Genomic DNA, 72,089 nt, shown 5'->3' with positions numbered 1-72,089 from the left:
AAAATTCAGAAGTAGACTTTGTCTACAGCTAAAACTAGAAGACAGATTTGCATGTCTTCAAAGTTTTGTTATATCAATGAAATACTTCCCTTTTTAATTAGTTATTTTATTCATTTACATTCCAGACATTGCCCTCTCTCCCAGTCCCTACTCTCACAATTCTTCTCATTTGCCCTCCCCTTTGCCTCTGAGAGGGTACTCCTACTCTCCCCGCCTCCCAGGCATCTACAGGATTAGGCTGATCCTTTCCAACTGAGGCCACACAAGGCAGTCCTCTGCTACATATGTGCCAGGGGCCTTGGGCCAGCCCATGTATGCTCTTTGGTTGGTGGCTTAATCTCTGGGAAATCCCAGGGGTCTCGGTTGGTTGAAGCTGTTGGTCTTCCTCTGGGGTTGCCCTCCCCTTCAGCTCCATCAGTCCTTCCCCTAACCCTTCCATAGGGGTCCCTGAACTCAGTCTAATCATTGGCTGTATCTGCATCTGTCTCAGTCAGCTGCTGGTAGAGCCTCTCAGAGGAGAACTGTGCTAGGCTCATGTCTATAAGCCCAACATAGCATCTGTAATAGTGTCAGGCTTTGTTGCCCATCCATGAGATGGATCCCAAGTTGGGCCAGTTGCTGGACAGCCTTTCCTTCAGTCTTTCCTCCATTTTTGTCCCTGCATTTATTTTAGACAGTAGAAATTCTGAGTCAGAAATTTTGAATTGTTAACCCCTTCCCTCCATTTGGATCCCTGTTTATCTACTGGAGGTGGTCTGTTCAGGTTCCCTCTCCCCACTGTTGGACATTTTGGCCAAGGTTGCCCCTCATTGAAACCTGTGGATTCTCATATCCCAGGTGTCTGGGACTCTCTAGAGAGTCCCCCTTACCCCTACTCCCCACTCCCACCCCCAGAAGCTACATATTTCCCTTCATTCTCCTGGCCCTCTGGACTTCTATCCTGTTTTCTCCCAAATTTGTTCCTCTTCCCCTTTTCCCTCCCCCTCCCCTCTCTCACCCTGGTCTCTCCCTCCCTCTGTCTCCCATGATTCTTTTGTTCCAATAATGTATTTCTTAGTATAATATCTTCAGCTACTTATAAAAATTATTTTCATTCAAATTACAGAAACAGTATACATGTTAGGGTATCCACCTAATTATCAACACTCACTACAGAATCTGAATAATTTTAACACTCAAGTTTTGTCTCTGTGGTTTTGCAAGTCTTGACACCAAATGATAGAGTAAATTGACTGGCTTGGGTTAGTCAATAGTCTATGAGATGTCTACAAAACAAAAAAAAAATGTTATAAAGATCCAGGAAGCAACTCTGTTCATGTACTTAGAAATATGAACAAGAAGACAAGCTTCTCACATCGATGCTTTATGCACCACAGTTCAATACCCACTATTCTGAATAGGGAGCTATCCACTCTCCAATCTCTAAACACAGACCTAAACTTGGAGTTCATCTAGCACCTAACAATGGTGCAATTAGCTTTGTGGTCAGAGTTTCAGTTTCTGGTTTATCTTGGATTAGTTTTGTGCCCCACCCATCAGAGAACAGGCAGAACAAGTCAGAATAATTTACTACAATTTAGGATAATAAAAATAGATTTCTTTTTCTGCCACACTCATGGCAAGACCTTGGGATTCCATATTTACAGAAGAGGCTTTTAGTAATTCCGTAAGGAGATGGGAATTAAAACTTCTCACCCTAAACAAAATATCACTTTTTCCAATTAACTGAAAGGAGATAGAAAATCTTAAGGGTGGAACAAGCAGGTATTCTGAGCTATGCTATACACACGTGTTAGTAATATTCATTGAATGACAAACATATTGATGTTGCCAGAATATGAAGGTAATGCAATAAATGATTTAGAGACACCGGAGGAGTGAACTATGGGGTGTGGAGATTTATGGAACCCTTCAAGCCTGACAGCAGAATTACTTAAGGACCTTCTGGACAGTGCAAGACTCTTAAACCCTATCCCAAACTGATTGAATCAGAATTCCCAGAGGCTTCAGCACAGAATGTACCACTTACAAATGTTCTCAGGCAACACCAACACTTATCTAGTCTATCCAAATAAACTCAGTTGGTCCTCAAAGCAAAAACTTCTTAGTTCAAATAATAAGCTTGAATATGACAGTCAACAACAACAAATGAACCTATATGAAATTCAAAATGTTCAAAAGTCAAGACAATTGGAGCCTTTCCCTCAACCATGCTTAAGAAACCACATCTGTATTCACTGGACAAAACAATGATTAAGTTTGAAATGTAACAGGGAACACTATATAAGTGGTCTTTTTCTTATGGACACTGTAGATCTCCATCACTACAGTACTAAAGAGCTCCATCCATGACAATCTCCTGAACTTGTAAGCTTTTGTCTCCTAACATCCTCTCACTTTTTACACTTACAATCAATAAGTGTCCTTGACCTGTGGATCAAAAGAGCAGAAAGTAACTTCTACCAACAACTCTTGGATTCATATACCTTCTAATCAAAATATCGATCACTTTCAAACTAAATTTCATTTGTAGTGAGAATTGTTCTGGACTGATCCCTGTGGCCAGTAAGAGAGACATCATAAGGACATAACTTTTCCAATGGGACCATAACCTTGGAAAGAAGTTGAAGCAATACAAACTGAAGATGATAAAGAGAGATAATTTGACACATTTAGCCTATGTTAGGTTAATGTTTCTGAAGTACTTCAGAGTATGGTGCTGCATAACACATCCCAACTGCTCAAATTTTTTCTGCTGTCTGATTTCACTCTCTTCAGACAACTTAATCTCACTATTCATGTATAAACATTTATTGGACATTAAACTGGGCCATAAAGAAACAAAGTTTAATGAGAAAGGCCACCATATGAGTATACATTGATAATTTAATATGATAGTTATGTGACAACTACCACGGAAAGATATGAGAATTTATATAAACTTACAGAATTCTATAGTGGGTCTAAATAGATTTTAAAAAGTTTTACATTTGATACAGTGAGAATGATGTCATATAATATATATTACAAAATTAAAGTCAAGAGGATGGACAGATGGCTCAGTGGCTATTAAGAGCTTTGGCTACTTTTCCAAAGAACCCGGGTTCAATTCTCAACATTCACCTGGGAATTCACAATTGTCTCTTACTCCAGTTCCAGGGGATTTAGTGCCCTCTTATGACCTGCATAGGTACTGTACACACATGTATATGAAACAGGCAAAAACACTTTACACATAAAATAAAAATAAATAAGCCTACAAAAAAGTAAACTCAAGGAATGCAAAGCATAAAGGAGTTTCATTGTCAAGAGGTAAAGAAATAATTGGATAGAGAAGGGGAAGTAGTTTTTCCAGTCCTACCGCTCTTGGCTGTATAAACATGGGCAAGTCCCTAAAATATTCTCTCCTCAACTCATGGGATTATTGTGAAGATTAACATTCCTGATGCATTTCGAGTGTCTAAGAGTCATTCTGGCACATGTGAAACACTAGAAAATGAAGTGTTAATGCGACTTTGTTCTGTATCATTATCATCACTATGTCATGTACATGTACGATAGCTAAAAGTATTTAGACAATCTTCCTTTTGAGAGGACAGCCTGCTCTTTTCCCTCTTATGCTAAGGTGATCATGATTTGGATTTAGCCCAGAGTACATAAGGTGTGTTTAGAGATCACATGCTCCAGGTGGCTGTGAGGTTATAGAGGATCTCACAGGATTAGTAAAGAAAATTCCTTTGTGATCTCACTTCCAATGAAGCTGTATCCCACGGAGCAGCAGGCCCAGGTGAAAATCACAAGGTAGCCAGCCATTCACTGTTCTTTGCAAAACATTCTTGCCAAGTCGACAAGGATCCCTGGGATCCTACCATGAAGGCTGTTGACCAGAATCTAACCAGTCTCCTCCAGAACAACATTTCAAAGCATGGACAATCTTGAAAAACAGAAATTTCTACTCCTTCTTCTCTAACTCCACAAGTGGTGACAGTAAGGAATGATTGTGATCTCTGATTTGAGACATCCTCAGTATGACATCAAAGCCAGACAGAGAGACACTTGCAAGTTATTTGAAGTATCCAAGCACAAGACATTTATGGCAGGCATATAGCAAGTACCTGTTCAGCTGGCTTATGTTTATTTGCTGCACTGAACCAAATGGTTTCATACATATACCAAGAAGCTGACTACTCAAAACACTTTTCTTCTCATTAAACACACACACACACATACACACACACACACACACACACACACACACACACACACACACGCAAAATATCTCAACACAGAATCCAGAATGATTAATTTAAATGAATAATCTACCATTTATATGGCCAGTCCTTTTAATGTTTCTAGCTCCTCTTGCCTCACCCATCACTTATGTTTTCAAACTGTTTACTCAATTCCAATTCCTCTCAGAGATCTTTCTGCACAGCACTGACTATAAATGATACTTGAACATTTTCTAACCAAATACTACCCTTTAAACATACAACCTCTCAAAAATGAGAAGTTCAATGTTAAATGCAATCTAATCTCTATTAAGGTACTGGCATTATTTTTCATCTTGGCTTTTCTCATTCTTTTCATCTACTTCCCACTCTTCTTCAAAGACTTTGTTTTCAGTTCTTCTGACCAAGCTTTTCTCTCTCTTTTCTTTTTTAAGTTTCAGTATCTCTGGCTTGAGGCACAGATGTTTTTCTTCCTTTGAAAAGTAATAGAAAGGTTATGTAAATTTCAATTCCATGTTGAAGCGTCATTGCTTGCTATTACTTATCTTGTAGCAATGCGAAACAGCATTTTCATTAGTATTATGGTAAAAGTTCATTTCTCTTGTTGGAAGTATCATCATTATCCTGAGTATTCTGCTCTTTCACTCACTGTCTTGCATTGTTTTATTTGCCCAGAGTCCATATATCAGATTAAACCCAGCACTCATGAGTGTCTACCCTACCTTATCTCCCTGGTTTTGCTCCATTTAAGCTTCTGTTTCTGATGCCTCCAAAGTTCCTTGGATAATAAGACTCTTAAGCATCACTGTTTCTATCACATTTCCCTTGACTACTACAACATCTCTATGTAAATAAATACATATGTAAAACAAGTATTAGTTCAGCTTCAAGTCATTTGTGTATGATCTATTAGATTTCCTGAGTAAAAAAGGTTTTCACAATTGGATTTTTTAAACTTAATTTTCTATTAAGGAAATTAGATAAAGCCACAAGACACACAGAAGACTTCTTGACTTTTTGTCTTGACTTCTAAAAAATGTTTATTCAACATGTATTCTATGCAAAACCATGGACTAGCAATGAAGAAAAAAGGTCTTAACTGAGAGCAAGAAAAGCTAGGGGTAGATTCACAAATCTACATTTTTGAAAACCTGTGTTTGCCATGTTAAAAGGATATGTAGGTTTAGACAAATGTCTTTACTTCTTTGAAACTGTTACCTCATCTATCAAATGCCAGGAGCACCTGCTTCAAAAAGCCATCTGTGGGTTGAGAAGATTAAATGTGCATAAAAGAATTTTCCAAACTCCAAAACCCTTGATGTGGTGATAAGGAAGTAATGAAGATGGTCATAAGTTTGGGATGGGGCAAGCACTGTCCTAAACATTTCAAGTACAGTGTCTCAACAGACCTCACCAATATGTGTAACATCCTGTCATCATGTCCAGTGTGTAAACAAAGATCAGGGATGGGGAAATTTCAACAGGGAATGAACATTTAAACTTGAATCTGGATGCATAGTTAATAGACATGTCTACAATATTGTATGACCAATAAAGCACCACTTGATTAAGAGGATGTCTAAGTCAACAATTTATTTCCCCAAAGCTTGCTCTCTGAAGTCTCTTGAACCCATTCTGCTTGGTTTCAGTTGGCCTTCTCCACATTCTTGTTTCTTGTTGTGTATTCAATAGCCATGAATTACTGAGTAAGTACAGAAATCAGATCCTAGAGGGTGTTGAGGAACAAAGATATCACAGAGAAGTGGCAGATGACCACCGTTTTTGGAAAAAATAGACTTGATAATTTACCATTCAGATTACCCTTTATTATTTTTCTCCTCAATTACTATATTTACAAATATTTTAATTTTTCTAACATAACATGGTGGTGTGGCATTGCCAGAAAAAAAAATGGTCTATTTCTATGTCTTCAGTAAAGATAGTAATTTCTATCCCTTCAGTAAAGAAGAATCCTATAGTGTCTTTTGGAGTGGCCCCGCCAAGGGACTTTTAAAGGCAAAAAGCACATCCTGGTATCTTGCTCTGGAGCTGCAGGGGTAAGGGATGCACAAACAGGCAGATCAACAGAAGCTAAGATTTGCAGATAGCTGGCAGGAGTTTTGAACAAGAAGTGAAGCTAGCTAGGGCACCTTGACCTTGGGTTCCTAGAATAGCATTGAGTAATTTTTCAGGATATTTTTTCAGTGTATAGTCAAACCGGAAATGATCTCAACAAAAAATATAAGATGGAGGAACCTGCACTTTCTGGCCCAGTCACAAAAGAGTAAAGCAGATAAGACATCCTCTCCATGCTGAGTAAAAGAAGTCTTTTGATGAATTGGCTTATGCCAGTCCCTCTCCTAATTTCTCAGAAAGACAGAGAAATAGCTTAGTAATTGCTTGTTATCTGAAGTTTGCAGTGTGAGTGATTCCTCTTTGGTTTGGTCTATTGGGCCTCATACACATGCTCAGTAGAACCAATGGCTTCCTATACAATTTCTGTATCACATGTAATACATGTGATTTGGCTGGATGGAGAAGGCAGACATATCTAGGGAGTAGGGATCAAGAACAAGAATGCTACTAAATAGACTCTAGGAACATATGCTTGCCCTCCATGCCTAAGCAGGAAGAAATGACCTTGTTCAAAACGTAAATCATGCTCAAACTGAGAAACCCCAATGTACAAAATGGCAATTACAACAAAGAAAATGGCAGTCACTGCACTAAGAGCAATTAAGTATAAAAACAAACATCATAATCTTATACTCTCTCTCCTCTCAGGTCCAAAAACCACTAGGACAGAAATCTCAGGGGCTAATGTTGGATGTGAAGGGGAAACGTGAAACTAAAGGATGAATTTTGAGCATTGTCTTTTGTTTAAAATAGTTTAAGACTTGAAAATAAGCAATCCCCATTTACTTGTCCCCAAGATTCTCCATATTAATAACTGAATGTAATCATAATAGATGTTTAAAAATCAAACCAGTCAGTGTGACACAATAGTATTAATTCATGTGCCAATGGTATTTGGATTTTATCAGTGTCGACATGCACAATCTTTCTATATAATGTGCCTGCTTTTGATGTACAATTTAATGACAACTTATCATATGTTAGCTGTAGCTGCTTGTAGACTAATACTAATGGGATCCCCCAAAAGTGTTTGTACAGGAGGGTCTGCACATATCTTCTGGGTTAATGCTGATTGGTAAATAAAGATGCAAGCAGTCAATCGCGGGAGAGGTGAGACATAGACAGGATTTAGGGTTCCTGGGATTTAGAGTTCCTGGGCTTGAGACCACAAGGAAGAGGACAGAGGCCACCACGCCTGAGAAGGTGTGCAGGAGGGAGAACCAGAGCACCTTGTAAAAGGCCAGTAGAACACAGCCCCAAGGGAAGTTCAGTTGGGTTAAGAACAGCCAAGATGGAACTTAAAACTTAGTAAGTAGTAAATCAGAATTATCGGTGAGAGGTAGATTCTAACAACATGGAGGTTAGGCAGTTGCCCAGCTATTGTTCTGCTTAAGGCGTATTAGAATATAAGATTTCATGTGTATCTTTCATCCAAGAACATAAATAGTCTAAGGAGGGAAGGAACTATGTACCAGGATTTATTAAAATATTATTACTACAGATATCCAATTAATCACCATAATGAAGAAGCAGAGTAGCTTCTGATCACAAAGAAACTCTCATTAATCCTTACTGATTACACCCTTCCTCATCCTTCATCTGTTATCACTGATGTGTTTGTTCTGCTATGATAGTGTCATTTCAGTAATATTAAGTAAATCAAAATAAAGAGTAGACTTTTTTGTTTTTTTGTTTTTTCTTTTTGTTTTGTTTTGTTTTGTTTAGCGTAATGTGCTTTAGAGTAATCTAAGGTTAGACACAGTGGAGAATGCTTTGAAAAAGTCATTTAGATTTCTTGCTGTATATGTTGATACTTATTACATCTGAACAATAAGTATCCTTTATATAAGTATTCTAAATTTACTGAATCATTTTCTTCTTGGAAGATTTCTGGGTGGTTTCCAATTTCAGGCTGTTATAAATAAACTTCTTATAAGCTTTTGTGTAGTTTTGTGTGAACATAACTTTAATTTTTTCTGGGATAAATATGTAGGATTGCAGTCGTTGGGTCATTCTTGTAGTGAGTACATATTTACATTAGTAAGAAACACCCCAAATCTCCAATGAGTCTAGAAATGGAATGCTCTAGAGAGCTATGTTGGAATGGAGAGAGCTCAGTGGTTAAGAATAAAACCTTCCTCCCTTAAGTTGCTTTTTGCCAAGATATTTTACTAGCACAACAAAAATGAAGCCAGGACAAGCACTCTTTACTTCATTTCTGAGAAAGTCTTTCACCAAACTTAATGTTCTTCAACTAGCTAGACTGAATAGAATCAAGCTGTTACTAACACTCTCCATCCTAGTGCTAAACCTACTATAGCACTGGGATTTATGTGAGTGCTGGGTTAATTTATGTGAGTGCTGGGACTCAAATCCACCTGTTTATTTATGCACCAATGTGTACAAAGCCATCTCCCCAGTCCTCTAATCTTAGTTCTTTTAATCATCTTGACTAGTGCGTTGTTAGAAATACTTACTACTCAGAGGTAACTTCCTAGCCAACAAATAATGAGACCTTGTGGATTTATTCCATTCACTCTAATCTGGCAATTTACAAAGCATCACTAGACACAAACCCACCAGGTTCTCATGAGAACATTTATGAAATGTGGGGGAAGTATAGCAATAAGACAGAAGATTCTAGAAAGCAGAATAGTGGCAGGTGAGTCAAGACACTTAGAAGGTTGCCTCCTTTGAGTCTGTAACTATTAAGCTTTACTGGAAGGATGAAAGATAGTGCAATTTCTGAAAAATATACATGTCAATAACTGTGACAGTTAAACTCTGGAAATTAACACCCCATTCAAGGCATGTTTCCTACAGGAGCAATATGAATAGGTTTCAAATGATGTTATTGCTGCATTTTGAAGAATGGAAACAAATTATCCATGTATGAGAATATGAGTCTGTGGTGTGTGTGTGTGTGTGTGTGTGTGTGTGTGTGTGTGCACCCATGCCAGGCAAGCATTCTCCCACTCTATCCTCAACCCTATATTATAGATAGTAACTCTGCTCAAGATAAGATTTAAGAAAATACTGGAAGTTAAAATAATCCAATAAATACAAACCTACTACTCTTAAACCAAAGGAATCATCACAGTGGATTCTTTTTTTCCACCCACAAATATTTGTCTAGAATTTACCAGAAAAGCAGCTTATTGGGCCAGTTTACCATTCCCTCACCAGCTTCTATGCAAGAACACACAAAAACAGAAACACTCTTGAACACTAGTTAAGGAGAAGTGGAATCGATATCTTGAAAAATATATATTCTCATGCATCTGAAGAAACACAAGGATAAAGCAAAATGTATCTTCTCCAAAACTCACAAAAAGGCAAAGAATAAAAATAACTAGAAAGAGGAAAAAGGTGAAGCTAAGGAGAAGTGAGGAACAAGGAGAGAAGGCAGATCAAGACACCAGTTGTGGGGTTGGGCTTTGTCTCAATAAATCACACTGCAGCTATATCAACTTACAAACCTGTCCTTATGTGCTCACAGCAGATGGGAGCGGATGCTGTGTAAATACTTTCAAATGTGACCCTGCATCATGGGGGACAAATTGTATCATACAAAGTCAATTAAACCTGAGCTTCTGAATCAAGATTTTCTTAAAATAAGGAAGAGTGTAGATGGGGATAATGACAGGTTTAAACATTTTTTAAATATTAATCATAGTTGTGGGTGTTCCCATGATGAAGCCTCCATTGCTGCTTCTGAGTAAGATAAGGAAGGAAAGGATATTGTTACCTCATTTGATTCTTGCCTTCATGGTAGCAGGGCTCAGCAGTCCACTGAAAGGTTCAGGGAGACCAGCTAAAGTGGTCCATCCTGAATGTCAGCCTCAAAACAATGAGGTTAGTTTCACCCTAGGCACTAACAGCTAATTGCAGTGTTTTTCAAACAAATTTTGTTGGAATAATAAAGTAGTGCTTCAGAAAAATTGCTCAGGGAAAAATGGGTGTGCCCTTTGCACAGTGGCTTATTCACAGATTCAGGGTGTGCCCCAATGAAAGGAAGCCATGTGGAAAGTAGATTCGCCAGTTATAATGACAGTTGCACTCACACATACAAGTCAGACCTCAGAGTACTAAAAGCACAGTACTGAACAGGAAAATAGGTAGACCATAAGTCAACAGAAAAACGGATTCCCCTTATAATGGGTCCAACTTTCTTTATGGTTCTGTAGTTAAGAAGAATAGTTATATTTTTCTGTGTGACACCGTGTGCCCTACTGAAATAATTCTCACTGAGAACCAGGAAATTGTGCATTCATTATTATAAGATTATGATTACCATGTAATGTCTATATTTATACCTCTATTATCTTTTGTGGGCATCAGAATAACCCTTTAGGGATTGACTTTATGGATGTCCTGCACCATCAAACAGGGAGATAACTGAGCTTCTGAAACTGTACATGGTAGCTTTTCAAAAGAAGTAGCATAAAAGAGCTGAAAGATCTTTCCCTGTTATATTCAATTTGAGTCTTATATCTACAGGCAGCATTTGCTGGTATCTGAATCTGAGATAGGATATTATTACTTTCATATTCACCCCAAAAGAAGGATAATCTCACTTGTAAAGCACTACTACAAGACTGTCACACATGTCACCTCTTTGGTTGGTTTAGGACGTTGCAGAACTAGGGAGCAGTCCTATTGATGAGATCTAGATTTAAACATCAGAAGTGAAATGAAAGAAAGAGTAGGACTCATGGGGGAAAGGAAGAAGCCAAGAAAGGTGTAAATAAAACTAAAACAGTAATGGAGCCATGATTAGAACCCAAATGCATTTTATATATGTTTGAAAATGTCACAATGAGGGGACGAGGGAGATAGATGGCTCATCTTGTGCTTGACACACAAGCACGCAGACCTGAGTTTAAGCCACAGAACCTACCAAAAGAAAGTTGGGTGTAGCAATATACACCTATAATTACACTTCTGGCTTGGGGCAGAGAGCTACCTACAGCTTGCTTGCCAGTTTTCCTAAAGTAATAGGTAAACTTCAAGTTAGAATGGTTCTTCCTTAAAAAGAAAGGTAAGCTGTATCTGAGGAATAATATTTGATTTTGTCCTTTGGTCTCCACACACCAATACACACAGAAATGTCATGGTATAGTCCATTATCTTTTACAACTAATATATGCTGAAGAAGAAAGAAAAGAGAACAAGGAGAGGGAAGCTGAGAAAGAAGTTCAGAGTGATGCTGTGGAGGCTCAGAAAACCGCCCCTGTGTTGATGATTTAAAAAAAAAACAAAAACAAAAAACAAAAAACGAGAGCCATCAGCCTACCTCCAGTCTATAACTTATACTTGATGTTTTTCCCATCAATTTATTCACTAAACTCGTCCATGCTTTTCTTTTGTCCTGCCCATTTGGCTGTCTATCCTCACATATCCTGTAGGAAAATCAAATTACCATAATGCTTCACTATCTGACAGGAGTAATTGTTCTTTGAGTATGTGCTATTGTTGGATACCATGCTAACTCAGAGATATACACAGCAGAAGACTTGGAGAATTAATCTGCAGCAGGTAGGAATGCAAATTAGCATAGTCACTATAGAAAGGAACATAGATGTCCCTCAGAGAAAGAGAAAGAAATAGAACTACCTTATAATCTAGACATTCCTACAACTCTTTTTATATCCAAAGGAAGGTGTATGAATAGGTCAAAGAGACAGCTGTATTTTCATGTTCATTGGAACTCTATTCACCATAGCACAGAAGTGGAAGCCAACAAAATGTACATGAGGTTAGTACACACGGCAAGTGTGGTTCAGTGTGTTGCACATGCGTGCAGGCACGAGGCAGAATTCCTCAGCCATGAAAGTGAAATGCTGCTGCAGTAATGAAGCTGGAAGATGTTTTATGAAACACAAAAGAAAGGCACACATGGTGCTTACCAGAGACTGGAAGGAGTGAGGAGCATTAAACAAAAAGGGTGTGTAATAGGTAAACACATCAGGTAGATTAGAATAACCACCTTAGAGTAACTACAGCAGACTAAAGCTAATTATATACTTCAGAATAGTCAGTAGGGAGAACTTGAAACTTTCTCAACAAATGAAGTACAAGTATGCAATGATGACCAGAACAACTCCCTTGATCTAACCATTGTATGTCATACAATGTCTCTACTATAGGTTCTACAATAGCTACATCACTTTAAATTTTTATTACCATTTATTTAATTAAATTTCTTCTTCGGCAATTACATGCACATATGCATTCTGTTTACTATTACCGCCCTACACACACACAGCATTTCCTCTTCCTTCCATCCCTGTCCATGACCCTCCCTTCCCTACAAATCCCTTTTCTATGTTGATACCTTTGGTTTTGGAGGGCCCGCTGAGTTTAGCTAGCACAATCTCTGTGTCTATGAGCTTGGAACTATCCAGTGAAACCTGGCAGTTTTACTGGTGGCTTACACAACTGAAAAAGACTCTCTTCCCCTGAATCCATGAGTATCCAATACATCAGCAGAATACCCTCCCCTAGTCACTTCTGGCTATTAGCTGCCCCAAGTGTTTTTAACTATTTTATTATTCTAAGTGCATCTGCTGGTGTGTATGTTTGGGGGTCAGAAGAAGGCATCTCCTGGAACTGGAATTACAGACAGTTGTAAGCCAACAAGTGAATGTTCAGAATCTAAACCTTGGTCCTCTGCAAGAGTGACAAGGGCTTTTACCTGCTGAGTGAACCTTCTAGATGCCGGTCCTGGTTTTCTTTCTTTTCTTTTTCTTTTTTTCAGATCTAGTGCCATCAACCACAGTTGTCAGGTCATGATTTTATTGACATGAGATAACCAGAAGACAGCATTTCTTGTCCTTCTGTGCTCTTCTAGGTACTGCATTATTCTCATTCTCCTTTCATGTTGTATTCTGGGCCTTAAGGAAGGTGGTGTACATGTCCTGGATAGGGCTGAGCAATCAGCGTTTCCTTATTCTCAGGACCTCAGGCAGTCATGAGTCTTTGTGTCCAGCATCATTCTCTGTAGAAGGAAGCTTCTCTTAACACTGAGAGAAGCCTTTGTCTGTGGCCATAATAAATAATAATAATAATAATTTGAAGCCAATGTCATACTCACCAAGTCAATTTAGCTAAATAATAATAAACTCTATCCTATGACCTATGACCTCTCCTACCATGGTTTTTGTTTCATTGGTTTTACAATATTGAGTATGAATTCTCGAAATCCAAGAGCAGTTGGCCACCCCTGTAACACTGATACCACTATTGTACCAAAGGGTACATCTTTCCAGAAGGTTAGTATTATACTTCATAAGGCTCAGAACTGGCTGAGACTATTGATGTTTTCTCATTCCCAGCTGCTTAAATAGTGCTTTCTCACACCATGAAATCTAGGAGGAAGTTTTGAGCTTAGTTTCTGCTTGATTTCTCTATGTATTTCAAAAAAAATATGCACAATGTCATCAACAATGGAGTCCTGTCAACTAGTTTTGTTAGGCAACCAAAAGGAATTCTAATAGTTTGAATGCAGTAGTCCTACTGGGGCTTTCCTATCCAACTAAGCATAAGTAGGTATCTCACTCCTGGCACTTAGATTGTTTATTGTTACTGTTGCTGCTGTTGTAGTTGTTGTTTAATGCATGTTTTGTAGGACCAGCATTATCCAGTCATGCAGTATCTTTCCCTTCAGACACCTTTAAGGAAAAGGAAAATTTAAAAGTAATGCCAGGGGCTGGGAAGATTAGAAGGTGGTTGATGAAGTTGCCACACAAAAGTGAAAGGGACAGATGCTCTAACATGTAATAAGGACACATGCTCCACTATGTTCATAGCAGCCTTATTTATAATAGCCCAAAGCTGGAAAGAACCCAGATGTCCTTCAACAGAGGAATGGATACAGAAATTGTGGTATATCTACACAATGGAGTATACTATTCATCTATTAAAGAATAATGAATTCATGAAATTCTTAGGCAAATGGATGGAACTAGAAAGTGTCATCCTGAGCAAGGTAACCCAATCAAGAACACACATGGCATACACTCACTGATTAGTGGATATTAGCCCAAAAACTTAAAATAAACAATTTACAATTCACAGACCATAAGAAGCTCAAGAAGAAGGAGGACTGAAGCAGGGGTGTTCCCCTGAGAAAGGAAACAAAATACTCACAGGAACAATAAAGGAGACAATGTGTGGAACAGAGACTGAAGGAAAAGCCACCCAGAGACTGCCCTACCTGGGGATTCATCCCATAAACAGTCAACAAACCCTGACACTATTATGGACAACAAGAAGTGCATACCAAAAGGACCATGCCATGGCTGTCTCCAGAGGGGCCCTGCCAGAGCCTTCCACTTACAGAGGCAGATACTAGCAGCCAAACATTGGACTGGGCATGGGGTCCCCAGTGGAAGAGTTAGAGGGCTGTCTGGAGGAGCTGAAGGGGCTTACAGCCCCATGGGAAGAACAACGATGTAGGCTACCCAGACACCCCATGACTTCCAGGGACTAAACCAACAACCAAGGGGTACACACGGTTCTAGCCAAAAATGTGGCAGAGGAATGTGTTGTTGGGCAATAGTGAGAGGAGTGGTCCTTAGTCTAGTGAAGGCTCAATAGATGCCCCAACAAAGGAAAATCGAGGGGAGGAGGAGGTGGGAGTGTGTCTGGTGGAGAGGCATACACTTGGAGGCAGGGGATGGGAGGAGGGGTTGGGGGTTTTCTGAGAAGGGGGAAACCGGGAAAGGTTTTAGCATTTGAAATGTAAATAAAGATTATATTCAATAAAAAATACATAAAAATATGAAAGGAACAATACTTGGGAGGTACTAGAGAGGTTGAGACATGGGATCCCCCAAGAGAGCTGGCCAGCTAAGCTAGCCAAATAGGTGAGACCTGGGCCTATCAAGAGACCTGCCTCCCTAAATAAAGTGAAAGCAATTGACAAAAGCACACAGAGTCAATCTCTGGCCTTCACGTGCGCGCACACACACACACACACACACACACACACATACACACACATACACACACACACACACAGACCTGAACATGTGTGTACCTTCACATACATCAACAGGCACATGCATATATACACATGCACATAATAACCAGCATTTCTAGGCTTACCCTAATCACCACATAAATTCACACATTTAACTGTCACAAAGGAAAAAAACATGAAACATTATTACTAATAGTTTTGCCCATGTTTCTTTTTAAATTATTTTTCTTTTGAAGTGTGCGTGTGTGTGTGTGTGTGTGTGTGTGTGTGTGTGTGTGTGTGTATACACATGAGTACCTTTGCCTAAAGAAGATGGAGGCATTGGATCTCCTGAAGGTGAAGTTAAGGCAGTTGAGCCACTCAAGGTGGGTTCTAGGAGGCTATATTGGGGTCATCTGCAATAGCTGTATATGCTCTTAAGCACTGTGCAATGACTCCAGCCCCATCATCTAGGTTCTAATGTGGTGAAATTAAGGTGGACACAGTGACTCACCTGTCATCCCACTACTTGGTGTCTGATGCACTAAAACTTGAGTTCATGACCAGCTGGCCTTCATAGTGTCTTCCACAGCTGTATCATGGGATACAGAGCCAGAGACTATCTCAGAGTTAATTAGTTAACTTGTGACACAGTGAAGTTAAAGAATTTTTCCACATTTATGACATCAGGAGTTCTTGATTTTGACCCTGTTGCTCTATAAAGAAGTTGAAGTTCAGGAAATGAAGTTTTATTTCCATTTGTTTTGTTCATTTTTGAATTGCTTTCTGTAAAATGAAATGAGAGTGCTACTCATGTCTCAAGTCTAAGATGGCAAGTAGAAAACTCTAAAGTTCTCAGAGAATCATCAGTAAATTAGAGAATTTTCTTACAGGCAGGAAAATACTTTCTGATGCCTCTAAAGAGTTCTGGGCTGAAGGATGAGGATGTGGCTCATTTTGTAGATTGATTGTATCACATGCATGCACAAGGCCCCGAACTCAATCCTTATCATCACATATACTAGGAGACTGCAGCATACACAGGCCTATAACTTCAGCTCTCAGGAGATAGAAGCATGATCAGAATTAAAGGCCATTCTTGGCTAAACAGGGAGTCTAAGGTCAGCTAGAGATGCAGTCAACCCTGTCTCCAAATAAAACAAAAAATAAAAATAAGAACAAAGTCTACAGAGCAGAGCTGAGAGAGGCACCGGTATTATGAAGGGTGAACCCAAATAGCTCAGAGATAATGCTTGAGCCTTTTCTGCAGCTGGCATTGCTCATGCGTGTTCTGTTGAGTGATGGTGTCAGAGTCAGTTGATTGTCAAGATTAGAACAATGCTAATCACAGAAGCTGCTCAATACATGCCCGCTTGCTGGATGAATTTGAAAATAAACAAATCACCTTCTCCTGACAACTGATGTTAGCCTTCAAAAATAATCTCTTTGTAGGATTAATATCTCATGATCTTATCCTTACAAGAAACTGTGAGCTGTACCCACCTTTTTATAATCATAATCAGCTTGAGGATTACCTTTATAATGAAGCTTTTATTTAATTGTTCCCCAGGGAAGGGTCATATTATGATAATGCCAAGAACAGTAATGAAAAGGGGGCGAGCTCTCTGTACCTCTGGGACAGGACCCCCAGTTTTCAGAAGGAATCAAGTAGCTCAAATATCCCCATACATATACTGACAGACCTACATCCACTCTGAAAAACAACCATTTATTTGAAGACAATCGTACTGAGGCCTGTTGCTGCCAAACCTCTAATACCAGTTCCTTCTGAATCTCCCAGACAGGTGAGAAGCATATGAAGGATGGATATGATGTTTATATAGGCCTTGAGGTACCTTCCTCAGTGCTGTGTCTGCCTTGCATGATATGGTAAGGACAATACTCTCTCCAGCATATAAAATTTGCCAGCCTATTCCCACACTTAACTAGCCTCAAGTAAAGTGCTTGGCTGACAGTTTTTTTCCAGACATCCCTATTGCCAAAATTCTTGACTTTTCCTAAATTTATACTTATGATCTGCAAATAGTCCACACAGGCACATTTGTTGGGTTTTTGAAACCATCACTTAGAATCATGGAAACGATGAGTTCATGTGATTTCACGGCATGAAGGTTGGTTTAATGAAGTCATGGGAAATGTGCTTCTCCTTTCATTTATCAGTGGAAAACTAAAATGCAAAGACATAATTTACAGGATGTGCCTTAATAAATGATAGAGATGAGATATGAGACTCAGTTCAGTCTCACAAATGTGTTTTCTTGCTGTTATTTTGTGCAACCTCTATTCTCAAATTCAGAGTCTTCTCATCACTCAAGAATCTCTTTTGTTTTCTTACAGACAATCTCATTTAGTTGCTGCAAATCTAGAATCCAGATGTGGGCAGAGAAACAGAGACCTGGAGTCAGAGGTGAACACACCTGGGTTGCTCAGGGTTACAGCTCACTCACCCACGGGGTGGCTATGGTAGAGTGATAATGCTTCCTGGACTGTCAGTCTTTGTTTTCTATCTAGCGTCCAAACCTATGCCTTATTTTCTTTGGTTCTTTTAAATTTTTCATTTCAAAATCATAAAAATTTCATTCATTAATTTGTCAAACCTTGGGAAATGCCACAAGCCTCCAAAGATAGTGAGGCCAACAACTGAACCTACCTGTTTCTTACCATATATTCAGCAAATACAACTTGGATTTTTTTTAGTAGAAATTACTTTAAACTACAATTTGTCTAATACTTTTTCCTTTGCATTAATAATATTGTAGTTATGAGTACCTACCAATAAAAATTCTGTGAACTTTGATTTTAAAATGCTTATATTCATAGACTTGATGCCCTGGGAGGGGAAATGCCTGAGAGGGGTGCTCTCTCAGAAGGGAGGGGAGGGGAGCAGAGCCGACAGGGAGGGAGCAACACTTGGGATGTAAATAAATAAAATAATTAATTAATGAAAAATAAAAATAAAATACTTACAACCTAGTCAATATTCCAAACAGATACATTCTTCTTTCTTAGAGCAGAGCACTGAGACCAATTTTAGCAGCTGCAAATATGAGTAAAATAAATCCCTTTTTATGACAATTTTTAATTGTGTTGAAGACTCAGTTCAGTCTCACAAATGTGTTTTCTTGCTGTTATTTTGTGCAACCTCTATTCTCAAATTCAGAGTCTTCTCATCACTCAAGAATCTCTTTTGTTTTCTTACAGACAATCTCATTTAGTTGCTGCAAATCTAGAATCCAGATGTGGGCAGAGAAACAGAGACCTGGAGTTAGAGATGAACACACCTGGGTTGCTCAGGGTTACATTTCACTCACCCACAGGGTGGCTATGGTAGAGTGATATGCTTCCTGGACTGTCAGTCCTTTGTTTTCTAAGCTGGAAAATGGGGCACTAAGAAGCCTTTCTGAAAAGAGAGATGACAGGATTAAGAGATAAAACATGTGACAAGGACTCTAAGTCATCATGTTTCACTCAGGTGGCCTTTAGAAGTGTTTGCAGATTCAGAAAGATTTTAACTGAGGTGTAGTGGGTTGGGAAGTCATCTGTATCCTGTACTTAGGCTCCCCCACCCCCACTTTTGAAAGTAGCCCTTAAAAATTTTAAACCTATTTGCAAGCTTTTGGGTGAAATGACAGCTGTACAAAGAACATTTCTCTAATCCAAGCAACAGAGTCCAGTCATCCAGGAAATTCTGAAAGCTTTTGTTCACATGTTGAATTTGCAAATCTAAAGGTTGTCATTTGGATGCCTCTCAGAGCAGGTAAACCCAACCCACTATGAAGTCACTGGAAAAACCAGAGAGCAGATCTTAGCCCCTCCTCCCATGGCGTGGTGGGGAGTGGGGGCGGGGAAGGAGAGAGGGAGGTGGCTTTAATCCATCCAGACTGTGATTGGCTCAGGCTCTATACTGGGACATTTAATACTGAAGGAAGATGCTGCTAAGGCAACAGCCAGCAAGGAGAGAGGTGAAGAAAGAAATGTAGTCTAGTCGTCCTCAGTGCAGAAGATTAACTACAAACCAAAACAGGGTCAGGCTGGGCAGGTGCTCCCTGTCAGTCTCTTTAGAGTCAATTTAGCCAAAGGCTGTGTGGGCACCAGGACTTATGTAGAATGAAATAGGAGGAAAGGAGTCATTTTATGGCCTAATTGGAGAACTAGAAAATTTAGGAATCAACCTAGATTATCTCAGGGATCCAAGAACAATGAAGTTGGAGGAAAAGCTTGAGCATAATGAGAGCCTGGCTGGAAAAAGTCGGCCCTGTCTCCAAGACACGCATCAGGCAAACGGGAGGAAACGGATTGCTGATGGGAATCCGAGAACAAATGGGAAAGTGGAGGTCTATGAAAAGCAGGAGGCTAACGGCAAAGGCGACAGGCTCAGGAAATGTCTCAACCTGTACACCTGGCAGGAGATCCAGAGACACAATCAGGAAACCGACCAGTGGCTGGTGATCGACCGCAAGGTTTACAATGTGACTGACTGGGCTGGCAAACATCCCGGTGGGCATCGGGTTCTCAACCACTATGCTGGCCAAGATGCAACGGTAAGGACATCCAGGTGCTAGCTCCTATTCTCGCCCCTCTCTCTCTCTCAATCTCTCTCTCTCTCTCTCTCTTTCTCTCTCTCTCTTCCTCTCTCCTTTTTCTCTCTTCCTGTCTCCCCTCCCTCTCTTTCCTCCTTTTCTCCCGCCCCCTCACCCTTTCATTTCCTCTCGTGACCTCCCTTCCCTCTTTCCCTTTCCACAGTGCTGCTGAGTGCCTGAGACCTTAGCTTGCGTCACCAAAGCACTGATGTACATGAGGTACATGCCTGGGCCCCACTATCACTAACTCCTCCCAGACCAAGTTTTCAGGATTCCTAACTAGGAAGAAACTGGAAGCAGATGGGGCTTCAAGTTCTAGCTGTCCAATATGGGATAAATTCAAACGTCAATGGTGAAGATTGTGGTTTTGCATTTCGGATTTTGTCTTATTTGCTTGTTTAGTTTTTTTTTTATTTATTTATCCTTCTTAAAGAGAATAACTGTCCTATAAACGGCAAGTTAAAATTAGGAAAGTAATACTTGGAAAAGGCATGTTGTTGCTTAAAACAGGAATTTACAGAAAGCTATTCATTTCATGGACATCAAATGTTTGTTAATAATAGTGAAAGCCTAGAACTTCCAGAACTTGGAGAATTCAGTTTTTGTCTGCACAGTGTAGCTCAAGTAGTTTGACAAGGGTGATGCAATTCTCACAGATGTTCAAAGACACCACATTGCCAGGGGTGTACAAGTTATCCCCACATCACAGCTGAGGTACCGGATGCTCAAAGACGTAAGCCATGTGCACAGCAGGATTGATCATGATAATGCTGGGCTGCAGGTGGCTTTGTTTTAACCACAAAGTCCTGTATATCTGGTTCCTTTTAAAAAAAAAAAAACCCAAAATCAAACTTAGAGACAGAAAATAGCTCAGCAGGTAAAGGCATGTGCCACCAAGCCTGACAACTGAGTTCAGCCTCAAGGAACTACCTGGTAGAAGATGAACCAACTCCTGCAAGTTATCCTCTGATATCCATGTGCATTAGTACACACACACACACACACACACACACACACACATTAAATACATAAGTAATGCAAATAAAAATATTTTAAACTCCATTAAGTGTTTGATAAGTAGGTTTGCCAGAATCTTTGAGTGCATTCAAGGATCTTTTTAATCTGGATGTGGTGATGCACACATTTAGCTCAAGAGGTAGAGACAGACAAATCTCTGGGAGTTCAAGGTCAGTCTGGTCTAAACAAAGAGTCCTAGGTCAGCCAAAGCTACGTAGTATGATCCTAGTTTTTTGATCTCTCTTTAAATATTCTGTTCACCATGTGTACTTCCATTCACTATGCAAGTGTTATTTTCTGTCACAGTACAGATAAACAAAGAACTAGAGCCCATAAACAAACTTAAGTCAGGGACTCAGTATATGGCAAAACAGGCATTTAAGCTGCAACTTGACATTTTACCTTTATTTCACACACTGAGATGGATGAGATAAAGAAAGGACCAAAGGAGCTGAAGGGGTTTGCAGCACCATAGGAAGAACAATACGAGTCACCAATACTCCCAGACCTCCCAGGGACAAAACCATCAACCAAAGAGTACACTTGGAGTTACCCATGGCCCCAGACCCATCAGCAGTAAAGGATGATCTTGTTGGACACCAAATGGGGGAGAGGCCCTTGGTCCTGGAAAGACTTGATACTGTAGAGTAGATGAATACCAGGACAGGGAAGGAGGGTGGGTTGACTGGGGAAGGGGAGATGGCTTATGGGATTTTCGGGGGAGGGGGAATAGGAAAGGGGACAACATTTGAAGTGTAAATAAAGAATATACCTAATTAAAAAAAATGTATAGTAGCTGGAAACCCTGAAAACAGTAAATATTTCTTTGAAAAAAAAAGTTCTCCAACTGCCTTCTCATAGGACACCTGTATGCAGATGGTATGTTCTAGAAATAGGATTTGGTAGATGCGTGATGTATTTTAAAGTTTAAATTTGATGTCCTCAACATCTTTCCCATAACTCCCAGTTTTTCCCTGATTTTTCACCTCTCTTCACTGTCTAGCTCTTGATCTTCTGTCATCTTCCTGGTTTGTTGTTTCTTTCAACCAAATGAATGTCTTTACAGTCAAGACTGGTCATATCCATACTACTTCAGTTCTGATATAGTTAAGGACACACACACACACACACACACTGTAGCTGTCTTCAGACACACCAGAAGAGGATGTCACATCCCATTACAGATGGTTGTGAGCCACTGTGTGGTTGGTGGGAATTGAACTCAGGACCTCTGGAAGAGCAGCCAGTGCCCTTAACTGCTGATATGGTTTTTAAACCATCCCCTGATATGGTTTTTAAACTATGTCCAATATTTCTTTAGTTGCAAAGGAGGAAGTCTCATAGGTTCAGAAAAGCACACTCAGAGCAAAGCAGAATATTTATGAGAATAAGAGAAGAACAATGAACAAATGTCAAATGAAAATAAAAACCCAGCATAAAAATAAAATAGCCACTACTCTCTAGCTAGTACATCCCCTTGTTCCTAAAGCATACAAGAAATGTACAACTTTATTTGTTTGTCTGAAACAAGATCTCCAGAATGCCAAGCTGGCCTTGGACTCTTAACCCCCACCTCCAGAATGCTGGACTCATAGGCATACATCACCACACTTGGCCTAGATCAGAGTTATCTATGTTAAATCACAGAATTGCCTCAACGATGTGTTGGCCAGGACTTGAGCTTTCAATCACACTGAAAATTGCTGACTGGCTCACTCAGTTTGAAGTAGCCCAGGTAGTAGATCTGAAGTTTGCAAATGTTTTTTAATACCCCAGATGTCAGGAAGTGGTTATTTCCAACCTAGCCATTGAGGAGGAAATGTTTAGTATTGTCGAAACCACCAGCCTTGATGAGGCCACCTATTTGTATTGGGACATATTAGAAAGAAAATCATATGCTTGGACAACCACATAGTTTAGAAAAATAAATCCAAAAGCATTCAGATAGAAAGTTCTCTAGAGGAAGGTGGCTCAAGAATGGTAGGAGAGAGACATAGGAAACAAGGAAAGTCTAATTTTCCCTGGCTATTCAGAGGATGGAGAACACATGTACTGGGATTTGTTGTGTGAATTTAGGGAAACTATTGAAATGCTCAGAGTTTCAATTCCATGATCTATAAAAGAATAGCATTCTCCACCTGCCTGAACTATGATAAATGGAATGAATGCATGCATAGTACAGTGTATAATTGAAGACATTAAAGTTCAGCAAATTATAGCATCCATATCCTCCAAAATATGATTATTACTCTTGGAAAGTTTATTATCAGCATAGAAATTCTGATTATAGTTTGTACCATTTAATTGGGATCAAAACACCAAGCCCAAAGGCCCAAGGCCAAATGCTCGATTTACAGCTTAGGAGGTATTAGCACAATTTTTCCTAACTGACAACTGAAGACCACAGGATAATCTCTGCATGATAGGTGCTAGACTCATGGCTGCACTTGCCCATATAGGGTACTTTTCTTAGTTACACAGAAGCTATTTTTTCTTTTTTCTTTCTTTTTTTTATTTAGTCATCTCTCAGGAGACCCTTAACAGTCACCCAAAGCACATACAACTTAAAAGCTGATTTTGATAAAAAGTACTGAGCTCTTAATTGTTCCAGACAGGTACCTCATGATGAGACAATATAACAACTGGGAATGGCCCTCAAGCAGAAACAGTCATCTGGTGGTCCCCTCATGTTCTGGAGCCATTTTTTTCTCACCCATTTTTTTTTAAACTTTATTAGATATTTTCTTTATTTACATTTCAAATGTTATCCCCTTTCCTCCTTTTCCATCCAAAAACTCCCTATCCCATCCCCTGCCCCCCCACTAACCCACCCACTCCCGCTTCTCTGTCCAGGCAGTCCCCTACACTGGGGCAATGAGACTTCACAAGATGAGGGGCCTCTCCTCTCATTGATGTCTGACAAGGCCCTCCTCTGCTATGTATCCGGCTGGAGCCATGGGTCCCTCAATGTGTACTCTTTGGTTGGTTGTTTAGTCCCTGGGAGCTCTGGGACTACTGGTTGGGTCATATTGTTGTTCCTTCTATGAGGCTGCAAACTCTTTCAGTTCCTTGGCTCCTTTCTGTAGCTCTTCCACTGGGGGCCCTGTTCTCAGTCCAATGGTTGGCCAAGAGCATCCCCCTCTGTATTTGTCAGACACTAACAGAGTCTCCCAGGAGACAGCTATATCAGGCTCCTATCAGCAAGCACTTGAGGCCTCCTAAAAGGTGGGTAGTGGTACCTAAGTTTTGGATGCAGTACCACAGGGTCAACTCTAAGTGACTCAGAGTTCAGTCACTCGCTTTTTAAAAGCTTTGTTAGGAATCTGGCCTAATGTTTAAAACTATGTGTTTCAGAATGGAATGGGCTCAGTGAACATCTGGTATCCACACTTATTAGGGAAATCCTAAGGAGACTGTTTAAGCTCTTAGAGTCTCCATTTCTTATTTATTAAAGGAGATAATAATACTTGAACCTTGGTTTTTATTATAAAAATCAGTGGAAGTCAAAGAAAATGCACTCTTACATTAGCTCACAATTATATAGCCCAGCTGAGATTAAATATTCAACCATGACAGTTGTATGGTCTGTCATCTCTTCATTCTTCTGTGATGGATTTTAATGCTCTCCACAGCAGTTTAACAAACCTATAAAACAAAATCAACACATAAGCTCCTACTACTGCATGCATGTGTTATTTGGTTGCTTACAAGCTATATAATTGTGAGCTAATGTAAGAGTGCCAATAAACAGAGCTTAGAGCCTAGGCCTTTTCATGTATTTGAGTTTACTGAGGAAAAGCCAGTAAGTAGTAAGTTCAGTATGATTGTAAGGATTATCATTTAATTTCACAATGATAGGATATTTTGCAGTCTCTAGACTGAAGATTGCTAAGCATTGTGATGATAAGACACACATATAAATAAATACTTGTCCATACATTTTATACTAGACATTGGTATGTTCCAAGGAATTAAGTACAATTATGATGGTAGATGCACAGAGGCTATAATGTTGGAAATAATGAAAGCAAGCACAGGTCAATCTCTCAACATCACACATTAGAAAAAGCAATGACAGAGCTGAAGTCTGTGAAGTGCTTGCCATTCAAGCATAATGGCTTGAATGTGGATCCTCAGCACTTAAAGTGCTGGGCACTGCAGCTTGGATATGGTCCCAGTGCTGGAGATCTTTGAATTAAATGATAATCTTTCCTATCAGTGCAGACACATGGAGATTCCTGAGCATTGCCTCTGGCCGGCCAGCCTAGAAGAATTAATGAGCCCCAAGGCAGGGAGAGGCACTATCCAGGGATAAACACTATCTCTAAGACTAAGGGAGAGAGTGACTGAGGAAGATGCCTGGCTACAACCTCCAGTCTCCATATACATGTACACACGCACTCACATGAGCACATACACACACACACACACACACACACACACACAAATAGAACACATTCAGTCAAGCCTTTTCTTATATTGACTGTGGAAAAGATGTGGAAGAGATGACAAATGCAAACATAAAATGAGTCTTCCTCAACTCTTTGGAGGGCTTCTGGGGAGAAAATGCACCATGTACAACTGTGAAAGAAAGCAACCCTGTGGACTGGAATGAGTTCAGCTGCCAGAAGCAAGGAAGGCTAGGGCAAAGAGAAGAAAGTGTGAGAAAACAGGGTGAACACATGTGACCAGTCATGACTAAGTATCCAAGCACCATGGGCATCCACTTCCTCTGCTTAGCGTAACACTGGCCAAAGTGCACACTTGATTCATGGCTGAGAAAAACAGACAAAAGACATTCCAGGTTCTAGGAGATGAAAATAGACCATGACAGATAAGAGAAAGGAACACAGGAAGTCTCACCCTTCCTCAGTAGCCATAGGACGTTAATAGTCCTAGAGGCAGAGAGAAATCTTTTCTTCAGTAGGATAGCCATAATTGAGGAAACCATGCTCCTGTAAATAATATCTCACTCAGGATCATATAAGCAAGCCTAATGAAATTCATTAGGTCATCAAATGAAAGAAGAGGGAAATGGAAGAAAAAGAGACAGACAGACAAACAGACAGGCAGGAGGGAAAAGGAAAGGAATCTTCTGTAGTGGAAGAAGAACAGAGGATAACTGTAATTAAAATTATATATTCATAATAACATATTCAGAAATTGTATGGATATGAAAACACCATAATGAAACTGATTGTTATGTATAATTACCACCCACTAGTAAAAAACTTAACTACAAAAACATAAAGAAGAGAGAATGGAATGTAAAAAGGTAAATGGTGCCACTCTGAGAGCTCAGCCTAGCAATTAAGTAAGGAACTAAGAAAAGACAATCAACAGGAAGGAAACCAAGATGGAGTTCCAGGAAGATGTCGAAAGTCCAAATGGAGCATGAACAACAAAGCTAGAAGGAGAAGATGAGTGGGAGTAACTCTGTGGAGACATGATTTAATGTTTAATGGGTAACCGGATAAGCAAGGAGGATGCAAGTCTTAATTGACATGGGCACCTCAGTAAGCCACCCAGGTGCCCATTATTAGAACATCAGATGAAGGTTTGTGAGGTAGGAGAATGAAAGGATAGAAGGAGGGTGAAGAGGGGAGAGAAGAAGGGATGGAGATAGAGGGAAAAGACTGGAGTTCAGCTGAAAGCATCAAATGAAGGCCTTCCAGTGAGGATAGGGACTCGTGGAGATACAGCCACCTGACAGCTCATGTGGGCACCTTCCCAAGCAGCTGCACTCTCCCATGGCAAGGACAAAGATGAATTTGCCCCATAACTCTGTCTATTTACAACTCACCCTCCATTTGGATCTCAGAATTCTTGTGCTAGCCACAACCTAGAAACATACAAGTTCTGAAAAAGAACCAAAAAGAAGGGGGATTACTCAAGGGAATGTAAGAAAAAAAATGGTCTTATGCATTCCAGGCTACCTGGAATTCACTATATAGCCAACAATAACTTCCTGGCTCCACTTCCCAGTACTGACTTTCTTTATAAATGTGTGAGCTCTTGTGTGGGAAAAACCACATTCTACATGTCTTCTTTCATGATCTTGATCCTACTGGTGTCTCATGAGATTATATTTGTCTGTTAATCAACACCTTTGGGAAAATTTCAACCATATCAGACTAACTGCTAGGTCCCAGGTTTGTTTGATACCTAGCACATAATAATAATAATAATGATGATGATGATGATGATGATGATGATGATGATGGTGATGATGATGATGTATTGCTCTCTGATAGCAAAGGCTAGGCTCTGAGTCACTACATTAGGTTCTATGTAGATTGTATAGCACCTGAGTAAATTAGTGATATAAGCTGTCCTGTGACTTCCACATATGTCCCATCATGCACATTTCATTCACACAGGCATGTGTGTTCATGCCCACACTAACATATACACACCCACATACACATATTAAATAACAACAAATAATTTGTATTGTAGCTTTCCCAACATGCAGCAGCCCAACCCTCTGATGCTCTGTACTGCCCATAGTGGAGGTTAAAAAAGAAACTGACTGAGTGGTTGCAGTACCCTAGACACCAGGTTTGTCACACAGTACTTACTCCATTTCAAGCCTGCTTTCCCTCTTAGCCTGGTGGCTTTGTGCAGGATATGATCTAGACAATAGTATCTAACCTACAAAATCAGAATTTTGTCTGAGATATTCTGATTTTGTATACTTTTACTGTTCTCTTTCAGTGGGGGAAATCTATTGCTTTTATAATGAAATAGAAAACCACTACAGCCTCTAGTAAAGAATAGCTATGGATTAGTAGTTCCCAAAGTACTTTTAAATGTAAAATAATCTTCAATATTCATGCCTTGTTGATATGATTTTGGAAAGAATCAGTTTCAAGAGGCACTGCAATATTATGCAATTGATGGTTTTTAAAGAGCAGAGATGATTGAAGAGGGAGTCAAAAAGAGTTTAAGAAAAATGGGAGCAGCATATTATTCATGCTTCAATCATCTTGACTTCTCATGCAGAACTGCTCTGCCCACCCGTTTTTCATCTTTCCCTTACTCATCAGGGGTGTATTCACTATACATTGTGTTCTAGACATGATGGTAGATGTTAGGTCTGCATTAATTGATAACTAGTACACAGTCTTAGTTTTAGAAACTCACTAAAGAAGGAGCAAGGTGCAGTACAATGCAAAAAATGCTTTATAGTTAATAAGATGACTCAAGAGATAAAGACGAATTGCTGCCGGCCATGATGACCTGAGTTTGAGCCTTGTGATGAACCATGTGGTACAAGAAGAGAACTGGTTCCACATCTATACATGTGTACCAATACTCAATAAACAAACAAATGTGTGTGTGTGTGTGTGTGTGTGTGTGTGTGTGTGTGTGTCATGAGCTTGCAGGGGGTACTCGCAAACAACTTTACTGCATGTGCAAAGGGTGGCAAATATCTAATATTGGTATCAAATTCTAAGAAAGACCTTTGTGTACAGAAAAATGGAAGGGGGAACTGAAGGGAAGACTATAAAATCTGGAACCATTCAGTTATATAAAGGTGTAGAATTTTACTCAAAACAAGGTTCCACTAGAGAATTCCATGGAGGGTCAGTCAAAGGAGGCAAATTGAAGTCAGAGGCAAAGTGCTTCAAGAGACTAAAGCCTACAGTAGGGAATTCGTCACCATTTGTCCAGAAGACACAGATTTTAATATTATCTCAAGATGATCTAGCAGCATGTCTCCCAGAAAAAGGATTATAGATACTGAAGGCTGGGGTAGATATTTAGGGTGTGATTGTGTGTTTAGGCCCAAGGTCAAACATAAGCTCTGCAGCTCCATGTAGAATGTAGGAAAAAGATTTCCATCTCATATTCCTAAAAACGTGATGCCTCTCTGTACAATAGAAGCAATAAGTGTTCACAGGAATAAGCTGGTAGCTGTGAGTCTTTGTAAATAGAGTGAATTCTGTAACCACTGGCATTCCCAGGTTTCTTCCTTCTCTTTACTCCACACCCTTCTGCAAGAGCATGCTTGCCCAAGAATGTGGGCAACAGAACCTGTTTTTGCTAGCTTCTGAGCTGGAATTTCAGTTTAATATATGGATTCTATTAGAAGAGCATTGAGTACTTAAAGATTAAATGAACTCCTTTGTTGTACTTCCTCAATATTATCATGAGAAGAGCTCCCGAAATTGTCATGGTTACTGCTCTGCAAACCTCTGTGGCCTCCTCAGTGCCACTTCCCAGAGCACAGACTTCAGATCATTTCTCAGCTTCAAAAGTGACAAGGAACACAGGAGAGTAACTTATCAACACAATTTGAAATCATGCTAGATTCCATTATTGTAATGTCTGCTCTGTATCTTGAAATCGATTATGTTCATCTGTACACTGACACTTGATCCACCAGTTTGCTTTCCCATTCTAATCTGCTGAGAAACAGCAGGTGGATGATTTAATCAATATAGATCATCATGAGATACATAAATCACCCCCTTAACCAATGAATAATTATTTGCCTGGTTAAGAGAGCTAAGCTTTAGTATCACCAACTATAAAACATGTAAAACATCTTTGATAAAATGTAGCCCATTGTTGTTCAAAGATATTGTGAGAAGTATTTACAGTAGAATGAATATAAAGTCCAGGATGATTCTAGCATTCTGTTTATGGATCTTTTGGTGAAGTCAATCTACAAACTTGATATTGTATGCTTCTAATCACCATATCCATCATATATGCACCTTCTCACATGAAGGCTTATGCAAATTTCCATGGCACTAAAAATCCAAGGTTCAATATATTCACTTGTATAATTAGAGTCTACTGATGGTTAGAATATGTAAATGAAAGCCTAACTTGCTACATTAAAGAGAAGGTGTGAGTTCTTACCATGGGAGGAACATAAAAAGACGCTTAACAAGTACTATATAATGAAGCCTGAGAAAATGGTTCAGTGGTTACAAGTACCTGTCATTTTTATAGAACCCAGTTCCTAGCACCCATGACCAGAAGCTTACAACAGCCTGTAACTCCAGCTCCAGGAGACCTCATGCTCCATTCACCTTTGCAGGCTCTCAGACTATAAGCACATAGCCATACAAATCCATAAACATAGTGATAAAATAAATCTCCTTTTAAAAGCACTGTATAGCTAGTATATGTGAATAAGCATCCTAATTAATGCATCTATATTTTATTCTGACTTGGGAATTGAATGGCACCTGTCACTTTATTTAGAGAAGAAAATACAAGATGCATGTAAGGCAAGAATATGAAAGGCTCATAGTTGCACAGCCAATAATCAGCAAAGCCAGATCTGAAGTGTAGGAAAAATGGCTCCAGAGTCCTCATTTTACAACCAGTACTGTGAAAAAGCCACTCCTCCACATTCGTACCCCGTCCTTGAATATGTATTCAAGGTAAAACTTTTGTTTACTTCTTCACTTTTAATCACTCCAACCTCATTGTCATAAAAGCAAGAAGCTAATAATCCCCATCTTATAAAATTCCCTCCCAAAAATGAACTATAAATATACTTGGGAGGAAAGAATCTTTTACTTGCAAGCATACACAGGATATAAGAACTCCACCATCCTGCCGTGATGTGGAATTTCTACTTAGCAACATCATTTTTATGGAGTGATGAGAGTCCTTCAATGATGAATACAGCTGAGAGTATATTGCTTTAGGCAGCCCATGGCTCGAGGACTGTACACCCCTGATCATTCATAGCTTTATTTTAAGATGTTGCTATCAAATTTAATCTACTGTTCTAAGGAATAACTAACTGAAGAGGCCTCAGTCTTCTGAGACTTAGTCAAGAGCCTAAAGGAAGCCCTCAATAGAAAATGTCATTTGTGTAGAGAGTCTTGTTTACTGCATGCCTTAGATAGTTTAAGAAACTTTCACAAGAAACTTGATACTGGACTTTAAAAAGACTCACCATGGCTAATTAACTCCAAGAACTCTTCTTTTCAATGCTTAATAAAAAGAAACAATGATGTAATCAATGTTTTAGGAATTGCCTGTCCCTAGACAATGTCTGCCCTAGACCATTGTAGAAGGGTCTCAAGGGTAAAGTTGATGCCTCACCTTAAAGCATCAACATGGTATTATAAGCAAATGCTCGGTGGGAGGGTCTGTGCTGTTGCCAGTTTAGGCCCAGGATGGGAAAGAAAGGAGCGTAGGTGGGAATAAACATATCTTTTACAAGCTTCTAACAAGTATCCATGCTTTACAGGATGCCTTCAGGGCCATGCACCTGGATCTGAGCATTGTACAGCTGTATCTTAAGCCACTACTCATTGGAGAACTTTCACCAGAAGAACCCAGCCAGGAGAAAAACAAAAATGTAAGTACAGCATCAAGATCTAAGGACATAGAAGGATTGGGGATAAGGCTGTTCCCCAAGAACACTGTTTTCTGTGAGAATATTAGTTCATAGTAAAATAAAGTGTGTCCTTACTGTCTTCAAGGTATCTACCCTAAGACTCTTCCACAAGTAGAGGCCTAAAATACTGGATAATATGAGTAGTATCTACAGAAATGTGAACTTAGAAGAGTAGTTATGACTATCAGAATGGTGGCTAACTAACTGGACAGAATGTAGTGTATCCACGATTTATACCACAGACGAAGGGGCAATTCAGGTTAAAGAAAGGGTGGAGCAGAGTGGCAGGATATTCCATCATTATGCTCCAAACAATGCACAAATTATAAATTTCTTATATTTTAATTAAGGATAACTAAAAGTAAGTAAAACTACATGAAGTGCAGGGGACACTATTCTTTTTTCTTTTTCTCCATTTATTGAGGATAGATTCTTTCACAAAATATCTCCTGATTATAGTTTCCCCTCCCTCCCTATCCTTACCATTCCTCCCCTCTCTCATCATGATATGATCCCTTTCTGTCTCTGTAAGGCTTCTCAGAGATTATAATAAAATATAACAGAGTAAATACAATAAGATAGAATGAAAACCATCACATGAAATTGGACAAGACAAAGTAACAGAAGGAAAAGAGCCCAAGAGAAGGCACATAGATCAGAGACCCATTCATTGTCACACTTAGAAGTCCCATAAAATTACTAAATTAGAAACCATAATGTATATGCGTAGGACCTGGTGCAGACCTGGTGCAGACCCCTCTTCATTCTCTGTGAGTTCATATGAACTCACTTATATTGATTTACAGGGCCTTGTTTTCTTGATATCCTCAATCTCCTCTGGCTCTCAAATACTTTCTGACTTCTCTTCCTCATGTAAACATCCAATTTAGAGCTAAGTGTTCAAAGACCTTTCTCATTCTCTCTTGTAATATCCAGCTGTAGGTCTCTATATTTGTTCCCATCTCAAGGAGGAAGAAGATTGATGATGGCTGAACAAGGCCTTAACCTGAGTACAGCAGAATATCATTAGGAGTCATTTCATCACTAATTTTTACACTTTTGTTTTTGTTTTAGAGCAGTATTATTTGGTTTTAGTCTAGGTCTCTGGGCTATATTGCCTATGGTTCTTGGCCACTGAGGCAGTATTGGATATGGGTTCCATCTTGTGAAGGGGAGCCTCAAGTCAAATCAGATTTGCTTGGGTGCTCACAATGTTTTTGCCACCACTACTCTAGCATATTTTTCAGGCAGGACAGTATTATAGATCAAAATATTTTTGACTAGCTTAATGTTTACATTTCTCTTTTGGTAGTGTTCCAAGCACCTTCCTGAACCAAAGATGGCAATATGTAGAGAACAAGGCTATAAAATAAGCAACAGCTCAGCCTCTCCTTGTTCAATTAGTTATGGAGGTATTGTCTTCATCACTGAGACCTTGCTGTCAGTTTATAGAGAGCAACCTATTGTCTTGGCAACAGCTTGGGTTATTTGGGCATTGCATTGGACCCCATTGCCCAGTAACCCAATCCTGGTATTAGAAACTTTAATTGATGACAAGAGATGGTCAATTGGGAACTTTTCCTCCATTATTTGACAATTTCATTTAGATTATCTTCATTTATTGATATCCATACTACCCCTAAAATGCCCCTTAATTTTACCTGTATCTTCCCATATTCCCTCCTACAACCCCCTTTCCTCTCCTCTCCTGATCCAGCTCCATCCCAATTAAACCATAATTATCTATTCTATTTCACTTTCCTGATAATATCTATATGTCCTCCCTTAAATTTTTACTCTATACCTACCTTCTGTGATTTTATAGATTGTAGCTTGGTTATCACTGACCAATATAAGTAAACACTTTGATATTTATTTTTCTGGATTTGGGTTATATCACTCAGTATTTTTTTTCTAGTTTCATCCATTTGTCTGCAAATTTCTTGATGTTATTTTTTTAACAGCACAATAATGCTTCATTGTGTAAATGTACCACACTTTCTTTAACCACTCTTCTGTTGAAGAGCATCTAGAATGTTTCCAGGATCTGGTTATTATAAATATGGCTAATCCAGAGTGTCTATGATAGAATGAAGCATCCTTTGGACATATACCCAAAAGTGTTATAACTGGATCATGAGGCAAATCAACTCCCATCATCCTGAGGAAATGCCACACTGATTTCTCTACTGGGTGCAAAGGTTTACACTCCAACCAGCAATGAAGGAGTTTTCCCCTTACTCCATATCCTTGCCAGCATGAGCTTTTACTTGTTTATTCATCTCTGAATAAGCAGATTCTGCATATTTCAAAACTCATATTTACTCGGCAAGATATTTTCTTTACTTTTTACAGTAAATTTATAAGTTTTATATGCATTAGTGAAATATGATTATTTTTATTCTGAGAATAAAGCAATGCAATTCATAGCATTTAATCCAAGCCCTATGTCTCTAAGCATTTATTTCATGCCAGACAACTTAGACATGGATTTATTTCTGTGGCTGCTTTAAATTACATGTTTGAAGCCTTGCTTCAAAGCCCAAGTTCCATGGAAACAAAGACTACTTAATTTATTCATGTGTCTTTCTATCTGCCTACATAGGATCAGATGTGCAGGAAAAACTCCACAATTAGCTGTTGGATGAAGGATGCAAATAAACCTTAACCATTGCCCTTTTATGTTTGGGGAAATTATCATTCATGAAGAATAAATTACTTTCTATACACAGCTACTTTATCAAAGAAATGGGACTTAAAATCACTTCTCTCTAGCTCCAGTTTCTTAACTATTCTCCAAAATAAGTATTATTTTTTAATAGTTTTGCTGTTTTATATACAGTCTTCTAATATTTTTACATGACTAAAACTTTGCTGGAATGTGTTTGCATAAAAATTAAAGGGCTTTTATTTAATAACAAATTGTTCACTTGTTTGAAATTTATATTTGTAGACACTTAAAAGTGTCTGATATGCAATAAGAAATTTATACAAAGCACTAAGTCATATGGTACTATGAAGTAGATGAAGAGCTTTATTCACTCTTTAAGTACTGAGGAGTTGACTCAGAAAAGAAGACTATTTTAAGAAAATAATGTTGTATTCATATCTGGGAGTAATACTCGGCTTCACTCTGAACACATGCATCCTACACAGTTGTGTACCCAGTGACACTGCTTTGTCTTTAAGACTGGACTCTGAGTGTGGATGGCCTGAGTCACACTAACCCCTCCTCATTTCAAACTCGTTTAGTCAAGTTCTCAAAATTCATTATAGTCCAGTATCTTTTCATGTAAAACAGTAACACCATCATCACATCTTTAAATTATTGGGACTGTAATAGAAAACAAAACACACATTTTTTTGAAATAATGTTTGAAACACAGTAAATTCTTTACGATAAAAATGTTAACATTATTATGAACATAGTGGTTGTGGAACCAAAACTTACAAACTTCCACACATGTCCCCATCACTTTCAGCTGGTGACTCTAGGTTTAAAAGTAATGGCAAAGGTTATTTGTTATTCTTAAATAGTTTCCAAAAGACAAAGCAAATTCAAATGACTTCTGAGAGCTGAAAGACTATCATTATCTAAACTATTGTTCTTCTATGAGAGTTAAAGTTCACTGTGAGTTGATAGCTGTATAACTACTAGAGCTACTACTATAGAAAGCTGGTAAAACTGAGTGACAGAAGGTAGGGGCTTATTCCAGCATCTGTCACTGGCTTGCTAATAATTTTGAGACAGTTGCTCTTCTGAATTTCAGTGATCTTCTACTCTGTCTAATTGTAAAGGAAAAGGCCAGGAGAAATCCTAGAGACAAATTAATAACAGAGGCTAATTAAAACTGTCAATGGCAGCCAGAATTCCAAGTTTGATGGAAGTTGGATATGGGTTGATGAGCATTGGGGGCTAATAGTGGGTCCTTCCAAAGTTCCATCAATCACAGGTACACGCACCTAACATAGTGTGATAGCCATTAGCAATTAGGAAATACATTTAAGCAAATATGGCCAACATAAAGCTCCATAATTTCTGTAATTTCACAGTCTGGTAATTATGTAACCCAGAACCTAGTTTCTATGATACTTTTATTCCTCTACCCATCTCCCGCAAGAAGAGGTTTTTCATACCTAGATGAAAAACACCAGTGAAATGGATATATACTGTATGTCGCTGAAAACAGCACACAGTGTCTCCCTTTTACCCAAGATTCACTTTCTATTATTTAAATAACTTATCATGAATCAAAGTCCAAAAACACTCCCTAAAAATTCTAGAAAAAAAGCCCAAATGCATTTGTCTTCAATTATTCTGAGCAGTATGTAAAGAATCATCTCTTTATTTGGTTTATTCAAACTGTGTGATCACCTACTTATTTACCTTCGCAGTCCTCTTTGTTCTGAGATGGGACTTTTATCTCAGATATTCATTGATAATTTCTGAGTATTTTCTCTGTGAATAAAGGAGTCAATTATGTAGTCATTTACACATTTCAGATTCCTTCAAAAACTCCTTCCATGTTCTTCCAACTTCCTTCTCCCCCTCATTTCATCTTATTCTTTCTCCATATATAAGAAAAAAGAATTTTGAATGTAAAGTTTCTTGGCATGATAGTACATTCTGTATGAATGAATGTATTGATCTCTAAATTTTAGTAGGAGATGACCATGCAGGTCTGAACAGTGGCTCACAAAAGAAAACTAAAGCCAACCTTGAACCATCCTAAGAAGAATTAGGAATAGGAATAGAATTTAAGAGTAAGATGTTGTTAGCAAAATTCCACATCCTAAACCCCACACTTATCAGAAGTATAAATCTATTAATTGGAAAGTTTTCCATGAGAAAAAAAGATATGATGCAAATGAAATATTAGGCAAACACCATTTCTTTTCATTTTGACTCTTTCCTTCAAAGTGAATTTCATGGAATTTTCCATAAATAAATGTAAATGATAGCAAGTTTATTTCTAGTCCTCTTCATTTTCCAATAATAAATCTATGGTTTTAGGCACCAGTTACTCATACATAAGTAGATATTGTGGTTGTTGAAACATCTCTGGTGGCCTTCAAGATGGGACAGCAGGTAAGGGAGTTTGCTGAGCAAGCCTAACATCATGAGTTTGATCCTCAGAACCAGCATAAATGTGCAAGGAAAAACACAGTTCTGCAATGACTGTCCTCTGCCCTCCACAAGCATAGGATATATGCGCCCACCCCCACATGTACCATAATGATAAATACAAGTTACACCTATGAATTTTAAAATGAAACTCTGGTATTTGGAATTTCCTTTACAGATCTCTCATTTCTATTTCCACATTCCATTTATGCAGCTCTAAAACACTGCTCCTTTTCTCCTGCCCCACTCACATTTTGAACTGTTCTGATTTTCAAGCTACTATCCTCATTAACCCTAAGGATGTTTCTGCTTAACCTCCAGAACGATATGGCAAGCTTGCAAACTAATGCTGGTCTCTTACTCATGCACATATACATGATACCCAGGTGCTGGGACCATGCTAACCAGCAAACACACTGAGGCTGATAGTCTTGTTCAGGGGGATTCATTAAGAAGGTCTTTGAAAGTTTATTCCACAAGCTAATCTACCCAGAACTCATTGTTCTGGCTTTACCTCAATCTGTAAGTGATTTGCTTGTATGCATTAAATCACTGATGACGGGAAAATCACTTGCACACTGTAATAGCAATTGTGGTAATACATATTCTCATGAACAGTATGAGAAATATAAACAGAGTTCAACTCAGTCATCAGTTGAAATAATAGTGATGGTTTTAAAAGCAACTGTGGGACTTACACATATCACAACCGTCCCCACTTTGCCATCCACAAGCTCAGAAAACATTTGCTTTTTCCTGCTCTTTCTAGCATCTGGGGAAAGATTTTCACATTGCACTTCATTCTTTCTTGCTCATAAAACATATCATCTCCACCTTTTCAACATTTCATTTGTATTTCATGGTTGTTGATTTTAAATTTTAATCAAATATAGTCATATTAATAAAGTATTTTATTACTAACTTGCTAAGTTGCTACTTGCATTCATTTATTTTCCCAGTCCCCTGAATGAACTAATTCCAACCTTAAATATTCACTTCACAGCCACAGTTGGTGGAAGATTTCCGTGAATTGCGCAAGACATTAGAGGCCATGAATATGTTCAGTGCCAACCTGTGGTTCTTCTTTCTCCACCTTGCCCAGATCTTGATTTTGGAAGTCTTAGCATGGCTAATACTATGTCATTTTGGCAGTGGCTGGATTGTTACAATACTCATTTCCTTTCTCCTTACAGTTTCTCAGGTAAGCAGCTTGAGGTTTTTTGATCCTTTTGTTTTTTAACTTGAAAACTTCACACATGCACTCAACTTATCTTGGTCATATTCACTCCTCAGTGTCCCCTCCTAACACACTCGGGATGTCACTCATCTTCCTGCCAACTTCGTGTCCTCCTTTTGAAATGGCAATTTTAACATATGAAGTCCGTTTAGCACTGCCCATATGCACAGGGGTGTGGAATCAGCCACTGGAATACTTGAAAACTACCGGTGGCCACACCCACAAATTAAAATTATTTTCCCTTTCCCAGGGAGAATGGGCCAAGTGGCCTCTCAGCTAGGGTGGTGCTGTAATTTTTAACTGGCTTGATCTTGTACTGGTTGTAACCAGAGCTGCTGTACATTCATGTGTGTAAACATGTATTTCATATCAAACAACAACAGCTCCCAGATCTCCTCTTCCTCCATTTCCTACATCCTTTCTGTACTCTCTACTGTAATATTCTCTGATTCTCCTTAAATGAGCTGGTGCACATCTTGGCATACTACTCATGTGCTTTAATAGCTTTCCAAAGACTTGGACTCCTGTTCTCTCATCAGTTAGGTGAGGACAACAGTGAATATGGAATTATTATGACGAAAACTAAGCAGGTTAATCTATAAACAAGCCAGCGCAGCGTCTAGCACATGGTAATGATTAAATAAATGGCAAGTGATATTTTTCACCCTGTTTTATCCTGACTTTAATAACTAAAATTCAGTCCTCAGCCATATAACATCCATCTCTAATTTTCATTAATCAATCCACTAGCAATTATAAATATATCAACCCATGAATTCTTTAAGGGGAAAATTACATCTTAATTTATAAGAATAAAATAACAGGTACTTCAGCATAAATAACATTAACAAATGGCACTTAGCAGAGCATTTGATAAATCTTTGTTAAGTTCTATATGCATGCCCAAATACATGTGCCCTCATATGAGCCAAGAATGTGTACAGATATAAAGGGAGAGTCACATGCCCCTTGTCCTGAATTAAGGAGTCCTCCAGGACTGAAGAGAACCACTCAACTGACTACATTACATTGTAAAGGGAGGGAAGCGCCAACAGCAAAAGGAAGCATGTGCTCCTGAAACTGGAAGGAACAGTCATTCTCAGTGGAACAACTCAGGCTGGTATCTAAAGATGGAAGAGTAATGTTTCCAGATTCCAGAATTTTTACATCAGTATATTTCTTGAGAAGTCAAATTTCTTTACTCTTTAGGAAGTAACTTTTAGAAACAAATATCCATTTAATATTTAGCATTAACTTGATACTTTGCAATAAATAAATTACTTAACAGTCTTGTTTTTTTTTTATTTTATTCGATAAATTTTTTGTTTACATTTCAAATGATTTCCCCTTTTCTGGTCCCCCACTCCCCGAAAGTCACATAAGCCCCCTTCCCTCCCCCTATTCTCCCACCCACCGTTTCCCACTTCCCTGTTCTAGTTTTGCCTTATACTGCTACACTGAGGCTTTCCAGAACCAGGGGCCACTCCTCCATTCTTCTTGTACCTCATTTGATATGTGGATTATGTTTTGGGTATTCCAGTTTTCCAGGCTAATATCCACTTACTAGTGAGTGCATAACATGACTGATCTTTTGAGACTGGGTTACCTCACTTAGTATGATGTTCTCCAGCTCCTTCCATTTGCCTAAGAATTTCATGAATTCATTGTTTCTAATGGCTGAATAGTACTCCATTGTGTATATATACCGCATTTTTTGCATCCATTCTTCTGTTGAGGGATACCTGGGTTCTTTCCAGCTTCTGGCTATTATAAATAGGGCTGCTATGAACATAGTGGAGCATGTATCCTTATTACATGCTGGGGAATCCTCTGGGTATATGCCCAGGAGTGGTATAGCAGGATCTTTCGGAAGTGACATGCCCAGTTTTCTGAGGAACCACCAGACTGATTTCCATAGTGGTTGTACCAATCTGCAACCCCACCAGCAGTGTTCCTCTTTCTCCACATCCCGTGACAGTCTTATAAGTTTGGCATTATACACAGGGGGAATCAGACAGATTGCTGAGAATCAAAACTACTGTTGACCAGATAACTTGACCAGAGTTATCAGCTCTTAAGTATTGAAGATCACAAACTTATTAGATGTCTATTAATATCTTTTCATGGTCTTTCTACTCCAACACAGAAGATATCAAAGAGTAATAATGAAGGAGTTTAAGTCAGGAAGAACCACTTGCATATATAGATGGAGGTTAGAGAGATGGTGATGTATGAAGGAAATTGAAACCCAACCTAAGTGAGATCAAAGGAGGTTTCCGAATATTCTGTTAGGCTTGCAATCTACTTGTGGGATTGACATTCCTTTGTAACTTCTCTAACCTCCTTTTCTTTCTTAGGCTCAAAGTTCATTTTTACAACATGACATAGGACACCTTTCCATGTTTAAGAAGTCCAAGTGGAACCATCTGATGCACAAATTTGTAATGTGTCATCTCAAGGTAAAAGATGTGGGGAAGTGTGGAGAAGATTGATAGTAACTCCCTAAAACAGAGGTTGCCTTGTCTTGCTTATGTACTCAAAGCAGCAAAACTTGTTATAACATATGTTTATAAGATAGATAGATAGATAGATAGATAGATAGATAGATAGATAGATAGATAGATAGAGATAGATAGATATACAGATATACATATAGATATATAACATCAAATTGTTGAAGAAGAAAATGTTTAGTGTTTTTTATTGTTGTTACTACTCTGATCAACTATTTTACTCAGTTCGCATTGCTATAAGGAATGTACACAAATTCTTCAAATCTAGATATGCACTATAAAACCATGAATAGGAATCTTCTTAGAATGTATGTGAAGATTTTCCTTGGAAGAACTCAGCAGACCTAACCTAATAAATCATGAAATGTTGAGACTGAAAATATTTGACAAATAGCAAATAAGATAAAAAAATTCTTGAGAAAGGCTAGGTGATTCCATTGAAAAGGAGAATTACAAAACTCAGACTTGTACAAAAAGCAAGAATTGATAACAGAAACTGACATTATTTTCTGAAAAGGGAATGTGTCATATTACTCAGCAGCAAGTGAGTTCCTGGACATAGTTCTTCACTGTCCCTTCCCCCACAGCATTGAGTAGCAGCCATGGGCACCAAGTGATAGTGGAAGGTGAGCAGGAACCTAACGGTAAAAGTCTCCAGATGCCAAGTGCAGAGCCATCTCCCTTGAGGCCCTTGTAAGAATTCTGTAAGACTCGTGAGATGAATATTACCTGACACCTATTTTTTTTTCAGATAAAATGAGTCTTCAAAGGTGTTGACTATTTAAGCCAGTGTCTAGAAAATGGTTAATTAGAGAAACTAATATCACAGTATTGAATAATGCATGCCAGAGTGGAGCTTCTCAATTTGAACTATCATTTGAAGGACACTGAGAATCTTGATAAAAGTAGATAGACATGCCTAGACTATTAAAAAATGATTTGATTTATTTTCCTTTCAGTGGGGTTTGGGTGTCAGTAAGGGTGATGTTCTCTGGAAGCTTCTCAGAGGATTCTGACCTAGAGCCATTACTGAGAACTACTGCTCCAACAACAAACTTTCTTGCATTGAAACTTGGCCTCTTGTGAACTGGGTCACTTTGAACACGTTATTTAATGTGTTTGAACTTTAGTTTCTTCACTGAAAAGAAAATGAAGATGGATGGATAAAAGTTTCAACCTGTGGGATTCTTATCAGTTATATGTGATACTTGTGTGTCATATGTAATACAATGCCCAGAAATAATCATGTCAGCTGCCACTAATGTTAGGAACATTATTTTCACAACCAAAATAAGGATCCAGACCCAATAAGAAAAAATGTTTGATCATGACAGTAATACTAGGTAGACTCTAAGTCAGACGATGATTAGTTTGCATAAGCCATGTATTCTTAGCCACGGTCTCCATCACTCACCAGATGGAGCCAAAAGTAAACCAAGCCATGGAGTTGCTAAGTTCCTCCTTTGACTTCCTACTAGAAGCATGTCTACCCATCAAAACAAACAAGTTATTGTCACATTGTATGAAAAGATTAACTTAATCAGAAAATTTCTAGATGTATTTTCTTCCTCACCTATAGACACCATTGCTAAGGAGATGAGTTTTCTGAATTCACTTTGAAATAGCACAAAATAAAAACAAAGGCATTTTTCCCTGTCACTATGAGTTTCAGGTAGTGAAGTGTATGTCTTTCCTCACCTATGCTCAGGAGACAGAATTAAAAGTCATTTGTCCTCAAGGTAATTGGCACCAGTTATGAACGTTTGGTACCAATTAATTCCAGTGAGTTACACCCTTGCTGGCTGCTTGTAAAGCCAATGTTTTCACAGCCAAATTTACACATGTCTTTCTATACTATGTCTCTAAAAGATATTTTTGTGATTCAAAGTGTATATCTTTGGTGACTCCTGACTTGAATGAATGGGGAATAGTTCTATAAGCAGATCCAGAATGCTTTGCCTTTTTGCTAGCAAAGCCAGTGAGTGATTCATGAACAAGGTAAATGTAGGCTTCAACATGTACAGAAGAGAAAATTACTTGTGGGGTGGAAAAGTGGGCGGAAAGGAGATGACAAAGAAAATTATGAGCAGCAATATCCCTGCCTCTTACTATCATTACAATTCTGAATTTCAAAACTAGGCTTAACCTTGGTTTCCCTTACAACTCAGAAAAACATGGGTAGCATGGAAGTTATTATTCAGCATCTCTCCAGTGTGTGTGTGTGTGTGTGTGTGTGTGTGTCTGTGTTTGTGTCTGTGTCTGTGTCTGTGTGTGTCTGTGTGTGTGTGTGCATACACAGGCGCAGGCACACGTGGGCACATATGTGCATGCATGTGTGTATGTATGTGTGCCTTTGTGTATATACATATGTATGTGTGTGCATATACATGTTCTAACATACACAGTATACATACATTCAAATAACCTGTCTAAAAATGAACCATAGAATCTCTACATATATTTTGAATTCTCATTTATTACACATTGAGTATTCTTAATTTAAAGATCCAATACCAAATATGAGGTGTTTCAAAATCTAAATATTTTTAACACCAAGATGATGTCAGTAATAGAAAATTCCATACCATAAAATTTTCTTTCATTTCTCTTAAAATTATTTAAAATGCTGAATAAATTTACCTCCAGGATTAGGGTTATATGAAACAAATGAGTTTTATGTTTACACTTAATTCTTATGTTTATATCCCACTGTATTTGTAGAAATTCTGCAAAGAGGTTTTTTAAAATGAAATTACAGGCACTATCAGCACTAACATTTGAGATGGACATGTAACTTTTTTCAAGTTCTTCCTATATGGACATTTCCAAATAGTAAGAATAGTGTATGAAAATAGAGATAATGAAGCAGGAAAACTGGGATTACAACCTGGCCTGACTATAGCCCATGACTATATATACTAAAACATTTGGTGGGAGGGAAGAGGACATGTCAGACAGTTACTTCCTGTAATCTTGCAGAACTACATCCATTTCCTGATTGAGTAAACTTCCAAATTCACACACCTAGTAGATGACCAAGAATTTAAATTCCAATTGACTTCAATCAAAACGATTTTTTTCTGCACTGAACTAAGGGCATAATTTAGGAATAAGGACTGGCCTAGGGAGGACCTGTGTAGAACTATCTCAGGGTAGCCACACATAATAGCCACACACACACATAAAAATCCTCCCCTGCTCATGAAGAACTCTCCTTCATCTCTGATAGGAGTGTTTTCTGGACACAGGGATTCAGGTAGAACTGGTTGTTTAGATCACACCCATAATTATGTTAGCCACCATTCTAACCTCTAGGGCTTTGTGGTATTAAGATCTGCTCCCTGATCTACTGTGCATTAAAACCTGTCTACCATGTTACCAGTTACCACAGGTAGTCATTGCCTGAAATTGTGCAGTCAGCTGGTAGAAGAGGCCAAAATGTCAGCTGTGGGAAGAGATAATTTAAAAAGAGAATCATTTCTTATCATGTTGAGTTTGGCTGTCAGCTGTTCCCATTAGATTGTATAAAGTTAGTGTGGGAATCTTCTCACATCATGTCTTACTTAGCATCACAGGTACCTACCTAGATCAGAATCTTATATGCTTCAAAATAAATAAGCAATGAGTGAATAAGAGAGTGGATGTGCAACCTGAAAAGTATAACTTGACAGGAGTAGGAAAGATTGTAATGAGACACAAGTCTTAGTAACCATAAGCTATCTTAGAGTGAAGTATCTGGGAAGTGACTGCTGAGGCAGTCAGAAAACAGATATGAATTAGAGTTAGAACTCCCACTGTAAAAGTGTTAGGGAGTGTTGGAGAGAAATGGAATACCACACCCCACTCTTTATGTTTGTGAGTGGTAGATAATTTCCATGTCTCATAGCAGTAGAGCCTCCAGAAAGACTATGGAAAGGCAGGACTGATGCTTACAAGTTTTTCAAATTATTCTTATCCTCTTTGAGGTATATAGTGTATAGACCATCATGCCCAGCAGAAATACTATATAAGCTACATTAAGATGACATAAAAAGACCAAGGAACCTACTACTAGATAGTGTCCTTTAGGCATAACAAAAAAAATGAATTCACAGACTCTCACCAATAAGGTTACCTAAACAAGACCAGCATAATGATAACACCAATGAATAGGACAACATGGACATGGGAAATTCTACAAAGTCCTACCTCAAGATAAAAACCTATATGTGATCAAGGGAGGGATGGAAGGGAGAGAGAGAGAGAGAGAGAGAGAGAGAGAGAGAGAGAGTCAGTTTCCTCCAGGAACAAGCTCCCTCATAGGTTATTCAGATCCAAGTAGTCAGCACTCAACACATGTACATATGAATAATTCTAAATAGACTCATTAGGCTGTGTATGTATGCATATGAGTATTTATGTGTATAGGTGTGCACATATATACATGTGTATATATGTAACAATAATAATTTTAAGAGAGGTCATAAATTTGGGAAGGAGAGTAAGGAACACTAGAGTAGTTGGGAGGTTAGTATGGTATAGATAGTTACAATGTTGATGTATGAAATTCCCAAAATAAAAAAAATTAAAATGACATCATTCATCTTAAATTTTATATAGTCCTACTTAAACTGCCTACTTATAGCTATAATCTGATCATTGAAATATTATGACTCAAATCTGTAACCAACATAAAAATTAGTGAAATATTTTGTTTTTACATTTTATACTGATCCTTCAAAGTAAATCTTGAGACTTAATTTGTCTAGCCACATACAGTTAGTAGCTCCTATATTGGACAGAGCTGATGTACAATATGTGTACATTAATTATTAAGATATGGTAAATATACAATAAAATATTACTGCTATTCATTTTTCCATAAGCAATTAATACAAATGAGAAGAAATCAGGTTTCTGAAAGAGAGCTATCCATTGAACTAAATGTCACCATGTTCAGTTGGAATTTAGCTTCAACAAGGATGAGTGGTTTGCCAAACCTACACATCAACATTTAAAAGCTAGTATATGAAAGCAGATTGAGAGACCTTCAAATCTTTTGCTTTATTAAAACACTCAAACTTAGAATAAGAGAGAAAACATCACTAACAGCTTAATCAAAGATGATGCTAGCTTGGAACCAGCTAAAATGATTTTTCCTCATTTATTTTTATTCGAGAGCATTGAGCTGGGACTTACAATGATCTGAGCAGAGTTCTCCAGGGAGAACACTTCAGAGTCATGCTTCTTTGAAATATTCATTGAAGTCTCATACATAGGGCCACTTTTCCCTCAGAACTAATTAAAATCTTGGCTGTGAGGCTCATTTATGTGTCAGATAGGAATAAAACTTGCTGCTCCATCTACCTTCAGAATCATTTCTTAACTTAGACTCTTATACAGGAAGGATAGAAAACCATTCCAGATGAGTAGATCATTTCCATTCTCATGAGTTCCTTTTAGCTTCTAGTATGTTCTTGAATTAGAAAAGTATTTCTTCCTAAACTCAGATTGCCTTTTTTCTAATAAGTCATCCTGTGGCCCAGCAGCAGCATCAACTAGAGAAGCCAAATCTTTTTTTTCACTTTGAAGATACAGAACACTTCAACAATGAGGGTTGCTTGGGGGATAATTTTCTATTAGTTAATGAGTTCTGTCTTCTCCTCAGGGTCTGTCAGCTGACTGGTGGAATTATCGACACTTCCAGCACCATGTGAAACCAAATATCTACCCCAAAGATCCAGACATTGATGTGGGCCCACTTTTTCTGCTTGGAGACACTCAGCCTATCAAGGTACATTTAACTACCATCAATATTAAGAAAATATTCCCAGAAGTGGCCCCTTTATCATAGAAAGATAATCACAAAGATCTCAAAGTCTCTCTCCCTTTTAATGTCCGTATATATAGACCTGAAGTTTTAAGTATAGAAGTGTTGTAAGAGTGATGACTCTCTGACCATAAATATCACCTAGTGCAGACTCCCAGAGCATCAGACATAATAACCTGTGTCACCCTGCTTGAGCAATCCCAATGACAGGTTCACTTCTAGTGCTTATCACTACCTCTGAGGCAACATAAACCATTCTCAAGCATTAGAATCAGATGACAAGGACCAGCATTAGTTTTCAAAGCAAGATGTAGAGATGATCATGGGGGGGGGCAATAATTACTTGCATTTGGTTAATTCTAGGCTGCAAACATCTAAACACTGGTTAACTCAACTCATTCTAGTCTAGTTAAAAGAAATGATGTTATCTTTGTTCATGTTCATTTTGGTGTATTTGATTTATATGAGCCAATGATGCCTGTAATCTCATGCACAACTTGGACACTCAAACAAAACCTAGAGGGTTTAAGTGATATGCTGAATTTTTCAGTCGTTGATTTTTCTTTAAAGTCTCAACTTGAGTCTGTCATCTAAAACACTACTTAAATTTCTAAATTTTTATACAAAATAGTGCTTCTTAAACAAAAGAGGCATACTGATTAAAGCAAACCTTTATTCCTCCTCTAGGAGAATGGTAGCTCCTGAGAATCACATAATTTCAAAAAGGTCTCTGTCTCTGTCTTCTAGAAGAACTTTGGCATATCAGAAAATATGATTCTATCCTTGTTGTTTGTTGTCTAGGCCTGTCTTACACAGAACCCAAAGATTGTGTAACTTTTAGTAAATTTTCTTTTCTCAGCATTTAGGGATTTATTTCTACCCCAAGTAAACTAGAAACCAAAGGTTCTTGCTAATATATGTGTTAGTGATGTCACCTATTATCACAAGCTGATTGCTTTTGACAATACCTCTAAAAAGCCTTTGATTCTCTTGATGCTTGTGGACATTTGTGCCCATCACTAGAATAGTGTTACATTGGTGTCTCTAATATCCCATCCCATCTTGAGCATAGGAGGATTGTCCATGAAGCAGACTGACTCTGTCTAAAGCACCTTCTAGAGACCTTTGCTTAGTATACATGCTGACACTTCACAAATACATAGGCCACCTCTATAAATTCTAAAAGCTGCCTGTGGGCCCATTCAGAGGAACTATAGTTTAAAGTATGACTTACAGTTATTCCACCTCTGAAGCTAAGTGGTGTAGTTGCACAGCAGTGGTGTTTTATCTGAGCAATGATCTTTTCCTTTCATATCTCTTTCCTAAAACATTTTCTGAACCTTTTCCAAACAAAATATTCTTAACCCACAGTGAATGAATCCTCTATATCTTCTGTCTATGTCCAGAGAGACTTACTATCCTTCAATGTATTGCTCAGCCAGTCTATCTATGTTTACCAAGTCCCAAGCATCTTCCATATTATCCCTTTTTCTCGTTTCTCACTAGTTTCTGGAGACTTCATAGCAATTACAAATAGATATCATATTTCACCATAATTTTTCATTTTTATGGTAACAAAGTAAACTGCATTATCTAGATAAATGAAGATATCTGTATATAAAAGAGGGAGGAACAACTAAATAAAATGAGTAGAACATATTCTATGGTAGCTCAGTCAGAGGGAAAACCAAGTGTGTGTGAATTATCATCTCTCAAATAATCTTTCAATAATATCAACTACATACTAGAGATATACAAATATCAATGCTATATCTCCTGACAAAGTAATTACTACCATTGTCTCCTGAGCACAGATCAAATTGACCAAGGAGAAGCCCCGTAAGTGAATCAAATACTAGTTTATGAATAGAATCTTATAGTTACACATAATGAGTAATTATATATGAGATTTGTAAAAATATTATATATGCTCTCATGATGACTTAGAAATAGTAAGGAAAAATATAAATCCATGAATAGAATATAAAAGAAAAAAAGATAGAGAGATAGGATGGAGCATATATGTGTTTTTTATCAGAAAAAGAAAAACATTTAACAAGCATCCATTGGCTAAAGGAGGAGAGATAGTGGGTGATGTTCAAACCAGAGTCTAAGAAGAGCTTAAGAAGAGCTTAAAGGCTCCACAAAAAAAAAAAAATAGATTTTTAAATTAACATTGCATGTAAATAGAATACATTTCAATGTTTTAAAAAAATCACACAAGTAAAACTAATTTTATAATTTATAAGAAAACAATTTTTAAATGATAATAAACTTCACATAGTAAAAGTGAAATAATCCCTCTAGGCAAGAACTACCAGAGTTGAAGCACACTATTTATTCCCAAGACTGTTCTAGTTCTTCTAGTGTCTCAAGTTTGGCAGGCAGAGTCCTAAAATCATACCTCTTCTTCCTCCTTCCTCTCCCCCCATTCGGGTCTCTCTCCCTCTCTCTCTCTCGCTCTCTCTCTCTCTCTCTCTCTCTCTCTCTCTCTCTCTCACACACACACACACACATACACACACACACACACACACACACACACAAATGCTACAGAATAATGGCTCTTTTATTCTCTGTCCTTTTAGTATGGCAAGAAGAAAATAAAGTACATTGACTATGAGAAGCAGCACCTGTACTTCTACATGGGTGAGTCTCCTGCAGCCACTCTTCCTGTAATCAGTAGTCAAGCTGAAGGCATGACTAGAACTGTCTCACAGAAACCAACCCATATCTGATTTGTTAATGAGAAAATAAGCAGATCTTATTTCAGGCTTGCTGGTGGGAAACTATGAAATGAAAGAGGCAAAGTAAATAGGCTTTAGTAACAGATGTCCATCATACTAGGTATTGGGCAAGGAAAGATGAAAGAGAGTCAGAAGGCAGACTTCTAATCATATTATCAAACATTCATGTCTTTGAAAATCTTTACAATGTTAAGATAAAAGAATAATAACATTTTTGTAAACAGAAGAGGTGTGGGGAAACATTTGCAGTGTGATACCAGAGAAAATAGACCCCAAAATCAGGAGCATTGAGAAAATTTATACATAGAAGAAAGCGTGTAGCTGCTATGATCAGCAAACAGCTCTAACATATTCACACAAATCAGATGCTTAGATGATAAGTAAGAGGGTAGATATGGTAGGTGGATACACAGATGTTAGATGATTGGTATATTGATATATATACATGATTGATAGATACGTATATGCATACACACATAAATAGAAGACAGATTGCATTAAAGAGAGAGAGAGAGATGATAGATGATAGATAGATAGATAGATAGATAGATAGATAGATAGATAGATAGATAGATAAACATAGATAGATGAAAGAGAGATAGGTAGACAGAACAGTATATTGCCAAGCTACTAAGAAAAACTATTTAGTTCAATAATTCTAACACCATTATTTATTTACTTATTTATTATTATTTTATTATTATTATTAAAATCAAACTCCCAGTTACTTATAAACAAGTGTTCAAGTAACTCCAGAGTCTACTCATCTGAAACAGACTTGTACATCTGATAAACAAACCAACATCAGAGAAGGAAGCAAACACCTCCTGTATACCAGAGGTTGTCAACTGAGGATATTATTTTTTTTCATTCAATATATTTTTTATTTACATTTCAAATGATTTCCCCTTTCCTAGCTCCCCACTCCCTGAAGTCCCATAAGCCCTCTTCCTTTCCCCTGTTCCCCCATCCACCCTTTCCCACTTCCCTGTTCTGGTACTGCCCTACACTGCTGCACTGGGCCTTTCCAGAACCAGGGGCCACTCCTCCATTCTTCTTGGACATCATTTGATATGTGGATTATGTCTTGGGTATTCCAAGTTTCTAAGCTAATATCTGCTTATTGGTGAGTGCATGCCATGATTGATCTTTTTTTAATTTTTTTTATTTTCTATATTCTTTGTTTACATTCCGAATGCTTTCCCCTTTCCCTGTTCCCCCCTCCCCATCGGTCTCATACACCCTCTTCCCTCCATCCATTTCCCAATCATTCCCCTCCCATTTCTCTGTCCTGGTACTCCCCTGCAATGCTGGATCAAGTCTTTTCAGAACCAGGGCCCTCTCTTTCCCTTTTCTTGGGTATCATTTGATATGCTAATTGTGTCTTGAGAATTCAGAGCTTCTGGACTAATTAATATCCACTTATCAGTGACTGCATTCCATGCTTATTCTTTTGTGATTGGGTTACCTCACTTAGGATGATATTTTCCAGTTCCAACCATTTGCCTAAGAATTTCATGAATTCATGGTTTTTTGTTGCTAAGTAAGATTCCATTGTGTATATATACCACATTTTCTGTATCCATTCCTCCATTGAGGTACATCTGGGTTCTTTCCAGCTTCTGGCTATTATATATAAGGCTGCTATGAACATGGTGGAGCATGTGTCCTTATTGCATGCCGGATAATCCTCTGGGTATATGCCCAGGAGTGGTATAGCAGGGTCCTCCGAAGTGACTCCCCAGTTTTCTGAGGAACCGCCAGACTGATTTCCAGAGTGGTTGTACCAGCTTGCAACCCCACCATCAGTGGAGGAGTGTTCCTCTTTTTCCACATCCTCACCAACACCTGCTGTCTCCTAAGTTTTTAATCTTAGCCATTGTGACTGGTATGAAGTGAAATCTCAGGGTTGTTTTGATTTGCATTTCCCTAATGACTAATGATGTTGAACATTTTTTAAGATGTTTCTCAGCCATCCAAAGTTCTTCAGGAGAAAATTCTATGTTTAGCTCTGTAACCCATTTTTAAATAGGGTTATTTGGTTTTCTGGGGTCTAACTTCTTGAGTTCTTTGTATATATTGGATATTAGCCCTCCATCAGATGTAGGGTTGGTGAAGATCTTTTCCCAATTTGTTGGTTGCTGATTTGTCCTTTTGATAGTGTCCTTTGCCTTACAAAAACTTTGTAATTTTATGAGGTCCCATTTGCCAATTCTTGATCTTAGAGCCTAAGCTATTGGTGTTCTGTTCAGGAACTTTTCCCCTGTGCCCATGTCCTCAAGGGTCTTCCCCAGTTTCTTTTCTATTAGCTTCAGTGTGTCTGGGTTTATGTGGACATCCTTGATCCACTTGGAGTTGAGCTTAGTACAAGGAGATAAGGATGGATCAATTCACATTCTTCTGCATGCTAACCTCCAATTGAACCAGCCCCATTTGTTGAAAAGGCTATCTTTTTTCCACTGGATGGTTTCAGCTCCTTTGTTGAAGATCAAGTGGCCATAGGTGTGTGGGTTAATTTCTGGATCTTCAATGTTATTCCATTGATCCACCTGCCTGTCACTGTTCCAATACCATGCAGTTTTTAACACTATTGCTCTGTAGTATTGCTTGAGGTCTGGGATACTGATTCCCTTCAGAAGATCTTTTACTGTTCAGAGTAGTTTTAGCTATCCTGGATTTTTTGTTATTCCAGATGAATTTGAGAATTGTTCTTTCTAAATCTATGAAGAACTGAGTTGGGATTTCGATGGGGATTGCGTTGAATCTGTAGATTGCTTTTGGCAAGATGGCCATTTTAACTGTATTAATCCTGCCAATCCATGAACATGGAAGATTTTTCCATTTTCTGAGGTCTTCTTCCATTTCCTTCTTCAGAGACTTGAAGTTCTTGTCATACAGATCTTTCACTTGTTTGGTCAGAGTAACACCAAGATACTTTGTATTGTTTGTGAAAATTGTGAAGGGTGTCATTTCCCTAATTTCTTTCTCATCCTGCTTATCCTTTGAGTATAAGAAGGCTACTGATTTGCTTGAGTTGATTTTATACGCAGCCACTTTGCTGAAGTTGTTTATCAGCTGTAGGAGTTCTCTAGTGGAGTTTTTTGGGTCACTTAAGTATACTATCATATCATCTGCAAATAGTGATAGTTTGACTTCTTCCTTTCCAATTTGCATCCCTTTGACCTCCTCATGTTGTCTAATTGCTCTAGCTAGTACCTCAAGTAAAATATTGAAAAGATATGGAGAGAGGGGACAGCCTTGTTTAGTCCCTGATTTTAGTGGGATTTCTTCAAGTTTCTCTCCATTTAGTTTGAGGATATTATTTTTAGTGAAGGAACATTTGAATACGATCTAGAGACATTTTTGTTTTTCAGTATGGAAGGGGATGATGATCATTTTTTTTTAAATCCTATAATGCACAATAATAGCCCATCATAATAAATAATTGCATAGCCATATAATTTAGTACTTCTGAGACTGAGAAGCCAACACAGGCTCTCATTTTACCATAAGGCAGCTAGTGGTTATTCATAACATACCTGTTGAAGACAGCCACTGAATGAATTATTTGTGAAGTAGAGCCACTCATTTCAGCTCTCAACTCCACACTGGGATTCAGTCTCTACACCCTGTACCCATCATTAGACCCTTTCTGTGGTACATTCCAAATGGTAGCTGACACCAGCTTAAATCATATGTATTTTCACAGAAACACAAAAATTGTTTTTATTACTGAACTTGACTAAGTAATATGCCTAATATGTCTCTGTAGTAAGTAAGTATCCCTTTGCTTATGCGGAACGAGTATTGGTTATAAGTTCACTCCAGGATACCTGTGTCACAAATCCTCAACTGTTTCTTTGTGTCCCTTTCTTTGGAATGTTATCTGAGAGCCTCTCAGGTTCAAATAACTCAGGCTTATATTGTTGAAGAAAAACAGTGTCAAACATGGCTAGAAAATTTTTATTTGGACTAATGCGAAATGAGAGAAATTTCAGCAGGAACTGAGCTTAACTCAGCTTAAACAAATGGTGAAAGGGAGACTTTCAAAATACTAAAGAAGTAAATTTAAAAGTATTGAATAGGAGAGAGAGAAAGTAGTGTGATGAAGTTGGAGCATCTGTGTTTACAGACATGTGTTTATTGGTGGAAGCTCTGGTACCACTAGGAAACATGGACTTTCTCGTTATTGTTCTTCTTGTTCTTGTTCTTCTTGTTCTTTCTATTCTTCTTACTCTTATTCTTCTTCTTCTTCTTCTTTCTTCTTTTTCCTCTTCTTCCTCTTCCTCTTCTTTCTTCTTCTTCCTCTTCTTCCTCTCCCTCTTTCTCTTCTTCTTGCTCTTCTTTCTTCTCCTTCTTCCTCTTCTTCCTTTTTCTTCTACTTTCTTCCTCCTCTTCTTCTAGTTCTTGTTGTTGTTGTTGTTCTCCTCCTCCTCCTCCTCCTCCTCCTCCTCCTCCTCCTCCTCCTCCTCCTCCTCCTCCTCCTCCTCCTTCTTCTTCTTCTTCTTCTTCTTCTTCTTCTTCTTCTTCTTCTTCTTCTTCTTCTTGTACTTGTTCTTCCACCTCCTCTTCTCCTTCTTCTTCCTCCTCTTCTCCATTCTTCTTTATAATATTTCAAAGAAAGGCTCTCTGGCCAAGTTATAGCAGATAAATCTCAAAGGAAGAGAGGAAAAATTTGCAGTCATATGTAGTCTAAGGTAATTCTCTAAGAAAAATGATGCCGGGTTTTTCTAGTCAGAAAACATCATTAAGTTTTCCCAAGCAGAAACTTTAATGAGACTGGTGTGCTCTGGCCTTGAGCTGCTACAGTGGGTATAGGTGAAATCATTTGTCGTGACAATTAGCAATCCTCATTGGTCAAGCTTGACATCTAGTTGAAAACAATGTTCAAAATAACAAAACTAAAGTTTGTCCAGGGAAAAGGTATTTGTTAAAAGCATAAGGGTTCCTCTGAGATTGTATATGTTATTGGAGTTCTTGTTGATGTTGTAAGAAAATTGAGCATATTGCTTAGAAATAAGTATACAGAGATAATTTTTGTCATACTGATGTATCATGAAAGAACCCACTCTGAGAAATTCAATTTTTCATTTGCTACCTCAGGAAACTTGAACCTGGAGCTCTTGTCCAAATTCTTTCCCAACATCCAAGGTGTTAAAGCCCAGAATGTCATTCTGGATGCCCCCCTTGCATCCTTTCTCAAGGCCAACACTCTGGGAAGGGCATGCAAAAGAATCAAACACTCGCTGACTTGCACTGGGTCCACATTGTTCACTTGTCTTTTTCCTTTTATCTTTTTCAGTTGCACTCCCCCTCCTCATGCCTGTCTACTTTAATTTTCAATCTATGCAAGTGATGTACCTTCGAAAGTACTGGACGGTGAGTCACTCATCCCATTTTCTAAACCTAGACCAGATAGAAAATGAGTTGAAAATGCTTTGTGTCCTCCAGTGTAGCTTCTGTGACAGGACATTGGATTGAGACAGTGCTCAAAGAACAGGATATGAAAATGTGTTCAAGACTTCTCACTGAAATGCTTATCTCTGCAGGACATTGCATGGGTCAGCAGCTTTTACATTCGTTATTTCATCACATTTGGCCCTTTCTATGGAATTTTCGGAACAGTGTTGCTCATATATTTGGTCAAGTAAGAATATTCTCTTATTTCTATAACCTGTTTTAACCAGAGCTACTTGTAATTAGCAAAATTTCATGGTAATGTGGTCCATTCCCATGAAAGGCAACAGTACAAGGATTGAATAACACAAATTCCAACTAAGAAGAATTTATCCAGGTTAAGTTGTCCCCATGTTTTAGATTCCCAACTAAGCTATATCAGTTGTTCTTTAAGGCCAGTATAACTTAAGCTGCTTTGCCATCATAAACTCTTCTAAGAATCACGATAGGACAAGACAAATTTTAAGCTTCTTCGTGACAAGAAATTTTTCACCAAACCAAAATGGCTTCAAAGCAATATTTTGCATAAATAGCCCTTCTCAAACTTCTAATTTGTTTATATTTCATTCAGTTGCATTGCTATACTAAACACCTATTCGTTGTAAGGATAATGAGAGCAGCTGTGGATCAGACAATATGTTAAATGTTGACAGTCATCTTTTTGTTTGATGTAATCCCCACACAGCATTACAATGTAGATACTATCATCTTCTTTCTTTCTGCTCAGGGAACTGAAGCTTGGGAGATTAAATTGCTTGCCTAAGGTGATAGAACAAGTAAGGGCGAAGACTGTTGCCAATATAGAACTTGAACCCAGCTCTATCTGATGACAAACTGTCAGTTACTTTGCAAATGCCCTTAAAGAACCTAGCTTGGTTTTTTTGTTTGTTTTTTGTTTTTCCTGGTGCTGGGCATTGAACTGAACTTCCTGCATACCAGGCAAGCACTCAGCCCCTAATATCTTTTATGCTTTTAAATATATAAAGAGTATAGTAGAGTCTTTGCAGGTGGTGCTCCTTTGAGTTAAGAAATGGGACAAAGCATATCATTAAATGCTTTTGTGCCAATGGCACTCAATGCTAGAAGCCAACCATCAGACTGAGCTTGTAGACCCCAGTGGGGGAGCTGGAGGAAGGACTGAACAAGCAGAGGGGTATTACAACCACATAAGAAAAACAATGTTTGCTGGCCCGACCACTCAGTGCTCCCAGCCTCCACCCAGGGGGTGTACAGGGAGGGATCCATAGCTACAGATACATATGTAGAAGAGGATGGCCTTGTCTGATATCAGTGGGAGGGGAGGCCCTTGGTCCTGTGGGGGTTTGGTGCCCCAGTGTAGGGGGATGCTGGAGCAGTGGGGTGAAAGTGTGTTGGTGGGTGGGTGAGGCAATACCCTCATAGAGGCAAAGGGGAAGGGGAGAGGGCAGATGAGGTGAGTGGTTGTGGAGGAACCACAAAGGGGGGTATCATTTGTAATGTAAATGAATGAAATGATTAATTTAAAAAATAATAATAAAAAGATTTTTTATAAAAGAAGAAATGACACTCAAAAAGGAAATAGACTAGAATCTTAGAGACATCTTCATTTCCTCCTGGGTTTGGTCAGATCAGACAGAGGTCATGCAAGCTAAGTTATTACACCTAAAACATACTAAATGCGTTGCCACTCCCACATTTTCTTCCTCCATAGGTTTATTGAGAGCCCCTGGATTGCTTATGTTACCCAGATGAGCCACATACCAATGAAAATGAGCAGGGAAGAGAACCACGACTGGCTCAGCACTCAGGTGATGATGGCATTCCTGAGGGACAGTCCTTCTAACCAGAATGGCTTACGACTGATAACTTCAAATCATAATAATCACTCACCTTCATAAAACAATTTCCTGAGGACAGGCACTATGAGATGTTTTGCATGCAACTGAACAAGGTGGACACAATAATTATTTTCACTTTACATGACTTTTGAAACCTACTTGTGAGAAGGTTGGGTAACTTGTATATAGTCTCGAAACTAATAAGTGATAGCAACAACCTTTAAACCAAGCATTTTGGTTATAGAGTCTTGTCTGCAGAGTAAAATCAGTCAGCTAAAATCTAGAAGCCAAACGTGAACAACAAATTGTTTGTATATATGAAGGTTTACTGGGCCATGGTCATGTTTCTTTGTTTATATATTATCCATGGCCACTTTGATGCTATAACAAAATTTAATGTTGATGAAAAAAATTTAAAAAATTTATTATTAAATCTATAACCCACTCCTTTATTGAATACCAAGTGATCATGCCAGAACATATATACATGCAAACAATAAAAAAATGTAAGTGGGTTATATTTATATATTTGTTCCTACATGGACATATACATGTATCAATAGTAATCAAAGAAAAAGTCTATCATTTTAAGGACAGAGTGGTGCATGGGAGGAGTCTGAGGGAGGGTGCTTGGGGAGGACTCTGGGGAGAAGAGGAAAGGGGAAAAGTGATATAATTCTATGTATTTAAAAACAGTAGTCGAAAGACAATGTTTATTATCTGGGAATTTATAGAAAATGTGTTTTGATTTTCCATTCTAATCACTAAATATAACAAAGCCTTTCAAGTGAATCTAAAACATAAAATTATAGGATGATATGCACCCTAGCAATCAGAGGACCCTCATCCTTAAGAGTCAAGAAGAAGGGTTCTTGTGTGTTTGGCCTGAGAGTTACATCCATATCTTTTAGTTTTCATTCACCAATTCTTTAGTCATTGATTAGATTCCATGCTTTCCTCATATCCTTCACCTATTTATGTTAATATTAATATATTTGGATAACATCTTGTAAAGTAAGACTTTTAAAACATTGCCCATAATATAAACATTTTCCTGCTTGGTTCATAACCCTGTAATTTTACTGTAGAAGGACTTCAGTAGTACTTTATTATTTCATGTCACACAGAAGCCTTCACATTCCAACCTAAACATACATATTCTACCACAATCCTAAAAACTCATCTGCATCAGTCAAAATCCTCATTCATGACAGCATAGCCTTCTGTGTCTGTGGAGTGGTTGTGGCATTTTTTCCTTCAGTCCTAATACCCCTGACATCTATTCCTTTATATGTACTTCTTAGCAAAATACACTAGTATGCTCTAAATGGTGAACTTCTTGAAGGCTAGGTCTATGTCTATATAACTTTAGTTACATAGTTACTAACAAATAAAAAGTAAACAATAATAAGCATGTGTTGATAGATTTATATTAAAAAATTAGCATTTTCTTTGACACTTAGGCTCACTTATAGCTAATACGAGCTTTGTCTTTGCAGATTGTGGCCACCTGCAATATTGAACAGTCCTTTTTCAATGACTGGTTCACTGGACATTTGAACTTCCAAATTGAACACCAGTGAGTGATGCTAATGGCTGACCCTTAATATCATGCAATATAGCACAACCATTTGATTAAGAGTCTCAGGGAGTTAAAAAGTTTAACCAGGGTTCTCTAAAGGCTGCTGCTCATCATGCCAGTGGTTGGGATAGTAGGGTGAGAAGGAGCATCTAACTGTTGTTGGAAGTGAAATAGAATCATAGAAATGAACCAGTAACTTGGTTACCATATATTCTGAGTTTTAAGAATCGATGATATCTGTGGTGGGGTGCAGGAGGTATGAAGAATGTGAGTTCATGTGTACACTCATATTTCATTTGTTAAGGAAACATAAGAAAAATTATAGCACTTGAGTAACCAAATTTTGTTGGAACTTAAGTGCAGTTTACTGTAACTATAAGGCTAGAGCCAAAGATATAAAATAATCAAGAATGAAATCTATTCGCTTCTGAAATTCACCAGTGAATCTAAAGATAACCTTCCAATTAATCAATGAATTGGACATACACTAACGAAATGGAAAATGGTAACATTTGGACGTCTGATCTCCCCAAAATGCTTAAAAGATGCTTCTCATGGTTCCCTCTGTGAAGCTACATCTAGGAGTCAGAGAACAAAAGAGCTCTTATGGACCTAATGCAGGTTGTTCAGGCTTTATTCTTTGTAAATGCTTGGACTCCCCAGCAAAGAAGAATCATAAGTTATAAATTATTAAAGAAAACATTCAGGTCAAGAAAAATTACTGGGATGTTATATGCAAAACCTCGAATAAAAAACTTCTTCCCTTAAATTCCAATCTGAGGACTTCAATTTAAATGTCGCAGCTGGACCTGAGTGAATACTTCGCTGTTCAACAGAACTTTTTAGACGGGAAGAAGATAAGAGAGTTGAGACTGAAGAAGGCAGGATCTGCTCCAATTCAAAATGCTAGCTAATCCATATTTTCATTTGACCTGACCAAAAAATGCACATATTAATTGGCTAGTATTTATTCTCATAGCATTTCCCAAACACTTGCCATCCACATGGCTTGTAGAGATGTTAAAAGAGAAGAATTTGGGGGTAAGAGATTTGGCTTACTAGATGGCTTATACAAGGTCAAGTTTGGGTCTGCATTCCTGGTACTATTTTATTTAAAAATAAAAGAAATAAAGCTCCTTCTGGGTTTCTCTTTAGGTTTAAGACTCACATCTGCTGTTTGTTTTTTTAGCCTCTTTCCCACAATGCCACGCCATAACTACCACAAAGTGGCACCTCTGGTGAAATCACTGTGCACCAAACACGGATTGCAGTATATAAATAAGCCCATATTGAAGGCATTTGGAGATATTGTCAGGTAATAACGCAACTTACCTTTGTTCATAGCTCTCATTTTCCTTTCTTCCCAGTTTCTAAACTTTTCAGCAGTTTTTGAATCTTTCATCTAACAACCATTTGTTAAGAAACACAAGTACTGATAATAATAAAGGCACACAAATATTTCCCATTTACCTACTTTACTCTGTGGTATTTTTTTGACACAGGGTTTCTCTGTGTAGCTCTGGCTCTCCTGGAACTTACTCTGTAGATCAGGCTGGCCTCAAACTCAGAAATCTGCCTGCTTCTGCCTCCCAAGTGCTGGGATTAAAGGCATATGCCATATCTCATTCTTAGTAGAAATACTCTAATGTCCTCCATAGCTCAAATTTCCTGAAATCATAACTATGTAAGATTTGTCTTTGTTTTTATTCCCCATAGACCTCTGGACATGTTTTAGAATTTAACATGGTAGGAAAGACCATCAAATCTTCTGATCCACTGGAGAAATAATTTATATGTAGAGGGTTGTAATGCAAGAATCAGTCAGGACAATTAGCCATGCGTAGTTAATCTAACAACAAATACCTATGCATGCGTATGCATTTTCCTGCAGGACAAGCTACTGGACAAATTTAAAACCACTGGTCTAAGTTTAATAATGTTCTCTTTTTAAAAAGAAAATCGGGGGAATATTTTGAAGGCCACCATGGCCATATCTGATCTCATCTGATTCCTTCAGATTCTCCAAATTCTGCTTCCTTTCTGTCATGTACACATCTGGTCTATAGCCACTTGCTGCAAATTCCCTGTACCTGAGCATCTTATCCCTTTGCTACTTCTTCTCATGCCTGCAACATCCTTCAAAAGACAGCTCCTCATTTCACCTTCTCAGTGCCCAATCATTCTCTAAAGCTCATTGCATGTGTCCCCTTGTGTCAGCCTTCCATCTCAAGACTAAATCTACCCTTATCACAGTCCTTATCACAACCTCGATTAAACAGCTTGCTGAGTAAACAATTATTTAATGCTTATCTTTCAAGACAAAGAGTCTGTGTGGCCAGAATTCATTTTTGTCTCTTTTGATGTTATATTCCTAAATCCTAGAAATACATCTTCAACATTATAAAATAGGGTAAGTAGGTGAATATGGTATGAGTTTACATTTAAGTATATGGTAAAGAAGAGAATCAAATGAAAACTAAACTCTAACCTTCTCTCTGAAAGAAAGGCAAATTTATCTGCTAAAAGCAATTCAGTGCACTTGATCCCCTTCCCTGGCTTACATACAATGACATTTATCAAATATGACGAGAAACTATATTGTCTTAAACAAGCCATGAATCTGATAAGTGTTTCCTGGAGAATCCCTTGCCACTGAATTTCACTTTCTGACAATTTTGTTTTCTTCTCCAGGTCCTTGAAGAAGTCTGCTGCCCTCTGGATGGATGCTTACTATGAATGATGCAGAGGCTTGCATTTATTGGTATCTCTGAAGAGGGTGGTGGCTGCGCATGTGCTTTTCTCTGATTAACTGAGAATTAACTGGCAAAAACAGCATACATGAGTGTCCCAGGAATGTGAATCCCAAGAAAATGTATTTAACTTCTCCCTGAAGGTCTTCTCTGTAACTGAGAGGAAGAAGAAACATAAAAGTGACTTCTGTTAGAATAACAAAGGGATGACACTAGCTCACTCTTTCTACTTTTGCATCAGGTTCTTGGACGTAGTTCTAATAGACCTTAGTGAAATCATTTCTGTGAGGGGTGTAATATGATGTGGACAGAAGCGGAAGTAAGAAGAGTTAAGATATCTGACAGAGTCCATTGGAAGTCAGTGTAGTTGTTCTTAGAAAAAATTGTTTATTTAAGACATTCCTGCTGAATGAATAAATTTTTGCTCCTTTGAAAGAGGTGATCTTCAAATTTTGATTATAATTAGCATTAAAATACTTTTAAATGCTTGTCTTCACTTTACACTGGTAGTATTTTAAATAGAATGTGTGTTATTAGTGTACATATGCATGTGTTTCTATATGGAGAAATTAGAATTTCTATAGTCTCCTAAAAGAATTCTCCAAATCCAATTCCAATAGCAAATGATGAAGATTTGTTTAACAGTGCTTCTATTTGACTGAAGAATAGTATCCTTTGAATATAGAATTGGGTTTCCTACTCCTCACATAGCAGAGCAAATGTCCCCAGATATTCTTACTGACTTCTACCTGAATGAAGGAAAGAGCTCCATTTTCTATAATGAGAACCATAGACTATATCAAGTCCTTTTTTCAAGTTTAGTAGCAAATTAAGCTGGTCTTAGCCATTTTTTCTCTCATGAGTGAATTCTCAATTGATATCTATTTCTATTCTTTTTGTTCAGTCTTTGTTCTACTCCATATTTCTAGGAATGTATCCTCATTTTATAGATTCTCTAATTCATCTCTTAGGATCATCTGACTGTGGGTTACTTAAAAACACATACTAATGAATGAATATTTCAGTACCACACTAATTTCTTTTGTTAAGCTATTTCCTGAAAGACATAATAAAGTACAACCTTACTTAATTATCCTTACTTTATTATTATACTTTATTAAGGAAAACATGTGTAAGAGCAAGGCTTTCTTCCATAGCATTCAGGAAAACAATGTTGTTGACTTATCTGTTGTCTAAAGTCTTCAGCAAAAATTCATTCATTCTCCCAAAGCTCTTAACAATTACTATAGGTTTGTTTGCATTCCAATTGAATTGCTGAAAAGAACCAAACATTTAATCACTCACTCTTCCAAATATTTCACCAACACAGACCAAAGTTAAGAAAATAACAACAAACTCTGGAGAAAAGATGGTAAATGGTCATAATGCCCAATGGGAAAAAAGAAAGATAGATCCTGCATAAATACAGAATATCATGATAGTGAAACTTACCTAAGAATTTGTAATGAGAAAAATGCATCAACCCAGGAAAAATCCATTCTTCCTGTGCTACTATGTGGCTGGCTTTCCTACATATCCTATCTCCTTGTTCCTTTTTTGGTTAAAAAAACAAGAATGATAATTTACTAGGTTTTTAATGAGATAAATGAAGTAGTGCCAGAAAGCTATATTCTAACTCTAAGTCATTAACTTTATATTTTATACTATACAGTAAAATTAGAAAATTAGCCAGATCACTTACCCCAATCATACCTAAATCTCCACATCTTTAAAATAAGTATGGTGCATATCATGTGCTTATATGCACTACTAGCAAGAGTGTAATCAAAATAATTTAGATGAATGCAATGATTACATTAGTGAGAACATCTTAGATTCTTATTATAATTATTATAATGAAAGGTTTCCCTATCATGGAACTACTAATATCCAAAAATATATAGAAAGTTACACAAACCAACAAGATAGAAAGCCACTAACTCTACAATGATGAGCGTAGTAGCTGGTTTTGTGTGTCAACTTGGCACAGGCTAGAGTTATCACAGAGAAAGAAACTTCAGTTGGGGAAATGCCTCCGTGAGATACAGCTGTAAGGCATTTTCTCAATTAGTGATCAAGGGAGGAGGGCCCCTTGTGGGTGGTACCATCTCTTGGCTGGTAATCTTGGGTTCTATAAGAGAGCAGGCTGGGCAAGTCAGGGGAAGCAAGCCAGTAAGAAACATCCCTCATGGCCTCTGCATCAGCTCCTGCTTCCTGACCTGCTTGAGTTCCAGTCCTGACTTCCCTTAGTGGTGAACAGCAGCATGGAAGTGTAAGCTCAATAAACCCTTTCCTCCCCAACTTGCCTCTTGGTCATGATGTTTGTGTGGGAATAGAAACCCGACTAGGACAATGAGGATGCTTTCGTAAAATGAGGGAATTATGAGTCACAAATAAGAGCATGAATTTTCCTTTTGTAACAAATACCAATTATGAGTCACCTGCAACTTCTGACTGTCCCAATTTTTTGGAATTAGTTTGCAAAACATAGATTGAAAGGGAAAAGAGATCCAAGTTACCCAACCATTGATTAACCATATGAATGTCTCATTGTTATTATAGCAAATCTTACGAAACATAAGAATACTGTTTGATGGTTAATATATAATAAAGAAATTTCTTGGGTGCGTCCTTGATAGTGAACTGCTTTCTGTGTTCAGATTTAAAATTAAAGAAATTACAAAATCTTGAAATTAAATTCTATTGAAAATGTGAATATAGTTAAATATTTTCTCTTTTCCAGAGTTGCTTTTCAAAGTTTAAAAACAGAAACTTTGGAAAAATTTTGCAGCGAACACCTCTATCACTATCATATGATTTCAACATCAATATTTTAGTAAAATACTTTATCCTGTATCTCTCCACCTAACCACTCCTCGGTGTACTCACTCACCCATCCATGTATTTCAAAGTAAATTTCCAGTGGCTACTTTAAAAAAATCAGTTTCAGGTAATTCATAGAGTATAATATATTTTATCCCCTTTACTAAATAGTTATTAAAAATGTTGTGGCAGATTTACTTCTTAAAAAGTATAATGTCACATTCTCTGCAGGATCAGTTAACCCAGTGCAGCACAGATTTTTATATTGATTTGTGTGTGTGTCTGTGTGTCTGTGTGTCTGTGTGTGTGTTTAAGTTTTCATATCAATATATACATTAATCATTCTTTCATTTGGCAACATTTCTTGAACATCTATCTGCATGATCAGGTAATGACTCTGGTGGAAAAATAAAGCAAATTCTAGGAACTTGCACTCTGATGGAGAAAGCTATTAATCAGCATGTTGGTAGAAGAAAATCAAGATAGACACCTGTAAAGAAAATAGTGATGTCAGAATGATCAAAATCAGGAAGCTGACCAAACCTGATGGTAAAGGCCATTAATCCTAGAACTTGCAAGGCAGAGGAAAATGTGTCTCTATGAGTTGAAACAAGTGTTGTTGGCATAGTATATTCCAGGCCATCCAAGGGCTGCATAGAATAAGAGTGTCTCCAAAAAAAAAATCCAGTAAACACAAGGTGAATCTCCAGTCATCAGAGATGAGTGCAAAGACCCTGAGATAGAAACAAACTTTAGTTCAAATAATTGAGAAGGTGTAAGTGACCATGTGTGCTAGTTAGTTCTTTGTCAATTTGACACAAGCTAAAGTCAACTGGAAAGAGAGAGGAATATAAGAACTGAATTATTATTTCAGTCAAGGCAGGGAGGGTTTGAAAGGAGAAAAGAGAAGTGAGAAATACCATAATTATATTACAACTTCTTTAAATAAAAAGTGAAATAAGAGCTTGTGTTTCTCTCAGACATGAAGTTTCTAGTATTAAAGGAAAACCCAAGTGGAGATTCCTACTAAGCATGGGTGTACTTAGCATGAATGAACCCAGAGCAGTTTACATTAGTTCCAGAATAAGTGTGCAATACACTTAGATTTAAAATTTAAATTAAACCACAGTAAGAGAAAGACCAAGAACCACAACTAACAATAAATAGTAAACATTCCTTTAGCGTAAAATATGAGTCAAGGTCTCTGCAACACAAAATTTCTTGAAGAAGTATTTTCTTCACATCAATTAATAAGAATTTTCATGGCATCTCCATTTTATTTACAAATGTTACCAACACAAATATAAAAACAAAGATTTTTTTTTTAAAAAAAGAGACAAGAGACTCGGCTGGTCCAGAGGAAGGGCCATCAGCAGTAGAACCAAGCGGACAGGGTCCAGGCAGACCCGGCGCCCACGACCACTGGCCATCACTGGCCAGCCAGGCTGCAAGCAGCGGCGGATTTACAGTGCCTTTCACCACACAGAAGCCACATCAGAACTCTGCCTCCCGCCAGTCAGTTACGAGGGCTCCATATTGGTTCTCGGTCGCCAGAGAAATCAGACTGAGGTACGCAAATATAACCCGAGACCAACATCGCGGGGGTCTAAGCCCGACGGGCGTTGGCCTGCACCCAGGCCCTGGGCTGATCGGGGGTCCACCAGGGTGCAAACCCAGCCAGGAGGTTTTTTTCCTCCCGGGCCGGTGCGCGCACCACCACCATTTTGCCTAAGGGAAGCCAGGGAGACCTAGCAGGCAAAACCAAACCGGCTAACAGGCATAGCCCGAGGCGGACATAGCAGGGGTCTCAGACGGTCAGGCCCTGGACTGCCCCCAGGTCCTGGGCTGCTCGGCGGGCCATCTGTGTGCCGACCCAGCCAGGAGCTTGTTTGCCTGGGCCGGGGCGCACCGCCTGCCATTTTGCCTACGGCAAGCCGGAGAGACCTAGCAGGCAAAACCAAACCAGCTAACAGGCATAGCCCAAGGCGGACATAGCAGGGGTCTCAGACGGTCAGGCCCTGGACTGCCCCCAGGCCCTGGAATGCCCCCAGGCCCAGGACTGCTCGGTGGGCCATCTGTGTGCCGACCTGGCCAGGAGGTTGTTTATCGGGGCCGTTTGCGTACCACCACCATTTTGCCTACGGGAAGCCAGAGAGACCTAGCAGGCAAAACCAAACCAGCTAACAGGCATAGCCCGAGGTGGACATAGCAGGGGTCTCAGACGGTCAGGCCCTGGACTGCCCCCAGGCCCTGGGCTGCTCGTTGGACCTTCTGTGTGCTGACCCAGCCAGGAGGTTGTTAGCCCAGCACACTCTCCCAGCACTCTCAGGGAACTCGCGCACGCCACCATCCTAGCCACCTGACACACCCAATTAACACCCACAGCTGAGGGGAACTTTGCACCGACATTGGCCTGCCAGGCTTTTGCCTAGACTCAGGGCCTGAGCAGCTAGGCTAGCCTTGTGTGCACCAACCCGGTTGGGAGTTCTGCTGCCCAGATCAGCCTGGGCGGCAGCACCACATCTCCAAGTCCTGCAAGTGGCTAGCTGGGCTTCCGGGCGGCCAGCTGGGAGAAGTCAGTGTGCTCCAGTGAATCCAGCGGGCCCCAGCGGGAGCCTTCGGGTGCCTGCTTTGGGATCTGAACAGCCTGGGCAGCAGCACCCTGTCTACAAGCAGTGCAGGAGGTAAGCTGTGCACCAGAGGCCAACTGGGAAGGGGCAGCTTGCACGGGTGAGTCCAGCACTGACAAGACAAACTAACACCAGTAAGAACTAGATGGCAAAAGGCAAACGCAGGAATGTCACTAACAGAAATCAAGGCAATATGGCAACATCTGAACCCAATTCTCCTCTACCAACATGTCCTGGATACCCCATCACACCAGTAAAACAAGATTTGGATTTAAAATCACTGGTCATGATGCTGGTACAGGAACACATGAAGGACATACTTAAAGAAATTCAGGAGAAAATGGATCAAAAGTTAGAAGCCCTTGCAAGGGAAACACAAAAATCATTGAAAGAAATCCAGGAGAATACAAAAGCCAACAAGGAGGAAATGCAAAAAACACTTAAAGAAATACAGGAGAACTTTGATCAACAGGCTGAGGTCATGAAAGACGAAACACAAAAATCTCTTAAAGAAATACAGGAGAACTTTGGTCAACAGGCTGAGCTCATGAAAGAGGAAACACAAAAATCTCTTAAAGAATTACAGGAAAACACAAACATGCAAGTGAAGGAGCTAAGCAAAACCATCCATGATCTAAAATCAGAAGTAGAAACAACTAAGAAAACTCAAAGGGAGACAACTTTGGAGATAGAAAGCCTTGGGAAGAAATCAGGGGACAGAGATGCAAATATCAACAACAGAATACAAGAGATAGAAGAAAGAATCTCAGATGCTGAAGATTCCATAGAAACCATGGACTCAACAGTTAAAGAAAATGCAAAATGCAAAAAGCTTATAACCCAAAATATCCAAGAAATCCAGGACACAATGAGAAGACCAAACCTAAGGATTATAGGCATAGATGAGAGTGAAGATTTACAACTTAAAGGGCCAGCAAATATCTTCAATAAAATTATGGAAGAAAACTTCCCTAACCTAAAGAGAGAGATGCCCATGAATATACAAGAAGCCTACAGAACTCCAAACAGACTGGACCAGAACAGAAATACTTCCCGTCACATAATAATCAAAACACCAAATGTTCTAAACAAAGAAAGAATACTAAAGGCAGTAAGAGAAAAAGGCCAAGTAACATATAAAGGAAGACCTATCAGAATCACAGCAGACTTTTCACCTGAGACTATGAAGGCTAGAAGGTCCTGGGCAGATCTCATGCAGACTCTAAGAGAACACAAATGCCAACCAAAACTACTATATCCAGCAAAACTCTCAATCACCATAGATGGAGAAACTAAGATATTTCATGACAAAACCAAGTTTACCCAATATCTATCCACAAACCCGGCCCTAAAAAGGATAATAGGAGGACAACACCAATACAAGGAGGGAAACTTCACCCTGGAAAAAGCAAGATAGTAACCTTTCATCAAACCCAAAAGAGGTTAAGCATTCAAATTTAAAAAATAACGTCAAAAATGATAGGAAGTAACAATCACTATTCCTTAATATCTCTTAACATCAATGGACTTAATGCCCCAATAAAAAGACACAGACTAACTGAATGGATACGTAAACAGGACCCTACATTTTGCTGCTTACAGGAAACACACCTCAGGGTCAAAGACAAACACTACCTTAGAGTAAAAGGCTGGAAGACAATTTTACAAGCAAATGGTCTCAGGAAACAAGCTGGAGTAGCCATTTTAATATCAGATAAAATTGACTTTCAACCCAAAGTCATCAAAAGAGACCCTGAGGGACACTTCTTGCTGGTCAAAGGAAAAATACAAAAAGAAGAACTGTCAATCCTGAACATCTATGCCCCAAATGCAAGGGCACCCTCTTTCGTAAAAGAAACTTTATTAAAACTAAAAGCACACATTGCACCTAACACAATAATTGTGGGTGACTTCAACACTGCACTTTCCTCAATGGACCGATCAGAAAAACAGAAACTAAACAGGGACACAATGAAACTAATTGAAGCTTTGGACCAATTAGATTTAACAGATATATATAGAACATTCTATCCTAAAACAAAAGAATATACCTTTTTCTCAGCACCTCATGGTACCTTCTCCAAAATCGACCATATAATTGGTCACAAGACAGACCTCAACAAATATAAGAAGATAGAACTAATCCCATGCCTCCTATCTGATCACTATGGAGTAAAAGTGGTCTTCAATAGCAACAGAAACAACAGAAAACCCACATACAAGTGGAAACTGAACAATACTCTACTCAATGATAGCTTGGTCAAGGAAGAAATAAAGAAAGAAATTAAAGACTTTTTAGAACACAATGAAAATGAAAACACAACATACCCAAATCTATGGGACACAATGAAAGCAGTGCTAAGAGGAAAACTCATAGCCCTGAGTGCCTCCAAAAAGAAAATGGAGAGAGCATACATTACCAGCTTAATGACACACCTGAAAGCCCTAGAACAAAAAGAAGCTATTTTACCCAGGATGAGTAGAAGGCAGGAAATCATCAAACACAGGGCCGAAATCAATCAAGTAGAAACAAAGAGAACCATACAAAAAATCAACAAAACCAGGAGCTGGTTCTTTGAGAAAATCAACAAGATAGATAAACCCTTAGCCAGACTGACCAAAGGGCACAGAGAAAGTATCCAAATTAACAAACTTAGAAATGAAAAGGGAGATATAACAATGGAAACTGAGGAAATCCAAAAAATCATCAGATCCTACTACAAGAGCCTGTACTCAACACAACTGGAGAATCTGGGGGAAATGGACAATTTCCTTGACAGATACCAAATACCAAAATTAAATCAGGACCAACTAGACCATCTAAACAGTCCCATAATGCCTAAAGAAATAGAAGGAGTCATAGAAAGTCTTCCAACCAAAAAAAGCACAGGACCAGATGGCTTCAGTGCAGAATTCTACCAGACGTTCAAAGAAGAGTTAACACCAATACTCTTCAAACTATTCCACAAAATAGAAACAGAAGGAACACTACCCAATTCCTTCTACGAAGCCACAATTACGCTGATACCAAAGCCACAAAAAGATCCAACAAAGAAAGAGAACTTCAGACCAATTTCCCTTATGAACATCAATGCAAAAATACTCAATAAAATTCTTGCCAACCACCTCACTTCCAGAAGATCCTGCTATACCACTCCTGGGCATATACCCAGAGGATTCCCCACCATGTAATAAGGATACATGCTCTACTATGTTCATAGCAGCCCTATTTATAATTGCCAGATGCTGGAAAGAACCCAGGTATACCTCAACAGAAGAGTGGATGCAAAAAATGTGGTATATCTACACAATGGAGTACTATTCAGCCATTAGAAACAATGAATTCATGAAATTCTTAGGCAAATGGATGGAGCTAGAGAACATCATACTAAGTGAGGTAACCCAGACTCAAAAGGTGAATCATGGTATACACTCACTAATAAGTGGTTATTAACCTAGAAAACTGGAATAGCCAAAACATAATCCACACATCAAAGGAGATACAAGAAGAAAGCAGGAGTGGTCCCTGGTTCTGGAAAGACTCAGTGAAACAGTATTTGGCAAAACCAGAACGGGGAACTGGGAAGGGGTGGGAGGGAGGACAGGGGAAGAGAAGGGGGCTTACGGGACTTTCAGGGAGTGGGGGGGGGGCTAGAAAAGGGGAAATCATTTGAAATGTAAATAAATTATATCGAAAAAAAAAAGAAATAAAAAAAAAATTCTTGCCAACCGAATCCAAGAACACATCAAAACGATCATCCACCATGATCAAGTAGGCTTTATCCCGGGAATGCAGGGTTGGTTCAATATACGGAAATCCATCAATACAATCCACTACATAAACAAACTCAAAGAACAAAACCACATGGTCATTTCATTGGATGCTGAAAAAGCATTTGACAAAATTCAGTATCCCTTCATGCTTAAAGTCTTGGAGAGAACAGGAATTCAAGGCCCATACCTAAACATAGTAAAAGCAATATACAGCAAACCGGTAGCCAGCATCAAACTAAATGGAGAGAAACTTGAAGCAATCCCACTGAAATCAGGGACCAGACAAGGCTGCCCCCTTTCTCCTTATCTTTTCAATATTGTACTTGAGGTACTAGCTCGGGCAATTCAACAACATAAGGAGGTCAAAGGGATACAAATTGGAAAGGAAGAAGTCAAACTATCATTATTTGCAGACGACATGATCGTCTACCTAAGTGACCCAAAGAACTCCACTAGAGAGCTCCTACAGCTGATAAACAACTTCAGCAAAGTGGCAGGTTATAAAATCAACTCAAGCAAATCAGTGGCCTTCCTATACTCCAAAGATAAGCAGGCTGAGAAAGAAATTAGGGAAATGACCCCCTTCACAATAGCCTCAAACAGTATAAAGTATCTTGGGGTGACTCTTACCAAACATGTGAAAGATCTGTATGACAAGAACTTCAAGACTCTGAAGAAGGAAATGGAAGAAGACCTCAAAAAATGGGAAAACCTCCCATGCTCATGGATCGGTAGAATCAATATAGTTAAAATGGCCATTTTGCCTAAAGCACTATACAGATTCAATGCAATACCCATCAAAATCCCAACTCAATTCTTCACAGAGTTAGAAAGAGCAATTATCAAATTCATCTGGAACAACAAAAAACCCAGGATAGCTAAAACTATTCTCAGCAACAAAAGAAAATCTGGGGGAATCAGTATCCCTGACCTCAAGCAATACTACAGAGCAATAGTGTTAAAAACTGCATGGTATTGGTACAGTGACAGACAGGAGGATCAATGGAACAGGATTGAAGATCCAGAAATGAACCCACACACCTATGGCCACTTGATCCTCGACAAAGAGGCTGAAAACATCCAATGGAAAAAAGATAGCCTTTTCAACAAATGGTGCTGGTTCAACTGGAGGTCAGCATGTAGAAGAATGTGAATTGATCCATCCTTGTCTCCTTGTACTAAGCTCAAATCCAAATGGATCAAGGACCTCCACATAAAGCCAGACACTCTGAAGCTAATAGAAAAGAAACTGGGGAAGACCCTTGAGTACATCGGTACAGGGAGAACGTTTCTGAACAGAACACCAATAGCATATGCTCTAAGAGCAAGAATTGACAAATGGGACCTCATAAAATTACAAAGTTTCTGTAAGGCAAAGGACACCATCAAGAGGACAAATCGGCAACCAACAAATTGGGAAAAGATCTTCACCAATCCTACATCAGATAGAGGGCTAATATCCAATATATATAAAGAACTCAAGAAGTTAGACTCCAGAAAACCAAACAACCCTATTAAAAAATGGGGTGCAGAGTTAAACAAAGAATTCTCACCTGAAGAACTTCGGATGGCGGAGAAGCATCTTAAAAAATGCTCAACTTCATTAGTCATTAGGGAAATGCAAATCAAAACAACCCTAAGATTTCATCTTACACCAGTCAGAATGGCTAAGATTAAAAATTCAGGAGACAGCAGGTGTTGGAGAGGGTGTGGAGAAAGAGGAACACTCCTCCACTGCTGGTGGGGTTGCAAATTGGTACAACCACTCTGGAAATGAGTCTGGCGGTTCCTCCGAAAACTGGGCACCTCACTTCCAGAAGATCCTGCTATACCACTCCTGGGCATATACCCAGAAGACTCCCCACCATGTAATAAGGATACATGTTCTACTATGTTCATAGCAGCCGTATTTATAATTGCCAGATGCTGGAAAGAACCCAGGTATCCCTCAACAGAAGAGTGGATGCAAAAAATGTGGTATATCTACACAATGGAGTACTATTCAGCCATTAGAAACAATGAATTCATGAAATTCTTAGGCAAATGGATGGAGCTAGAGAATATCATACTCAGTGAGGTAACCCAGACTCAAAAGGTGAATCATGGTATGCACTCACTAATAAGTGGATATTAACCTAGAAACCTGGAATACCCAAAACATAATGCACACATCAAATGAGGTACAAGAAGAAAGGAGGAGTGGCCCCTGGTTCTGGAAAGACTCAGTGAATCAGTATTCAGCAAAACCAGAACGGGGAAGTGGGAAGGGGTGGATGGGAGGACAGGGGAAGAGAAGGGGGCTTACGGGACTTTCGGGGAGTGGGGGAGCTAGAAAAGGGGAAATCATTTGAAATGTAAATAAATTATATCGAATAAAAAAATTAAAAAAATAAAAATAAAAAATAAAAAAAAAAGAATACTGTAAAAAAAAAAGAGAGAGACAAGTAGCAGGTAGAGTGGTATGTACCTGTAATACAGCATAACGGTTAGTAGTACCCA

At 38.5% G+C, this 72,089-nt stretch overlaps 1 protein-coding gene across 1 annotated transcript; it reads left to right on the top strand.

Annotated features, from left to right (window-relative positions):
• Positions 1–19,553: 19,553 nt before the first annotated feature.
• Positions 19,554–60,353, top strand: LOC127684230 (fatty acid desaturase 2-like protein FADS2B). The gene is made up of 12 exons (XM_052181187.1): positions 19,554–19,895; positions 31,177–31,287; positions 37,455–37,652; positions 40,046–40,147; positions 45,849–45,974; positions 48,599–48,659; positions 54,060–54,136; positions 54,307–54,404; positions 55,905–56,001; positions 57,531–57,610; positions 58,803–58,928; positions 60,305–60,353. The coding sequence occupies exons 1-12, from the start codon at positions 19,554–19,556 to the stop codon at positions 60,351–60,353; spliced, it is 1,467 nt and encodes a 488-aa protein (XP_052037147.1).
• Positions 60,354–72,089: the final 11,736 nt, after the last annotated feature.

Source organism: Apodemus sylvaticus, chromosome 5, assembly GCF_947179515.1.
Source record: "Apodemus sylvaticus chromosome 5, mApoSyl1.1, whole genome shotgun sequence".
In the NCBI taxonomy this organism is placed as follows: Eukaryota; Metazoa; Chordata; class Mammalia; order Rodentia; family Muridae; genus Apodemus; species Apodemus sylvaticus.
Note: the sequence above shows the minus strand (reverse complement) of the source record. Positions and strands in the feature narration are given on the sequence as shown.

Excerpts from the sequence above, each read along its gene's own strand:
- LOC127684230 (XM_052181187.1), top strand. The coding sequence starts at position 19,554 with ATGAAGTTGGAGGAAAAGCTTGAGCATAATGAGAGCCTGGCTGGAAAA. Across the intron at positions 48,660-54,059 it reads GCACCTGTACTTCTACATGG|TTGCACTCCCCCTCCTCATG; the intron begins GTGAGTCTCCTG and ends TATCTTTTTCAG. Across the intron at positions 54,137-54,306 it reads ACCTTCGAAAGTACTGGACG|GACATTGCATGGGTCAGCAG; the intron begins GTGAGTCACTCA and ends TTATCTCTGCAG.